At 47.8% G+C, this 72089-nt stretch overlaps 4 protein-coding genes across 4 annotated transcripts; 1 reads left to right on the top strand and 3 right to left on the bottom strand.

Annotated features, from left to right (window-relative positions):
- The first annotated feature begins 12408 nt into the window (after positions 1-12408).
- Positions 12409-18915, top strand: LOC133351447 (heart- and neural crest derivatives-expressed protein 2-like). The gene has a single exon (XM_061566673.1). The coding sequence runs from the start codon at positions 12989-12991 to the stop codon at positions 14048-14050; it is 1062 nt and encodes a 353-aa protein (XP_061422657.1). The 5' UTR covers positions 12409-12988; the 3' UTR covers positions 14051-18915.
- Positions 18916-36756: 17841 nt separating this feature from the next.
- NDUFB2 (NADH:ubiquinone oxidoreductase subunit B2) lies at positions 36757-45438 on the bottom strand. The gene is made up of 3 exons (XM_061566612.1): positions 45300-45438; positions 41125-41266; positions 36757-37014 (listed from the first exon to the last, which is right to left on the bottom strand). Exons 1-3 carry the CDS (start codon positions 45374-45376, stop codon positions 36940-36942), a joined length of 294 nt encoding a protein of 97 aa, XP_061422596.1. The 5' UTR covers positions 45377-45438; the 3' UTR covers positions 36757-36939.
- Positions 45439-49303: 3865 nt separating this feature from the next.
- Positions 49304-57026, bottom strand: LOC133351421 (D(4) dopamine receptor-like). The gene is made up of 6 exons (XM_061566619.1): positions 56611-57026; positions 55736-55848; positions 53993-54274; positions 52566-52812; positions 50859-50967; positions 49304-49527 (listed from the first exon to the last, which is right to left on the bottom strand). Exons 1-6 carry the CDS (start codon positions 56851-56853, stop codon positions 49304-49306), a joined length of 1218 nt encoding a protein of 405 aa, XP_061422603.1. The 5' UTR covers positions 56854-57026.
- A 7605-nt stretch (positions 57027-64631) lies between these two features.
- On the bottom strand, positions 64632-71319 carry MGST1 (microsomal glutathione S-transferase 1). Its single transcript, XM_061566564.1, has 3 exons — positions 71092-71319; positions 67979-68067; positions 64632-66560 (listed from the first exon to the last, which is right to left on the bottom strand). The coding sequence occupies exons 1-3, from the start codon at positions 71203-71205 to the stop codon at positions 66314-66316; spliced, it is 450 nt and encodes a 149-aa protein (XP_061422548.1). The 5' UTR covers positions 71206-71319; the 3' UTR covers positions 64632-66313.
- Positions 71320-72089: the final 770 nt, after the last annotated feature.

The raw sequence follows: 72089 nt of genomic DNA, 5'->3' as shown, positions 1-72089 counted from the left end.
GTTGTAACAATAATGAACGTTGCTAAATTTTCCCGTACGCCGTCTGAGTGTACCTCTGCCTTTGGAGTCGGAGCACTGGAATCAGCTCGCGTGCAGTCGCGTGATTGGGACGCGTTGCATCGCAAGACCGCGGGAGACAGCCACAGCTTTGCAACGCTTTCATGCAGCGGTGGATAGGGCCTGGCTGCCGCTGACGATGATGCGACACGCTTGGTGTTGGTTCCGGTGAATTTGTGTTTTCGTGTGAATTTTGGTCGGTGCTGTCTGGTTGTCAAAATATACGCGTACATAGTTACGCAGGCGCACGCACACATGTAGATATTAGGTAAGTATGTGCACTCCCTCTAATGCAGCCCCTTTTAAGAGATCAAAACAACAGCACCCGACACACACCCACACAAAGGCAAAGGCCCCCCGTATAGCCGCAATAGACTTTTGGGGCAAGTGCTGTTAGCGAGCACCTATGAAGGCCAGAGCGGCACACGAGGGGGTGAGTGGCCAGCACCACGCCCGGCCGCCTTTGTCTCCCCAGTGACGATGTTTACACAAAGCGTCAGGTACTCATTTGAGTCTGAGTCGATCTAGTGGAGGCCCAGGACCGGTTCAGATAATCATCACTGTCTGGTCGCCAGGTTCGTATCGCAGCACGCGAACCGTCGGAACTGCACACGACGGGGTGGGTGGCCAGCGATGTTTACAGACCACACTAGGTACACATTTGAGGCTGAGTCGACCTAGGGGATGCCCAGGACCGGTTCGTATAATCGTCACTGAGCGGGAATCGAACTCGGGTGGCCGGGTTCATAGCGCAGTGCGCTAACCACTACACTACCGCTCACCACGTGTATACACACACCTACAACACCACCGCTCACCAAGGGAAACTACCATGGCCCAAGATCGATGTACTACACTCAGCCACCCACTCATTCCTTACTCGCATGCTAACTCACCTCGGTCACCCACTCACCTGCTCACTCACCGACCAACGAAACGCACTCAATTGTCACCAACCCACTCGCTCACCTGATCACTCATGCACAATGCAATCAGTCACATGCATATTCACTCACTCACTCAGCCACCAACAGACCCACTCTCCCAGTCACCTGCTTACTAATTCAGTCACCAGGCAATCTGCTTGCTCACTCACTCGCCTATTAACTCACTAATTCGCCTGTTCATCCACTCAATATTTCGCACAGTTAATCGCTCAATCACTACAACTCACATGCTCACGCATTCACCTAGTTACTTAATCACTCACCTGTTCGCCTTTGTCTCCCTATTGGCAATGTTTTTACACATGGCACTAGGTACTGAATTGAGGATGAGTCTACCTAGGGGAGGTCCAGGACCGGTTCAGATAATCGTCACTGGTGTTTGACGTGAGCGGGAATCGAACTCGGGTCGCCGGGTTCGTAGCGCAGCGCGCTAACCGCTACGCTTCCGCTACCCACAACACACATACACAGTTACATACATACACACTCACACGCACATACAGTTCCACACACACACACAGTTACACACACAGTTACACACATACACAGTTACACACACACAGTTACATAGACACAGTTACACACACACAGTTACACACACACAGTTACACACACACAGTTACATACACACACAATTACACACACAATTACACACATACACAGTTACATACACACAGTTACACACACACAGTTGAATACATACACACACACTAACACACACACACACTAACACACACCCATTCCGACGCCCCCAGACAGAAACCTCCAGACAAAAACACACCTCGGAGAGGTCTCAGTGTGACAAGGTAAAATTACAGCCTACCTCACATTATCCCATCTTAGCCGACATTCAACAATAGGAAAAAAAAACTCAACGTGCCATTAACACTCACATATATATTTATTTCTGCATTATTGCGAGCGTGATTTTTTTTTTCTTTTTTTTACGGCGACTATTGCATAGTTGTTTGCAACGTTACACAATTATAGAAAATAAAAAAAACAAGACCTCCTGATCGCGGGCGATGTTACGAGACGCGAGTGACGTCTTTGCGACCCCCGCTTTGAAGTATACATCGTCTCAGTGTTTCAAAGCAGCCCTCCTGCTCAGGAATTGCCGAAGCGGCTCGGGCTAAAGACGTGAAGGCGGGACGTTAAAGACCCGGGTTGGCAGGATTCGTTCGCAAACAAAAAAACAACAGACTGTGCAACTGGTGGCGTCATGTAAAAGTCGCAGTTATCAAGGTAAAATATTAAGAATGGTCTTCTTGGTTCTTTCGGTAAAGTCACGTAAAAGGGAAGTAATAAAATAATAAAAATAAAATAATAAAAATAGATTTATAAAAATAAAACATAATTATTATGTTTTATCTTTATTATTGTATTACTTCCCTTCTACGTTACTTTACCGAAACCGAAAGAACCAAGAAGATGAATCCCTGCAGTCACGAAAGCTTTAAATCGAAAAATTAAGAATGGTGTCACGACTCCACATCCCCTTTGTCAATGAAGCCACTGATGATCGAAGGGTACCCCACACCGCGAACAGCTGCGGGGGTGTGGGGGGGGGTGAGTCGATTGACCATACTTCACCACGCTGGTAAGTACGGGTTAATGAAGGCAATGTGGAGAGAGAGAGAGTTATAACAAAAACTAATTTAAGTTTTGGGAACCAATAATTATCCAGGTTTTGTTTTTGATTCAGCACGTTCGTCAATAACTCTGCCTGCGGCTTTAAAAGGGAAACATTCAATAGGGCAATGGACCTTCCTCACAGTATATTTGTGTTTGGGTTCGGCCAAATGTTAGGTTTTTTTGCCAAAGTTCTTGCCATTAGCCCTCCCTCCACCAGCCGACATGATTTTCTCGTTTTCAAAGATATTTATTTTTTCATGTCTCTCCAACGCTGATATTTAACATACCACCCTCGTCACTCATTCTTTGGGCTGAATCGACATAGGTGAGGCACATGACCGGATGGAATATTCGTCACGGTTATTGGTCGTGAGCAGGAATCAAACTCGCACAGTTTGCTAACCGCTGCGCCACCGCTCCTCACACACACACTGCTCACCCATTCACTCACTCACTCGCCCACACACTTACACCTCACTCCACACACACATACCCAGTTACCCACTCACCCACCCACACACACCAGTCACCCACTCACCCACTCACACTCAGTCACCCACTCACCCACCCACACTCAGTTACTCACTCACCCACTCATACACATCCAGCTACCCACTCACCCACCCACACTCAGTTACCCACTCACCCACCCACACTCAGTTACCCACCCACCCACACTCAGTTACCCATTCCCCTATCCACCCACACACACACCGTTACCCACTCACTCACCCACCCACTCACCCACAGCCAGTTACCCACTCACCTACCCACCCACCAACGCACGAGACATCGTCAGCCAAGCTGACACCGTTAGTCGTTGCGGCTTCTAGTGGTGGTCTGACACCTGCTGTTGTGCATGCACCTGGCGGCCTGTGTTTGCAAGGCCACGTTACGTTGAACGGCTCCCCCTCTCCTGCATCTGTCTCTCTCTCTCTCTCTTTTCCTCTCTCTCTCTCTCCGTGTCTTCTTTCTCTGTGCTTCTCTTGCGCGATCACTCCGTCGCTTGAAGGCACGGGATGGGGAATCTCCCATCTGCGGGCCGACCGACAACACCCGCGACTTGATTTCTCGTCGTATGTCTTTGCTTTTGTGATTAACTGGACTCTTCTTTTTATAATCTTGATGTGAAGCTTTCGTGACTGCAGGAATCCATACTCTGTGGTTCTTTCGGTAAAGTCACGTAGGTATCAAATAAAATAAATCACGAAGTTTCGGGCGCAACACAAGTGTCCGTCATTTATTTTCTTTTTTTTATACCCCACGTATCGACCATCCTTTGTATTATCGGTAGGGAAGCCGAGAGAGAAAGAGAGTTCAAGACAGGGGGAGGGATGGATCAGGGCCTAACACCGTGAAACGTTATTTCCACCAGCATTTTTTTTTCATTTTTCGGCTTCACATTCAACACTCGCGGACGAACGCAAACAAACAACGGGCAAATAGCGAGCGGGCAAAGCGCATTGCTGAAGGAAGAGCGTCAACAAGAGATGGGGTGGGGGGGTGGAGAATAACGCTTGGATCGGCGAGCTAGCTGGGTGGAGGGGGGCTGAGGAGGGGAGGGGGGTTCAAAGGCCCCTCAGGGGCTAAAGCAAACTCATTGTGCTGCCCCCGGCTGTTTGAGGGCTCTGGGTTCGGGCTGACTGCCCTCACGAGGGGCGAGCCCAGAGCCCCCCGCTTTGATTTGCCGCATCGATTCGGGAATGGCTTTACGACAACAACAGCACGCGAGATGACCACCGCGACGACGAGTCCGGCGAAGGTGACGGAGGAGTGGAGTCGAACTCGCTCCATGCAGCGGTGAACACAATGTACACAGACGATGTGTGAATCGTCAGGGCACGTTTGTTAGCGTGTTCGCCGCAAGTACTTGTATGTGGTTAATGCAGGCCTTGATTCATTCCACTGGTCAACAAAAAAAAATTTTTCTGGCCTGGACTTTTGCAGCTGTTTTAGACTAATTTCAGGGTGCTGATTCCAAATCTGATCTCAGATTTGCTCTATCACATCTCATTTTATGCTATCGGCATACCCCATTTTCATTGATTTTACCCGAAATTAACTCTGTCACTTATGATTGCAAGTTGTTGCGAGTCAGTGACTGCTTTAGTGTTAAAATATGGTGCTGTATTTTTAGGATAGTGTGTTTATAATATAATTTTATGTAGATATCCACATTTATTTAATATTTTTCTTCTGCAGTTTTTATTGAAAATGCAATATTTGATATCTCAAAAACCTGATGTGATAGACAAAAACTGATGCCAGATTTGGAATCAACACCCCAAAATTACATTAAACCCGTTGGAATACCTTATGCCAGAAAAAGTGTGTTGACCAAAGGTTTCTACTTGGTGTTTGAACATCTTAACACCTCCTGAAGGGTAACAAGAAACATGTTCTTATTTTTTACATAAATGTATAACGAGTCGAACAAACGGTGGCGAAAATAAAACATTTAGAACGGCGTAGGAGTATTATTTTTGTGTGTTTCGCACGAAAGATGTTGCTTGGAGACGTCCGCGTAGGTCTCCGATGCGTTGTCGGATTGTCTACCGCGTGCTTTGTTTCGGCGTGTTGTCCGACGTTTCGCTCCACGTCCACGGTGGGGGAGGGGGGGTGGTTGGGGTGGGGGAACTTCTGCAGGAACTGAATATGCGAGCTCGCTTTGTTGTTTAAGTTTCTCCAGTTCTTGGAAGTAGAACAAACAAAAAAATCCCAGCACGTGGAGAAGCGAAACGTCTGACATCGCGTGGCGAACAAGACACGTGGTGCGAGCAAGGAAACGCATCGCATAGCTGCGCACGCATTTCTGAGTGTGCGGCAAGTGCTGTTTAGCGAGCACCCATGAGGGAGTGGGTGACCAGCACCACGCCCGGCCGCCTTTGTCTCCCCAGTGGCAATGTTTACACATAGCACCGGGTACTCATTTGAGGCTGAGTCGACCTAGGAGAGGCCCAGGACCGGTTCAGATAATCGGCACTGGCGTTGGCCGTGAGCGGGTATCGAACTCACACTAAAAGCTGTTTTTTTTAATGTTTAGTTTGTTGTCCTTCCACGCACCTCTGATTAGTGCGGTTGGCTACGTACGGTGCAAACGAAGTTCAACATACATACATACACATATATACCGTACATGGGAGTAGCGTTTGTTCGCAGGTTCACTTCTCAGTCTTCGTGCTCTACTGGCATCGCCAGTGTCGGCGTTTGCCAATCCTCGTCTCAAAGACGGAAATATTCACAGACTGCAACAACAACAACAACAACTACAAAACCCTGCTCCCGTATCCCACCACGGGTCTGTATACAGTCAACGCGCGCGGTCACTTCGTACGCGAGTGTCAAACGCTGACGGCTGAGGTCACGTGTTTTCCAAAGTTCAAATTCGTCTGACATTTGGTTCGAGCCGTGCCGATGTCTCTCCGTGTTCACAAACAACGGCACGACATTAAGGATCGGCGTGGTGGACACGGGGCCGCCTGCCTCCCTTGCATCATCGGCGCCTCCGAGTGCATCGCATCTCATCCTCAGCCGCTCGCTCCATCGCCCGGGCCGCGTGCTATCGGAGGGGGGCCCCCCGAGCGGCAGCTGTCCCTGTGCGGCGCAAGGCGCGCGACTGGGTGGATAATCGAGTCGAAAAAGGTTCGCTCGCCTCTTCGACAATTCCATCTGTGCGGCGCAGCGGGCGACTGGAGGAGGGGGGAGGGGGGGTCACGTAAATTTCCAAACTTCAAAGTGGCGTTCGAGAAGGGCTAGACTCGAGAGGGATGACGTTTGTTATTGTTAATTATTATTTCACTAGCGGCATTATAATTCACTGCCGAATTAAGCCCCCCCCTCCCCCCCCCCCCGCTTGGCGTGTGTTATTGATGTTGTGGTAATGTGGTACCCACTCTGGTCATCGCGAGTTGCTGAACTGGAGAGGCAGTAGTGGGGGGGGGGGACTGTCCACTTGATTTCGTGGGCCAGGAATCGAACTTAGCTCACCTGTTATTCTTTGGTTCTTTCGGTAAAGACACGTATAAAGATAAAGTAATAAATTAAATAATAGCATACTACGACGTTTCGATTGCAACACAAGCAATCATCATCAGGTATAAAAGAAATAGCAACAACAATCTAACCAGAAAACTATAGACAGACATATAAGCAGACAGACATCATAAAAATACAGAGAGAGAACACGTATCGGCACAAAGAGAGAGATCGTCTCTGTCTGCTTATATGTCTGTCTATAGTTTTCTGGTTAGATTTTTGTTGCTATTTCTTTTATACCTGATGATGATTGCTTGTGTTGCAATCGAAACGTCGTAGTATGCTATTATTTAAATTATTATTTTATCTTTATACGTGACTTTACCGAAAGAACCAAAGAATAATTCCTGCAGTCACGAAAGCTCCAAAATTAAGATTAGCTCACCTGGTTCATGGCGAGGTGCGCCAAACATTCCACTACCGTTCCCCATCATAATTGTTATTATTATTTAATATTAATAACAACAATTCCTTTGGTTATCCAGCGGAGCCTCACTGAGGCTACTTAAGACTTATTTTCAGCATACGTTTCACCCAGCTACCTGAGTTCGATTCGTGGCAAACGTCATTGATGTAACCCGCAATCACAAGTACGGTGAAGTGTGGTGTGGGAGAGGCCTTCATTCAGCAGTGGATCGAGAATGGACTATGCACGCATGTACATTTACATGATGAAGAATGACTGTATTGTGATGATATCGATTGCTACAATGATGCTGATAGCGATATTGTGTTGTTGATGTTGAGAGTGTGATTAATTTTATTATTCACATTATCATTACGGCAATATAACCCCCCACGACTGACACAGTGTGGGGAAAGCCTTCATCCAGCAGCGGATCGGGAATGGCTGGATTAAGAAAAAAAATCGTTTAACAACGTGGACTTCATAGCAACTGTCTGTGGGGTCAAGCCGACGTCTTACCCGTCACTTCACCTCCTGCTCTCTCATCTCTCCCCCCGCCTTCTCTCGCCACTCTCTCCCCCTTCTCCCTCTTAAAAAAAGAAATGTATTTATTTCTTTTATCTTTTTTGTCTTTTTCTCTCTCTTTTTTTACCATCACAGGAAACAAGAAGATGCTCGGTGTAGTCGGCACTTTGCTTCATTCATCATTTCGTTTTATTTAGTTTTTTGTTGTATATTTGCTTCAAGTAACCCCCCCCCCCCCTCTCTACCCCCCCTCTCTCTCTCTACCCCCTCTCGCTCTCCGCCTCCCCTCCCCCTTCACGTTTGGACCCCCGTCTCTAAACGCGGCTCGATATTCTAGGCAGAGAGGTGTCAGGGCTCTCCAAGCGAGTGGAGGACATCACTCGAGGGGGCACTTCAACTCCCGCCTCTTTGATCGGGGACTTGGTCCTCGCGAGAAGCCGGCTTCCTTTATACGAGCACACCGCCGTGTGTGCGTGCGTGTCTAGGTGTGTGTGTGTGTGCGGCACAGAGAGTGGTGAGCCTCTCCTAGGTCGACTCAGCCTCAAATTAGTGGTAGTTGGGGGGGGGAGCGGTAGCGCGCTGCGCTATGAACCAGGCAACTCGAGTTAGATTCCCGCTCACGGCCAACACCAGTGGCGATTATCTTAATCGGTCCTGGGCCTTCCCTAGGTCGACTCAGCCTCAAATGAGTACCTGGTGCGATGTGTAAACATCGCCACTTTGGAGACAAAGGCGGTCGGGCGTGGTGTTGGCCACCCACCCCCTCGTGTGCCGTGCCGGCCTTTAAAGGTGCGCGCTAACAGCACTTGCCCCTACAGTCTGTTAAGGCTATACGGGTGATCTTTGTCTTTTTGTGTGTGACACAGAGAGTGTGAGCCTCCCTAGGTCGACTCAGCCTCAAATGAGTGGTAGTTGGGGGGGGGAGCGGTGGTGTAGCGGTTAGTGCGCTGCGCTGCAACACCCGGCGAGCCGAGTTCAATTTCCCCGCAAGGCCAACACCAGTGACGATTATTTGAACCGGTACTGCGCTTCCTCTAGGTAGACTCAGCCTCAAACGAGTATCTGGTGCGGTGTATAAACATCGCCACTAAGGGGACAAAGGCGGTCGGGCGTGGTGCTGGCCACCCACCCCCCTCCTGTGCCGTGCCGGCCTTCATAGGTGTTAGCTAACAGCACTTGCCCCAACAGTCTGTTAAGGCTATACGGGGGATCTTTGTCTTTGTTTTTTAGCTGTAGTGTAGCAGTTAGCGCGCTGCTCGTCGAACCCCGGCGGCCCGAGTTCGATTCCCACTCACGGACAGCGTCAGTGACATAAATCTTCAGTAGTGCTGAGCCTCCGCTCGCTCGCTCGACTCTTAAATGATTCACTTGGTGCGGTGTGCAAACATCAGCAATGTGGGGGAAACAAAGGCGGACGGGAGTGGTTCCCAACACCCATCCTCCTTCCCTCCCTCGTGTGAGAGTTCGGGCCTCCAAAGGTACTCGCGAACAGCACTTGCCCGAAAATCGGGGTGAAAGCTATATGGGGGATCTTTGTCTGTGTATCTATATGCGTGCGTCGGCGTGTAAGCGCACTGACACCCAGTCGCTCCTTCTTCATCAACCCTCACTCGCCGGGGTGGTGAAGTATGGTCAAGCGACCCGTATGAGCGAAAGTTGTGGAAAGGCCTGCATCCATTTAGCGATTGAATAAACCGAGGGCTGTAATCTATATATAATTATATCCCATGTCCTCGTTAAACAATTATAAATTTGTAGTTTCAATGTGAGCTCTCACCGGTTATCAATATGCGTATACATTCACGATCACATATAATGTACGTCGATGCTACTTGTGTTCAATTATAACAACATGTAAAATCATCAATATAATATATTAACTAAACATAATAATAATAACATTGTGTCAACTCCATTAATGGTTCAAAGTCGTGCAGTGATTTGAACCGAACGAAAAGGGTCGCTCACCGCCCGTTATCAGTCAATGTCACCTCGATATACATCATCGACCAAAAAACAAGGATGCATATCGGGAACAGGTTTTTTTTCCGTCTCTTTTTTTAAATACGATTTGAGATTAAAAGTGTAAACAACGGCGGGAACAGCTCACGTGAAAGGATGACTGGCATAGAGGCGAGAGCTCTGTGGATTCTAATCCAGGGCCGTGAGTGACTAAGCCAGGTTCTCGAGTGTGGAGATGGAGCCAATGGTATGTACGTACGTACGCATGTTAAACTTCTTTCGCACCATACGTTAGCCGAACGTGCTAATCAGAGGTGCGGGGAGAAATTGTCTCAGCCGGGTCACCTCCAACTGCATGAGATCGTCGTGCTAAGTTTTGAGTTTGCACCTCCGATTGGAACTGTTGGCTACATACGGTACGAAAGAAGTTCAACATACAGGGACTCCTCTACTTACGAACGAGTTAGGTTCCAGAGGTCTGTTCGTAAGTCGATTTGTTCGTAAGTCGATTTGTTCGTAAGTCCAACTTTACTCCTGTTAATTCCAAACTATGTTGTACGGTATGTACACTAAACAAGGGGAATGGCTTTAAAAGTTGTATAATCTCCTCTAAATGTAGAAGCTACTGGGTTTTCATGTTCTGCAGATGTAGATGCCACCACCACCATCTATTGCGTAGCGGTTGAACTTACGACTCTCGGCCCGATCAGGCAACTGGAAATACGGACAGGTTGTTCGTATCTCTGAAAGTTCGTAAGTCGAGTGTTCGTAAGTAGAGGAATCTATGTACATGTACACTTTACTTGCTGACTTATTTGCTCTCTTGCGATGGAGCAATTCTCTCTGTGGCGGTGCGGGCGGGACAATACAGCACCCGTCTCCTTGCTCCCCAACTGTGGATTTACGACATCATGTATACAGATTTCAACAGCTGTTCTCTGGCATCTCTATAAAACTAAACTATTTTTCGATTTAAAGCTTTCGTGACTGCAGGGATTAATTTCTGTCGGAAAGACGCTGTCGGACAGCCCTGTTCTTCACCTGAGGACGGCTGCTTGCGTTGTGGCCGAAACGTCGTGAGAATTGTATTTTATTGTTTTATTTTTATTATTTTATTATTTCCCTTCTACGTGACTTTACCGAAAGAACCAAGGAGATAAATTATTTTTACCAAGGTAAGGCCCACTGAGCTATGTAGCTCTTTTTCGGAAGCGACTTGGCTATTACAAATAATAGCTCCGAGGAAGTGGGGCTCATCACGTGGAAATATATAGCAGCCAAATATTCTAAACGCACGCTGATTCTAAAATGTGCAGGGGGAAAAAACAGAGGACCCGGAAAAAAATCCAGCATACAAATATACAGCAACAGGCGTCAGGGTCGGGATCGAACCCACGACCTCCTGTATACCAGGCGAGGGAGTCAACATCTCCTAGCCACCGTGGCGCCCAAATGTTGACTCCCTCTGTCCGCGGCCCGTACTCTGACGCGGAGTGATGCTAATACCGGATCGGCAAGGGGGGGGGGGGGGTTCGAACGGATATCGTGATACAATTGAGGTAAATAACAACAGCAACAACATCGTAACAGTCTAAAATACCGTACTTATTAAAGACAAAGTATTTGGTGAGGCTGTTACCGCTGCGGTGCACCAACACGGTTAAACAACACAAACAAACCAAAAACTCCACACGTTCGTCAACAACAGTGTGGTCATTAAAAAATATATATAATAGGCGTCGTTTCGGGCAACGGCCCTCCTTCACAGCACACATGGACGACGAATACGTTGACATTTTTGAAGCGTATATTATAATTGATGCACGACGTGGGTGCTCGCTAGCAGCACTTGCCCCAACAGTCGCTTAAGGCTATACGGGGGATTTTTGTAGGTGTATGCTTATTATATGTTATATATATATATACACCACGTACTTCATTACCAAACAATTGTTGAACAAAACCGCACTCTTCCAATTGTCCGACGCAACGCACATCATTCACTGTCGTGTTTCCAGATTGCGTCGATGCGTGTTGTTCGGCACGATGTCCGACGTTTCGCTCCACGTGAAGCGCACGCAGCAGCAGTAGTATCATCACCGTGAGCATCATGGTCATCATCATGCCAAGGGGAAGACCTAAGGTGAGGTGGTAGGATGCTGCTACGCGGAGGGTACAGAAAGCGCTCGCGACGTGCAGCGTCGTCAACGGGTTTGGCCACAATGACATCTTGATCTGGATCGTCAGCCATGATCTCTCCACTGCTGGATGGATGGACGACTCACAATCCCTCACGGCGCAGCGACGCTGCCAGAATCTCGCTGCAATGTTGTACTCCGTGCATAGATCACTGCGCAATAAGACAAAGACCCCCCGTATAGCCTTAACAGACCATAGGAGCAAGTGCTGTAGCACCCTATGAAGGCCGCAACGGCACACGAGGGGGTGAGTAGCCAGCCTCACGCCCGACCGCCTTTGTCTCCCTAGTAGCGATGTTTACACACCGCATCGGGTACTCATTTGAGGCTGAGTTGACCTAAGGGAGATGCCCAGGACCGGTTCAGACAATCGTCACCGATGTTGGCCGTGAGCGTGAATCGAACTCGGGCCGCCGAATTCACAGGGCAGCGTAGCGCTAACCGCTGCACCACCGCTCCCCACCACGCAATAAACGCACGCGCGCGCACGCAACACACGGGCGCGCGCGCGCGCGCACCACGCGCGCACTCGTGCGTCGCGTGCGCGCGTGCGCTTGCCGCAAGATCCGAACTGACGGCAAACGAACGTTTGAACTGCATTCGACTTCGCCGGCAACGGAACGTGCCTCGTGACGTGCGCGTGCGCGCGTGTGCGCTCCGGGGTCTCGGAGGCCGTAGCGCATCCCGCGGGGAGGGCCACTCGGGGGCGAGTTCAAGGTGTCCCCGACGTCACTCGCCGAGGCGTCCAATTGTGGCGGCTCCCACGAAGCCCGGAGTCAAGCCCACCTTGTTTTTTTTGTGAGTGAGTCGGGGTGCCGTGAAAAGGCGGTGAGCGTTGCTCTGGGACGGTGACATCGTCGAGGACACGACCCGCAGCACGAGCGCGGAGGGGAATTGACAAACTCAGTGTGGCGGCTTAGCATGGATCTGCTTCGGCTGCCTGCGGCTGGGGACCGACGTGAGACCGGCAGAGGGGCTTCGAGCTAAGCTCGATTGTCGCTTGGTTACGAGTCGTGAGTGGCCGTTCCTGCAGTCGGTGAGTCGAATTCGTCACTTTTCGCGTCTTGTTGATCGGCACTCCAAAGGGCGCCCCTGACAGGGACCCGAGAGAGACGGACGCGCAGAGACGCAGTGACAGCGAGACACGGGCAGTGAGAGGGAGGAGGGGCGGGCGGGCGTGCGTGTGTGTGGTGACCTCAAAGGTCCCTTGAATCATCACAGCGATGGACGGAGAGAGCCACGCGTGCGTGCTGGAGCGCATGGCTCAATTCCCCGCGGCTCCCACGTGCCTTCAGCTCGGAATCCCCGTCTCCTCGGAGCCCATGGGCTACGGCAGCGGCGGCATCGGTAGCGGCGGCATCGGGAGCGGCGGCGGCGGAGTCGGCGGCTCATACCCTGACGCCGTAACGCGCTACCACCACCACCATCACCCGCACCACCACCACCACCACCCGCACCACCCAGCGCTAACAGACAGCGGACATCATCACCACCATCAGCTCCACAACCCTCACCCGCATCACCACCACCATCCGCACCATCACCACCACCACCACCTGCCGTTCCCCGTGGATCCCGCTTACCTGGACCCCGCGTACCACGACGCCTACACGGCAGCGGCGGCTGCGGCAGCGGCGGCGGCGGCGGCCGCGTCGGGCCGCCTGCCGTACCACCTCCACGCGGGCTACTCGGCCACGTCGGGCCCCGCGGCGGCGGCGGCCGCGTTCGCGCTCTACCACGAGTACGCGGGCTTCGAGCCCGCCTTCATCCGCAAGCGCAACGAGCGCGAGAGGCAGCGGGTCAAGTGCGTGAACGAGGGCTACGCGCGCCTCCGCGACCACCTTCCCGACGAGTTCAGCGACAAGCGGCTGAGCAAAGTGGAGACGCTGCGCGCGGCGATTCGGTACATTAAGCACCTGCAGGCCATGCTGGGTCACGGAGGCAACGCGGAGATGCGCGGCCACGACGACGAGGATGAGGATGACGTCGACGACGATCTGGATGAGGACGACGAGGAGGATGAGGTGGTCAAGGTGATGAAGGCGGCGCACGGCGCGGAAGCCGTCGCGTCTGGAGGGATGACGCTGGTGCAGGGAGATGGAGGAGGAGGAGGAGGGGGAGGAGGAGGTGGAGCAGAAGAGGTGGATGAGGATGGAGAGAGGCAGAGGAGGAGGAGAAGGGGGCAACGAGGGATGGCTCCTTGTGTGTGCAACAGCGACGGGGAATCCAAGAGCTCGTCTCCCCTGCTCTACAGCGAGACGGACGAGGGGCTACATTCGCACTAGAGTCCCGAGACCAAGCACTTACTCCTGCTGAGACTACTGCTGCTGATACTGCTGCTGCTGATGATGGTGGTGGTGAATGTAACATTTACTACGTGACAATCAACAGTGGTGGAGCTGTGGAATGAGACCGGCCGCCGTCATGGATAATGTGGAATTTCCACCGCTGACTAGGAGCAGCCCATAGAGATGAGTGAGGCTTCTTGACTGATTGAGCAGAGAAAAAAATGTGGCGATTAGATGATGATTAAATGATGATTATGACGGCGATGATTACATATACATTTGATAATTACGTATATAAGAGTTAAGCGTACGCGCATGAATTATGACAATATTGGCTTACATATCAGACGTGCTTAGTCGATGATGGAGATGTTGATGATGTGCGCGAGCACGTCTCAGACTCCGCCTATTAAAACGTCGCTCCACTCAAGAATGTAAAGAATTCTCAATGTTCTACCTATACAAAACGACCTACTGTACACACGTGTACACACACACGTGTACCCACACACACGTGTCCACACACACACGTGTACCCACACACACGTGTACCCACACACACGTGTACACATATACACACGTGTACACACACACGTACGTGTACACACACACACACGTGTACACACACTAGTGTACACACACACGTGTACCCACACACGTGTACCCACATACACACGTGTACCCACACACACACGTGTACCCACATTTACACGTGTACCCACACACACGTGCACACACACGTGTACATACACGTGTACCCACACACACGTGTACACACACGTGTACCCACACACACGTGTACACACACACTGCACAAACACACTCACACGTGCGCATTCGCACTCCGCGAGCGTTATATATAAATGGTATGCCAGCTCCGCTACCTATGGCTATGTGTGATACATCGATATTTCTGCTCTACGTTGCATATAAAAGAGAATCAGATTCGATACAGATATAAAGCGAATTGGGTTTGTCGTCGTTGTAATCTATGAATTCGAATTAAAAGTTACTTTGTTGATGTCTGGTCCTGCTCAGGAAATATAAATATTCCTGGATAAACTGTTGGTATAATGACCAGAACGGTACCGATGCAACTGACTTGTGTACTTACAAGTTTCTCATGACATGTATATGTGTGCGCGTGTGTATTTATGTTTGGATATCGCTTTTGCTCTTTGGACAAGTTTGGAGAACTGCATATATATTTCCACTGAGTCCATTGCCTCGTCTGCCAAGGCAGGGCGTATTGGCATTGTACATTCGTTGTTTCTTTTTCCAGAATCGTGTATTGATCGCGCGCGTGTATGTGTGTGTGTGCGTCTATGTTGACGGTGGTAGAGAAGCCTTTCTTAAATCCGGCTCGTGCTCCATTGCTTTATTGGCCTCCTTTATACATTTTTCTGTTCATGTCTCTGAACAAGTGAATATGTCTACGTCGGCTCACGATGATGGTGGTTGCTGTGTGTTGCAGTCTATATACTCTTTGGTTTTATCGATAAAGTCACGTAGGTTAGAAAAGAAAATAAATAAATTGAATCACGACGTTTCGGAGGCAACACAAGCATCCGTCTTCAGGTGAAACCGTCACAGCAAAATTGTTGTATTTGTTTTATTTTTTAACCTACGTGACTTTACCGAAAAAAAAACAAAGAGTATGAATCCTTGCAGTCACTAAAGCTTCAAATCTAGAAGCAGTCTATATAGTTTGCAGGTGGTTTTGTCGAGTGATGCTTGAGGAAACTAAATTGTGCTGTATTTGACACCTTTATATCTCACACGTGTGAGTAGCAATACACAAAGACAACGATCCCCCGTGGTGTAATATTCAACAGACTGTTGGGGCAAGCGTTGTTAGCGAGTAGCACCTATGAAGGCCGGCACAGCACACGAGGGAGCGGGTGAACAGCACTACGACAGACCGCCTTTGTCTTTCCAGCGATGTTTTTTTATACACCGCACCAGATAGTCGTTTTAAGACTGAGTAGACCTAGGGGAGGCGCATGATCGGTTCAGATAATCGCGAACAAAGACAAAGATCCCCCGTCAAGCCGTAACAGACTGTTGGGGCAAGTGCTGTTAGCGAGCACCTATGAAGGCCAGAGCGGCACACGAGGGGGTGAGTGGCCAGCACCACGCCCGGCCGCCTTTGTCTCCCTAGTGGCGATGTTTACACATCGTGACCAGGTACTCATTTGAGTCTGAGTCGATCTAGTGAAGGCCCAGGACCGGTCCAGATAATCATCGCTGTCGGGTCGCCAGGTTCGTATCGCAGCACGCGAACCGCTACACCACCGATCCCCGCACACACAAACACAAGGCACAGTCCGGAAGCAATCCCTGCGATATTTTTGAACTGATAACAAAAACAAGAGTGTAGATATTAATTCTCGAGAATGTTGTGAATGTCGTGAAATGTCATTTATCAGATGGCAGAAGCCAGTCTCGTAACACAACAACGTCAGACCACACGCGATCCTGACGACAGCAGTGGCATTGACCACGCATGGCACCTTTTCAACATCTAAAATCACCTGCTCAGTTCTTTTGAAACACGGCCTGCGCGTGTGTGACTACCTCGGGAGAACCGGCCTGCCCCGTGGTTGCTCCTCGGCTCAAGTCCTGATTTCACTGATTTCGTTTTATTGATGGAGTCTGTGGAGCCAAGCTGCGCCAGCATTGGGCAAAACCGAGGCCCCATCTTTTCACCCAAGGCCACTAACTTGAGGGCAGAGACTAAGTGTTGCTAAACTAACATTTAAAGCTAACTAGAACATATGAAATAATCACGACTAAGATACAAACGACACATATATATACGATTAAAAAGGATAATTACATAACGTGCATTAATTTAAAATCTCGTCCATAGTCCACAAACTATCCGGGACACTGTTCCAAAGGCAGGATCTCAATGATCATGACACATTTTTCGATTTAAAGCTTTCGTGACTGCAGGGATTCTTCTTCTTGGTTCTTTCGGTAAAGTCACGTAGAAGGGAAGTAATAAAATAATAAAAATAAAACATAATAAAATAATTCTCACGACGTTTCGTCTGCTTGCGTTGTGGCCGAAACGTCGTGAGAATTATTTTATTATGTTTTATTTTTATTATTTTATCATGACACATCTCGACTCTAATGCACACGTATACAGTACAGTACAAGTTAACCTGTTGCATTTAATTAAAGTCCTGCGGAGGAAATCGGAGGCATTGCTTGGTGAATGGTGCAGTGGACCAACATAAATCCACTAATTTCTTCACACCAAAAATCGCATTCATTTTAGAATTATACCCGCAATATTCGTTCAAGTAAGCAGATTCTGGACCGGTTTTTACATTTTGGGGCCTCATCAGCAGTGCTATTATTTACACACTGTTAAGGAGCATAAACCGAACTCCGCTCACCCTCGCAGCAGCAGCAACAACAGCAGCAGCTTTTGTCTCAGCCATCGAACAAAGACGGTGACTGCATCTCGCGCTTTCAGATGCGCTTCTGCGGCCGTCTGGAACGCTCTTCCTTCCGATGCGAGGAAGCCACTGGAGCTATGCACTTTTAAATCATCTAGAGTTGACAAACTAATTTCTTTGCAACTGCTTTGTGTGTTTAGTTTGTTGTCCATCCGCCGCGCCTCCGGTTAGCAGGATCGGTTACGTACGGTGCGATAGAAGTTCAACAAACATACGTCAGGCTTGTTGAATAAATACAGCTGAGTAGCCCACCATACTTCACCCCGCTGGTCAGTGCGGGTGGCAGAACCTGTTCAGATATCGCTTACCACAGATTTTAGCCGTGGTCGGGCTTGGTTATGAATATCAGGTGGCAGGGTTCATAGCGCAAGACATGTAAATTAATTTACATATTTATATAAAACCAGAATATGTTTTATTTGCATTCCTAGACTAGAGGGATGTCCGACCAAAATAACGAAAGAGAGCCATACTTTTAAAATTCGGTATAAAAAAATCTCAATATTTCCAGAGCCGCAATGCATCGTGAATAACGCGTGGCGAAGCAGCCTGTTCAAGAGGCGCGTGCGTATTCGGAGCCGCAGGATGCCGGCACCCTGCACGAGACTGACAATGTCCTATGGTTCTTTCGGTAAAGTCACGTATATAGAAATGTTTTAAATAAAAAAGTAAAATAAAAGATAAAACAATATCACGACGTTTCGATCGCAACACAAGCGGTCGTCATCAGGAACAGCTGATTTATGTTTATATATTTTAATTTTTCTATCTACGTGACTTTACCGAAAGAACCATAGAATATGAATTCCTGCGGTCACGAAAGTTTTAAGTCGAGACTGACAATGTTCTTGCTTGCCTCTCGTCGGAACCCCGAGGTGAGAAATCGTGCTGACCGAGCCGGGAGTTCTGTTTGTGTGTCTATGCGGTGGGTACCCACGTGCTCCGAGCGATACAAAATTCCGAATTTAGTTTTTTACGAGCACGACACACCCATGGGTACATTTGTTATCAATGTTGTTCTTAATGATGTCCGTGATAAGTTTTAACTTGAGAAAAAACGAAGATCATCTAAGGTGTTTTATGCTGTCACCGGAATAACCATCTCTGAGCCCGTCAACTGCACACATACATGTGTGTATGTGTATATATATATGTGTTTGTGCTTATACCATATCAATTGTACGCGTGTATTAATGCGTGACTGTGTAACTATACGTGAGTGTGTACATGCTGAGTGCGTTTGCGCTTGCGAACAGCACTTGCCCCAACAGTCTCTATGTGGCTAAACAGGGTAGCTGTGTTTATGTTTTATATATATAAAGTACAGATTTCCTTCGCTTTATGCTGGTTAGGTTTGTGCGATTTCGCATAAAATGCGGCTAAAATATTTCTACCCAAGAATTCGCTTCATGCGGTTTGAATTCACTCAACATGCGGATACACGGTCGAAACGTGGGACAAAATTGTGTGTGTACTGTGTGTGTACTGTGTGTGTGTGTACTGTGTGTGTACTGTGTGTGTGTACTGTGTGTGTACTGTGTGTGTACTGTGTGTGTGTACTGTAGAGTCGCTACTTATGAGGGGGCGGGTTTTTTTGTTGCCCTTATTTCTTGAAACGCATCTACCGCACAAAGCGAGGGAACCCTGTGTGCAGACTCATAGCGATGCTGCTGCCGCGGTGTTAAACGGTGAGCAGCAGTACATTGTACCTGCAAATCCAGAGGTCGCCGGTTCGATCTCCAGGCGCGGCAGGTGTAAACAATGGGCGAGTAACTTAAATGACCCCCACACCCCCCCCACCACCTCCCTCCCCCACCCACTCACTGCCCACCCAGAAACATAGCTGGGGACACACCACGCTCAGTCGATCTACAGGTGGTGGGGTCAAGGGCGGGCTCTCACACCTCTTCCAAGACTTACTGACCAGCATGGAAGAGTAGGCCAAACGCCACTCTAGAGCCCCCTCTCTAGAATTCGCCCCCCCTCTAGAGCCCCCTCTTTAGACCCCCCCCCCCCGCCCTTCTAGAGGTCACTTCCAACAGCAGTGACGTCACCAAGCAATTGCAGGGATGCGCCTTTACCCTGTCTCACATCTCGGCCAGATTTGCGTGTTGCACGACGAAATTACATTTTAGTTGCGATCATCTAAACAAAAAAAGTATATCAGTAATAATAATAAATTGGGCAACCATACAATTAGCACGCTGGTCGGAGCGGGTTGATGAAGGAATTGAAAGAAATTGCCGAACATTTGTGTGGCGTGTCGTGATTGTGTGCGGCGTGATGTCCTTTTGGCAAGATGTGACCTCCATCCTGTGGTCTTGTCGAATCTCGCGCGCGTTGGAAATCTCGCTCGTATTTAAATAATTCTATAACGTGGATTCATTAAAGAGCATTATTTAATTTCACACTCGTGTTTGACTCGGTTCATATCGGGGGGCTTTCGTGCGTTGTGCGAGGGGAGATCACTCTAGTTACAGGTCAGAATCAGAATATTTATTTGCACTGGAGGAATCCGATGAGCTATGAAGCTCATTTTCATCGATGTCCAGTCGGGGTGGGTCAGAAAGTTACAACAACAACAAACAATACAAAAACACGATAGGAGTGCAAAGTATAGGAAAGGTAAACGAATCACTAAAAAATATTAAGTAAACATAAACGAAACTACACCAAATGGACCTAACGTCATTGCTATGAAGGGCTATTTCCCGACATGTCGCCTAGTATATCGTTTTTTAGTCCTTTTTAAGGCCACAGTGTTGTCACTGATGAACGTATTGAGTTGTTTGGTTCACGCAAATGAGACGGACTGAGTCTCTGCAAGGAGGATGCTCGCCAAAATCAACGTTTTGGGCGTTGTGTTGAGCGTGGGAGGATACAGCAGAGTGGAGAAAACACCACGTGGAGAGAGAGAGAGAGAGGGAACACGCGCAAAGCGGTGCGCGTATGTCGGCAATCTACTTGCTGCGCTGCTATCTAACTTATTTGACCAGGTGAGGCCCACTGAGCTGTGTAGCTCTTGTTCAGAAGCGACCTGGCCACAAATGGGAGCTCAACGAAGTGGCTTATCACGTGTAGAAATCTACAGCAGCTAAATAATCTAAATAATCTAAACAGCGACAAAGACTGCTGCACGCTCGGTGGTGGTCGAGACTAAGGACGGAGTGGCAGCAAAGGTGGTAGAAAAATACGGCCGACAGGACATCGAGCAGCGGAGATGGAGCGATGTACAACTTCGGGTGTGTGCTTCTGTGGCGAGCGGTGGTGCAGCGGTTAGCGCGCTGCGCTACAAACCCAACAACCCGAATTCAATTCCCGCCCACGCCCAACACCGGGGACGATTATTTGACACCGGTCCTGGGAATCACCTAGGTCGACTCAGCCTCAGATGAGTACCTGGTGCGGTGCGTAAAAACATCGCCACTGGGGAGACAAAGGCGGCCGGTTCTGGTGCTGGCCACCCACTCCCTCGTGTGTCGTGCCGGCCTTCATAGGTGCTCGCTAACAGCACTTGCCCCAACAGTCTGTTAAGGATATCTGGGGGTTCTTTCTATTCTATTTCGAATGAATATGCGTGTGCCTCTGGCCCCAGACGGGTTACCGCATCGCAATGCCACGAGAGAGGCCTCCATCCAGGAGTGGAGAGCGCACGGCTGACGGTCACAGGTCGCGCACAATTTGAGCGGTGGCGCAATGGGGCTGTTGGCCAACTGCATCCGCTCGAGTGGTTATTTTGACGCCCCCCCCAGCCCTCCGTGCCCCCCCTCCACCTCACCGAACCGCAATGGCTAGCGTGGGAGGGCGGGGGGGCAGGAAGTATAGTCCAACCACCCTCATGACCGCCACGGCTTGGAGAGGCCTTTGTCCAGCAGTTGATTGAGAAAGGGCTGCAAGTCATCATCATCATCGTCGTTAATCATTGATAACATATTCATATTAAGCAACATCATCTTAACATAATCGTATCCCTGAAAGCAGTGAAAATCGCGGGCAGAGTTGGCTGCGTGCGGTGTTGGCAACGACAAGAGGCGCGTGTCGGGGACAATGGCAACTCTCCGATGCGTCTAATGGGTTGCCCCTCGTGTTCCAGCACCACGTCCGACGTTTCAGCTCCGCGTGCTGGGACCTTTCTGAAGGAGCGCGCGTGGAGGAGCGAAACGTCGGACATCGTGCCGAACAACATTCGACAACACCCCTAAAAAACACACACACAAACACACATAATTAATTCTGTGACGTGACATTTATGGATAGAACACAATCGAGACTGCCTCGGCAGCTGTATCGGGGATTATTGCTACTGTCAGTCTCTCCGATTAAAAAAATAAGATACATTAAAAAAAATACAAAAAAAAATCACGCTTTAATGAAATGTACCGTACGAGTAATGGCAGAACTCCACGACTCCAGGAAGTGGCCCCGAGGCTTGCCATAACGTAAGGGACCATGGTGATTTACAGCCAACGTCAGTTGAGCGTGGACAATGAGACCCAAGCCGAAACATAAAACCTAAAAGAAGATGGGTTTATTTATTTATTTTTATGATAGAATATAGTATTTCCATCAGTAAGACATAAGTATACGAAGTTTGCAGTCGATACCACATTGGGAAGTGAGGATAAAATTGAGTTACAAGATTTGAGGATACGTCAACGACAACAACGACAGCAACAGACAGAGTTAAATAAAAGTATAACCCGTAAAAACAAAGTTTTTCACTATAAATTATTTATATGCGTGGCGGCTAGAGTCCTCTCGTCCTCTGGCTTGAGATGGCTGCCACCTATGGGTCAGATGATTGTCTGCCAGTATTAAGCAATTGGTAATTAAATATTTAATTTGTTTTCCCTAAACAGTGTAAAATGTTGTCTCGCACAATGAGTCTGTGTGCAAAATGTCAGCTCGATTGGATCACGGGAAGTGGGTTAAAAAAACGACCGAAAGATTTGCACGGTCGTAAGCAAGCAAGCAATCACGCAAGCACGCAAGCAAGCAAGCGAACTTAATATAAATGATTTAAAAAGCGTGTAAAAAGAGTCGGCTTCGTCATCTACAAGTGGCTGAGCATGAACCACGGGCCGAGCGTTCCGCGCGCGGTGCCACAATAAGAGGGGCGTTGCAATGCACGGGGTTTAGGCGACTTGTGAGTTCGGATTGGAAGGGATTCCAATAAGAAAAGACGGCACAGTCACTCAGAGATGGGACGGGGTTGGTGGGTGGGTGGGTGGGGGGTGTTATTGTCGACCCCTCGGTCGGCTCAGCCTCAAATGAGTATCTGGTGCGGTGTGTAAACATCGTCATTGGCCACCCACCCCCTCGTGTGCCGTTCCGGCCTTCATAGGTGCTCGCTAACAGCACTTGACTCAACAATCTGTTAAGGCTACACTGAGGGATCTTTGTCTTTATTATTGGTGGAACGCGTGTGCTGCATTGAAGTGACATCCATCTAGAAGTCGGTGAGCAAAGGAAAAAGCTAAGGCCCGATGGTAGGGTGAGGCTGCAAGACTGGTCCTCAAAGTACATGTTGACTACGACAAGGGGAATGACTATACTCTTTGGTTCTTTCGGTAAAGTCACGTGACCAGCCAAGTTAAACCATCAACTCGCCACACTTGAGAACCCGGCTTAATCACGGGCGGCCAGCAATACGCGTCTCTCACCTAAACTAAACTGTTTGGTTATTTCTGTAAAGTCACGTAGGTAGAAAAAATAATAGAACACGACGTTTCGATCGCAACATAAGCAATCGTCATCAGGTGAGACAGCAGTTTTTGTCTTGCTGTAGTTGTCTCACCTGATGACGATTGCTTGTGTTGCGATCGAAACGTCGTCATCTATAATTTTTTCTACCTACGTGACTTTACCGAAAGAACCAAAGATGTATGGATTCCTGCAGTCACGAAACCTTAAAATCAAGGGGAATGACTATTAACAGATGGCGGTGATTATGGGGCTGTAAGAGCGGCCCTTGATTGAAGATGCTCAGTGCAACGAGGGGAGTTTCTATTGCCAGCTGGTGGTGGACGATGAGACTGGAAGAGCGGACCTTGAAGGAGTTGTTGACCTGTGAAACAAGAGGATGACGAGGGTGATGATGATAACGATGGAGACGAAGATGATGGTGATGACGATGGTGACGACGATGATGGTGATGACGTTTGTGTTGATGACGATTCAGTTTAATTTATTTTTAGTTTCATTTATTTGGTATAGCCCTGTGAGCCATTCGGCTCTTAAATTGGGTGCAACAGTAACAAACATAAAACAAAAACATGAACAAGAAAACATATTAAAGTGACTATGCGCAAACAGAAAAATCCAGGAAAAAACTGCAAAGTCTTCCAGAAAAAAAAGCACCATACACCAACGCTGTGCGAAAATCCCAGTGGGATGCAAGTCAAACAACAACAACAACAACCACAAGACAACTTAGATTAAAGCCATCATTCTAACTCCGTACTACAACAAACAAACATGGCCAAACCAAAAAACTTTTCGAAATCACCAAAATAAAGCAATAAGCAATGTAACAGTGATCATAGGAACTGTGACCGAAATTTCACAATAAACGACATAAAACATGTACCACCAGACCCTGCAGCCATAGCTGGCTGCATGAGTCACACCATGGTGACGACGACGATGGTGGTGACGATGGTGATGATGATGAGATTGTCAGAGAAGACATTGTAGGTCGGCTGCCGTTCGTGTAACAGTTGCGGGATCTCGCAGAGGGAAGGAAGCGATGGCGGGATTTGTTGACAGCAAAAGCATTCGTCCTCACGATCTCTTGATCCATCCAGGATGCGCGCTGTGTTTGTCTGTGACTTAATAGGCACTCGCCAACTCTACTCGGGACAACCGCTTGTAAGGAGATCCTGTATTTATTCAACGTGATCATCATCTTCATCACCATCAGCAGCAGTCATTACCAATCCACTGCTGGATGAAGGCACTCTCAAGCAGTCGCCAATTCTCACCCCAATTTCGCCTCGTACCCAGCCACCCTTTTATGTGCGTGATATTGACATGAAAATAATCGCGTCCATTGTGGTGTAGCCTGCGGACAAGTGAAAAATAAAACAGCTTCGGATCTCAACTTTGCTTAAACAAATCCACCGTAATATATTCGTTCAAAAGGTGCTGTTATAACGGCCTGTGAGTATAGCTATGCCAATCAGGCGAACGGAAATTCAACAACGTATATGAACGATACGGAGATTGGGGAAGCATCCGTCCAGCAGTGGATTGACCGTGGCTGTTGTTGATGTTCGTGCAATTATCGAGTGGTGGCGCAGTGGTGAGCGCGCTGTACACCCGGGGCGATCAGCGCTCCATTCTCGGACACGGCTAACATCAGTGGCGAGTGATAACTGAACCGCGGATCCCAAAACTCCGCAACCCACCCACCGGTCCTTCACACTCGCGTTCTAACCAGAAGGATGATGTATGGATAATCAACCCTCTCCCAACTCCCCCCCCACACACACCATGACCAACGCAGCGTGGGGAGAGAATCGTCCAGCAGTAGATTGATAAAGGGCTGAACCTCTACGTATGAATGCCCTGACGGCGGCTCTGCATATGGGCTATGATGTTAATTAATCAGAGCACCCCATTGTCTACAGTCTACACGATAGTGATTGTCTACGTCACACGCACATACAACGCAATAGCTCTCTGGCCTTGCTATGCGCTATGAAAAAGGGTGATTGCCCGAAACGTCGCCTATTATTTTTGTTATTTAGTGCTATTGACGAATGTGCTGAGGATTTTTTGGTTGTTGTTTTTTAAAGATAACGGCTGATTACGTTTGCTGAATTGGACAATTTCGTAACGACAACAAATATAAACATTAGGTGGGGAGCGGGGCAGGCAGGGGGGGGGCACGGGACAATAATTGGAGGGGAATTTCCAAGCCGAGGCCGAGATCGAGGAGAGAAACCCGCACAGATCCGTGTTTACTCGGCCGTTTCGATGGCTCCTGATCCGGTCACGATGGGGAGGAAGAGGGGGGGGGGGGATGGAGGAAGGGAGACCAATGGTTCGATCCGGGATGAGGTCGATGGAGAGAAGTGCGGAGTTGGACGGCACACAAGAGGCGCTCGGGGGAGACGAGAAGTGGCCACTTCATTGGCAGCATCCGGGAATGCAAATCCATTGCGCTCATACAACAACCACCATCATCAGCAGCAGCATCAGCAGCAGCGGGAGCGGCAGTGTTGTCACCAGCGCCCCTGTACACACATCCACTGCTGAATGCATTCTATACGACACACATTGCCCCGTACATAAATGACCATATGCAGTTAACCATATGCAGTTAATGATGAATATGTAATGTATATAAAATGTGCTGGTACACGTGCATTACACGAGCACACACACGCATTCGTACAAATGAAAAACATGACTTATCAATAATTATAAGGCACTGTAGGTCCAGTTGTACTGGATTGAATTACAAATACGTAAAAAAACAAATCACAATATCAGTCAGGAACACTGAATTATAACAGAGATATTATACTATTGTTATTCGAACAGCTTCTCAAGAAGGGTAATTGACGGAAAGTTAACTTGCTACATTTAGTTTATGTTGTACCGCTCGTGTGCTGTTAAAATAACGTGGTGATTAAACCAAAATGTGCATTTTAACTCGTAGGCATCGCCATGTAGTTAGCCACACAGATGTTTTGCAGTGTTTGCTGCACACAGTACTGTAAACACATGCGTGATTACAAAGATAAAGATCCCCCGTGTAGCCTTAACAGACTGTTGGGGCAGGTGCTGTTAGCGAGCACCTACGAAGGCCGGCACGGCACACGATGGGCTGGGTGGCCAGCACCACGTCCGGCTGCCTTTGTCTCCCCAGTGGCGATGTTTACACACCACACCAGATACTAAGTTGAGGCTGAGTCGACCTAGGGGAAGCCCAGAACCGGTTCAGATAATCGTCACTGGTGTTGGCCGTGAGCTGGAATCGAACTCGGGTGGCCGGGTTCGTCGTGCTGCGCGCTAACCGCTACACCACCGCTCCCCACATATATACAAAGACAATATCCCCCGTATAGCCTCAACATACTGTTGGGGCAAGTGCTATTAGCGGGCACCTACGAAGGCATGTGTTAACACACGCGAAAGACATTTAATCTGCAGTCACATACACATCGCTGTGTGCTTACACACACAAACACACATTTGAATGTGTGTTCACGTATCGAGGCTATATGGCTGTGTGCTCACACACGCGTCCGTCTATCATCGCGATTGCTGCGTGCAAGCCCAAATGGTCCCAAAACGCTTGGCGAGCAGCAACAAACAGCACCACTATACGTTGTGACAGACCACAGTTCATACGTTCCTTAAATTGAACAAGGTTGCAAGAACTTGAGAGTATAATTATCATTAAATATGCAGTACGAATATGAAATAATTGCGTTGGTGATGATGCTGCTACTGCTGCGTTGGCATTGGGGCAACAATGAAGAGAGCAACACTCAACACGTTCCGTGTCAATATCGCCGTGGGGTTAGAATAAATACATATATAGTAGGTGACGTTTCGGGCGATGAACCTTCTACGTAGAACTTAATCAGAGAAGCTAGAGGGATAGAGTGAATTATCTGTTTAAATATTAATATGTTTGAGACTGCGCTGAACATAACGCAGGGGCCTAATGAGAATTACATTTTTAAAATGCTTGCTGATGAACATACTTTACATTGACATGTTAACAGTTGTATGCATGTCTGTTGAACTTCTTTCGTACCGTACATTGCCAACCGTGCTAATCGGAGGTGCGGGGGAAAGAGAACAAACGAAGCACGAAAAATAGTTCTACAAAAATTCCCTTTCAATTCAGAACAGTTAGCTGAACAGGAGCTATAAAGTAACAAACCTTTGTGATAATAATAATAATACAATCCTGAAAGAAGACACGCAAATCTCGGTGGCGAGGAGATGTTATCTCCTTCGCTGGTACGCTGGAGAGCATGGGTTCGATCGCGGACCCTGACAATACCAGTTGTATAGTTGTAGTTCGCGTGTTTTTTTCTCTCCCCGTGGTGATGGTGGCGTGGATTGTTATCCGGGTCATCCGTTTGTTATCCCCTCACATTTAGAATAAATCCGCGTTGAGATTATTTGGCTGTTACTCGAACTGTCCACATGGATAAGCCACTTCACTGAGCTATCATCACGTGTGGCCAGGAACCCTCCGTTAGAGAGAGAGAGCTTGTAGCTCGGTGGTGGCCTTTACCTGAAAAATGTAAATAGTTCTAAATAGTTGTTTAAATGTGAATGTGTTGTGCGCATATTAACACGGACATAATGTGCGCTCACGCATCCACGCACGTGGATTAAATGGCCGTGATGCATACTCGCTTTGACGCTTGGCCAGATTTCTATTGACGGGACCATCACCTCCACGTGTCGACAAAGAAAAAAACAAATCGGGAAACAGACAAACATCTCAACCGATCTTTATTAAATCCTTTATATTAAGTTAACTTGCTTGCGCGCTTGCGCGCTTACGACCGTGCAAATCTTTCGGTCGTTTTTTAACCCACTTCCCGTGATCCAATCGAGCTGACATTTTGCACACAGACTCGTTGTGCGTGATAATTTATTTTCGTGAAAATTTTTAGGGAAAAAAAATGTCATATTTATTTTTTAGGAATTTTTTTTTCATATTTAATTTAAAATACCAATGTGATAAAAATGAAACTCTTACTCAAGAAAAACAGAAATGATTAATAAAATAAAACCGATGCCACGCATATAAAGGATTTATAGTGAAAAACTTTGTTTTTACGGGTACATGTTTTAATCTACTCGATTGTTCACGGCTTAGAGAGGCTTTCATCTAGCAATGGATAAAGCACGGCGACTGGACAGGTCAGGCATAAGTGGATGGTGGCGCAGTGGCGATTCTGTTTCGCGATAGGAATGTGTTTGTTCTCGTATGTATATACACATAAATCTTGACTTAAAGCTTTCGTGACTGCAGGAATTCATATTCTTGGGTCTTTCGGTAAAGTCACGTAGATAGGTTCAAAGAAATAAAAAAACTACGACGTTTCGATCGCAACACAAGCGGTCGTCTTCAGGAAAAAGGGGGGTGGGTGGGAGGGAGGGAGGAGGTGGGAAGACGACCGTTTGTGTTGCGATCGAAACGTCGTAGTTTTTTGTTATTTTTCGTCATTTTCTTTGAACCTATCTACGTGACTTTACCGAAATACCCAAGAACATGTATATACTTGTACATTCATATGGAGCCATTTCGTTATATCGTCCGTCGAGGAGATGAGGTAGGTGCTGAATGGATTGGGGGCGCCGCTGTTGCGAGATGTTAACTACCTCGCCTGGTATACAGGAGGTCGTGGGTTCGATCCCGACCCTGACGCCTGCTGTATATATTTTTAGTTTGCATGTCTTTCTCCCCGTGGTCGCGTGGATTTTTCTCAGGGTTCTCCGTTATTTCCCCTCCTACATTGAGAATCAACGTCACGCGTTTAGAGTATTTGTCTGATATACATTTCCACGTGATGAGTATTTGTCTGGTATACATGTCCACGTGATGAGTGTCTTCTCTGAGCTATCATTTGCGGCCAAGTCGTTTCTGATTAAAGAGCCGCATAGCTGAGCGCGCTTTGCGTGGTAAAATAAAAAAATAGTTTCGTTTATATTTTGCATCGTTACGTCGCACGATCGTCTGTGTTGGTGGGCGGCGGGGCTTTAGGGAAGCTTCCATCCGGCAGTGGATTGACCATTGGATGAAGAGGATGATAACGACCCCTGTGTGTGTGTGTATATAGCTGTTGATGCAAACGTCTCATGGCGTACACATTCGGCATTGTGCAGCTTATACAAACAACGCGTAAACGGGACACAGCGCGCACGCACAGACACACAGTGTAGCCTGTAATTAGAACGGTCGTGTTTAACTCATACAGTATACATTTACAGACGTGAAATGAATACATGCATACAGACTGTAGAACCAAACTACTTGACGAACAGTCTGTTACGGCTACACGGGGGGATCTTTGTCTTATATTAAATCATAATCCACTCTGTAGCTGATTTGTCAATCACTCTCCTTGTGTTTTGTTATGGGTGGGAATGTGTAGATGTAGATTCGATTCAAAATATTTAAAAAACACGACTTGTTTTTGCCAGCGATATCCTTGCAAGTTTGCTAAGACCCCATGCCCTTATCTTGACAACGTGAGTTTATACACAACGTGAGTTTACACACAACGTGAGTTTACACACAACGTGAGTTTATACACAACGTGAGTTTATGCACAACGTGAGTTTACACACAACGTGAGTTTATACACAACGTGAGTTTACACACAACGTGAATTTACACACAACGTGAGTTTATACACAACGGGAGCTATAATTATACACAACGTGAGTTTATACATAACGTGAGTTTATACACAACGTGAGTTTATACACAACGTGAGTTATAATTATACACAACGTGAGTTATAATTATACACAACGTGAATTATAATTATACACAACGTGAGTTATAATTATACACAACGTGAATTATAATTATACACAACGTGAGTTTACACATAACGTGAGTTATAATTATACACAACGTGAGTTTATACACAACGTGAGTTATAATTATACACAACGTGAGTTTACACACAAAGCCAATTCCCCCCGACCTTGGTGCAGCCTATACACAGACAGACCCGCTGTTAGCGAGCACCTATTAAGGCGCGTGGCAAGCGCAGCGCACTAGACGGGTGGCGTGGCCGCCTTTGTCTCTCCAGTGCTGATTCATTTACGGGTCGCAGCAGGTGATCATTTCAGACTCAGTCGACCTAGGAGAGGGCTCCCAGTGTGCGTGTCTCTCCATCTGTCTGTCCGTCGTCTGTCCATCTGTCTGTCCATCCGTCTATTTGTCTGTTTGTCTCCCGTTCTGCATGTCTTGTCCATCAATCATCGGTCGATCTGCTTGTTTGTCCGTCTGCATACATGTCCATTCAGCTGTACATCCGTATATCTGTATATCTATTTGTCTGTCCGTATGTTCGTCCGGTGATCCCGACTGGTAAAAAAAAAAACCTGTAATTAATATCACGTTGCTACCGAGGCAAAGGCGGCACGCAGACAATCGTGGCGCCTGGCGCTTAATAAATCATTCATATAAATTAACGACACGTGAATAATTAATCGCACCACTTAGATGTTTGTCTTCGCTCCTTTGTGTACATAATCACAGCCCTCTCGCGTTGGTCTGAATCATGAATGATTGCGTGCGAACGCAGACGTTGGGTTACAAGTCGCGTCGGGGCTGCGTCCCTCGATATTCGCGTCTCGGTTGCTGATCGGATGACAACCGCGTCGACGACGATCTTCGGTGTCGCACGCAACTATTGCTGGGGATAGAGAAGCGAGTTTTTAAAACAGTGCGGGGGGGGGGGGGCAATGCGGTATGATTAAACTCTCGTATTGATACTCTTAGGCTTTTTCGGTAAAGTCACGTAGGAAAATTTTTTAATAGAAGTAGTAATAGAAATAAAATAATAAATCACGACGTTTCGGAGGCAACACAAGGCCCATGGGTGCTTATAGCGTGAACTTACCACTAGGGCCCCCCAGACCCCTCGGCGCATAAAGAGTAAGCTGACCACTAGGGCCCCTAGGCCCCTCGGCACCTCCAGTGCGAGGGTCACTGGGCCCCTCCGCGCTTAAAGCGTGAGCTGAGCACGTGGGACCCCGGGCCCCTCAGCGCTTTCAGTGTGTCACGTGGACCAGTTGACGTTCATATTCCGGTTTGTTAACGGCAGCGGGAACGTGGTGGAGCGATTCCTGGGCTTTGAGCAAATTGAGAGCCACGCTGGTAAAAGTTGAGCAGACTGTGTGACTTTGATGGTGGAGGGACTTGGGTTGGACCTCTCAAACTGTAGAGGCAGTCGTATGACAATGCAAGCAACATGTCAGGAAAATACAATGGGCTACAGGCCCACCTGAAACAAAAAAAACCTCTGATAGAGTATGTGCCTTGTGCAGCGCATACACTTAACTTAGTTGGTATTAACACCTTAGACGGCAGTAGCCCAGAGGCTGACGAGTTTTTTTAACATGTTGCAGTCACTGTACACATTTTGCTCTTCATCCACACACAGCTGGGGGAAAGTCTTTCGGAAGACAGATGTCAGACTGACATTAACATCGCTGTCCAGTACTCGGTGGAGTGCTCGGGCAGAGTCAACCAAGGCACATTGGAGAGGCCTTCGGTGGTATGTGCAATGATGGTAATGAAAAAATAGATACTCGAATTGAGGCCGATGGGACTCCGTGCTAAATTGGACACCTTAGAGATGGTGTTCATGGCACATTTCCGGGACGTCATACTTGACCGGTTCCACGCTACAAGCATGCACCTACAGACAAGTGACATTGACATCTCTGTAGCAGCACAGCTTTTTTCTTCGTTGTGGCGGGATAGCGAGACCAGTTTGAGACTTTTGAAAGGGCAGCCTTAAATGTGACGGGTGCCTCTCAGTCATATAAGCACGATCTTCAGCGAAAGAGGAAACGCAAAACATTTGCAGATGAGAGCTCAGAGCCAGGTGTGACACTTTAGGGGGGGGAGAAGTTCAAAATAGAAACATTTTATGTGGTCATTGATAAGCTAGTGGCATGCCTTGAACATCGCTTGGACGCTTACAAGCGTTTTACCAGTCTCTTTGGAGTTCTGTTTATGTCAGATCAGGTGTCTAACAGTGATGTCAGAGTGAAAAGGTAAATGCACTCTCCGCTGCATATCCATCAGACCTGGACATGAACTTTGCCAACGAACTCATCCAATTCAAGTCTTTCATGTCTGACTGAGGGTGAGAAGCGCCCAACTAAATTGCTTGAGTCGTTGCAGGCACTTACTCTGCAGTCAGTGTGCCCCAATGTTTTTGTGGCACTTCGGATTGTTCTAACTTTGCCAGTGAGAAACTGCCAGAGTGAGCGGATATTTTCCCTTGTAGGCAGAATAGAAAATGAGCTGCGGAGTAGCATGTTGCCAAACACATCTCAGCTCATCATGTCAATAGAGTCAGACCTTGTCAGACAGATAGATTCTAGATTTTAAGCTTTCGTGACTGCAAGGATTCATATTCTTACGTTTTATCGGTAAAGTCATGTAGGTAAAAAATTTAAATTAATAAAAGTAAAATAAAAATACTTTTATAAATTTTTTACCTACGTGACTTTACCGAAAAAACCTAAGAAGACGGATAGATGTTGACGAATATAGGAAAGCGGGGGGTGGGGGGAGGCCTCCAAAAGACATGTGTCCAGGGGCCTCACGGGACCATGATCCGGCCCTGCATACCCCCCCCCCCCCAGGCTAACTCCACCCATGTTGAAACCCAACCGAACCGTCAACAGCACCGCATTTAAAAAGAGAACAAAACTTAAACATCTACATATCTGTAATCGGCGACGTTTTTGAGGCAATGGCTCTTCTTCATATCTGTACGCCGACCTTGTACGCTGCTCGTTGAAAAAAACAAAGATTATAAATGCGTGTCGTGAAAGCGGCACACAAATCCACGCGTGTGCATGCTTTGTTTCCCACCGCACGCGTTTCTCGCTGAGGCTGTCTTATTCAATGACGCTGTTCGTCATCATCGTCGTCGTCGTGAGACGAAGGAATGCGTTCGGCGGTAACTCTCGCAGATCCGCGCAACAGCGCGCCGCGGGTACAGAACGCTGCGCGGAAGCGAGTATCGAAGAACTGCTTCTGAAGCCACTTTAAAGTGGACTTTTTTTGTATCCACTCACTTGGCACTATACTGCCCTTTCTCACGCGCCTAACATTCAAGACGAATGGTTACATTTAACTTTGGAATGTAACCAAGTAAAAAAGAATATACGATTAAGTTGTTTGGATGTGCATTCCCATCGTGACCAGCCAAGTTAGACTATCAACTCGCCACACTTAATCACGGGCGGCCAGCAATACGCGTCTCTGACCTAAACTAAACTCTTTGGTTCTTTCGGTAAAGTCACGTAGGTAGAAAATAATATATCACGACGTTTCGATCGCAACACAAGTAATCGTCATCAGATGAGACCAACACAGCAGGGGAAATGCTGGTCTCACCTGATGACGGTTGCTTGTGTTGCGATCGAAACGTCGTGATCTATTATTTTTCTATCTACGTGACTTTACCGTAAGAAGCAAAGTGTATGGATTCCTGCAGTCACGAAAGCTTCAAATCAAGACTAAACTAAACTTTTTATTTTCTTTTACCAGGTAAGGCCCACGGAGCTATGCAGCTCTTTTTCAGAAGCGACCTGGCCACTAATGATAGCTCAACGAAGTGGCTTATCGCGTGGCAATTTGTAGCTGCCAAATACTCTAAACGCACGTTTTTAAATGTGGAGGGCAAAACCAGAGGACCCGGAGAAATATCCACTCGACCACGGGGAGACCACGCAAACTTCAAATATATAACAGGCGTCAGGGGTCGGGATCGAACCCATGATGACTGCATATCAGGCGAGGGAGTTAACATCTCGCAACCGCAGCTCGTGTCCAGACGCTAGATAGTTGCATCACACGACCGTGAGAAATGACAGCTTGGGGAGGTCTTCATCAAGCATTGAAGTCGATAGAAGTGTGCTCATGATAAATCCAAATTGTATTTTCTCGTCCGATTAACTTTCTGAACACCCTTCATATGGGTGTCTCTCATACGCAGCACACACGCCATAGGAAAGCGCTGCAGCCCACAGCTAACGCCGCACGCCACCTACAGGAAGTCGTCAATTATTTCATTCAATCGTGCGATTGCAGAGTGCGAGCTATGGCATTATTGAGGTCTACTACTCTATGATGGAAAAAACAATCACACTTTCAGTGGCTAGTCAGCTCGGTGAAAAAGTTCAGCTTTGTGATGAGTCAACATCATCGGCCATGATCAATCAACTGCTGGATGCCTCCCAAACTCATCGCCATCTCTCATGACCTCAAGAGACAATATCATCTCACTCCTGCACGCCAGCCACGTTCATCGCTGCCCACTTGGGCGTTCCCCTCTTTGGCTCCCACTCTTCAGTCTCTATCAATACCCCACCTCGGTGTGGTAAGATGTTAACTGCCTCGCCTGGTATGTGGGACGTCGTGGGTTCGATCCCGATCCCGACCCTGATGCCTCTATATTTGGGGTTTGCATGTTTTCTCTCTCCGTGGCCACGTGGATTTTTCACCGGGTCCTCCGGTTTTCACTCCCCATTTAGAAACATGCGTTTAGATTATTTGGCTGCTATACATTTCCACGTGATAAGTCCCTTCCTTTAGCTATCATTTCTGGCCAGGCCGCTTCTTAAAGAATAGCTGTATAGCTCAGTGGGCCTTAAATGGTAAAATAAAAAGTTGTAATCTTTATATTGATCTGATCTGACCTGCCCAAGCCCCCCTTATGTGAACATTCAATACAAAATCTCTTAACTTTCATAAGTTGTCTAATTCATGCATCCTTCCTCGGTGAAATTCCACGCATGCACCTCACCGTACTTCGTTGCGCACTTTCCTGCGCATTATCATTGCTATATTTTTTAACGTATTGCCATATGTGGGTACGTGCACTGTCGTGTCCACGAGTGCGACGAGTGCTGACGGAGCTTCATTTTCCAACGTACCCAGACCACCGGTCGACAGTAGGTGGCATGCAACTAGTAGCCCCAGACAGTGAGAGGTATTCTGGATGTGGTGGGGCCGGGTGCAGAATCATCTGGGTCGCTGACCAAAATAATCCTGGTTATCATTAAACCTTCGGTGCGCATGATGGAGCTCTGGGTAAGGGCACACGAGTTGGACACTGGGAAAGCATTGCTACTAATTGCCCACTAGTACTGCACACCTGTATGCGTGAAACATACAGTCAGTGCACTATAACGAGAAAGCCAACTGCAGAGCAAGACAACTCGTACACACAAACAGGCAGCGAAAGCCCACTCTGGTATTACATATATACGTGATCCGCACGGTTGGCTACGTACGGTGCGAAAAAAAGTTCAACATTTAAATTAGTTTAGCCTGGGGATCTTTTCTTTATAGCGCTGCAATACATACAGTATCTCCACGCACTTTACACACTCATCCTAAAAAATATATTATCACTGGGGAAAGATAATGGAGTAGCAAAGGGTGAATACGTATCAAAACATGATCACCGCGAGCATGCAGCACACTTTCAATGCAAGTTATGGTGACCGTATCTCCAGATGCGCTACACTAAGTAGGTTCGGCACATTATGAGTTAGAACGGATTACATTTTTTTAGGTTTGCGAGAATTCTCCACGACCTCACGGATGACCACAGTAGCGCTGTACTTTGTTTTGATCCATCCTGTTTGGGTGGCGTGCTGTGGTATTGTTGTGCCCAAGGCCTCTCTCGAGGCACTGTCCCTGAATAGTCTCTCACGTGGTTCTAAATCAAGGTCATCTACGACAATTTATTCAACGGTTCCCCAAGGGTAGTGGAGCCTTACTGGCAGCCTCAAGATTGAATATCTACCGAACGTAGCTCAATGTTTTGGGATCCAGCTCAAGGGGCCTTGATTCCATTGCCTTGAGCTGAAACTAAATAACATGAACCTGCAGTGCAAAACAAGTGTGCGGATCACATATAGATGCACCGCCAGAGTTGGCTGGATGGCTCAGAGTTCAGGTCAGTGCCAGCACCACCGATATCCTGGAATCTCAGGTGTATAGAGTTGATGGTCTTGGATCCAGTCACAAAAGCACACTCAAAAACACCCATCACGTTAAATTTGACTCTGCAATAAATTTGGCAAAATTCCAGTAATAAGAATAAAGCTGTTTGACTGTCATGCAATGAACTATTACACTCAATACCAGTGGGTGAGAAAATACTGCCTCTCTTGTGTGTGGACCAGAGGACACTTGAATCTACTTCCGATGGGCCGTTCTCTCACATGCAGATTTGCACTGATCTGAGAGAGATCTGAACATATCATTAATGGTATCAAATTATGCCAATTGCACCATCCGGATACAATTTGAAATACAAAACAAACACAGAGATAACAAAAACAGATGCCCAATACTGCCATCACACCAAACTTGCTCCCCCTATTCAAACAACTTCACCGATGCCACCTATACACAAACACACAACCAGACCAATTTCATTCTGACAGCCTTTAATCATTCTTCTAATTAATTTCAACTGTTCAGTAGAATTTGCTGGAGTATGTACAGGTCCCCCCCCCGTTACCCAAGGCCCCGTAGGTCGGCACCCGTGGCCACATGGGGGGCACCATCAGCAGGAGAGTTGCAGGGGGGGGGAGCCGGGCAGAGGGGACGCGCGCGAGAGCTCGGCTGGCAATCCAGGTGTCACGTGCACATCACTCCTCGTCGTCTGGTGGGATGCCCAGCTCCTCGTTCGTCCACTTGGAGGGGTCCGGGTACGGGAAGTGGCCCTGGCCGTGAAGAGGAGGAGAAAGAACACACAGCAGCGTGCGGGGATTTAGATATTTCCAGCGGCAGACACGAAGTTTCAATAACTGTTTAATATTCTAATAATGGCCTACCATGACCGCAACACTCAACAACAAACCACACGAGTCGATGAAGGCCTCTCCAAGCCATCACCGTCTCTGAAGCAGCTGCGATGTATCAATCCAGCAAGCATCTTACACAAGAGCCGGGTTCATCGCTCGATCCGGCACGTTCCCTCCTTTGGCTTGCCACCCCATCGTCAGCCTCGACATGAATGCTCGTATAACAGGATGAAGCGAGAAACAGGCATTAGGATTTGGCATGGATTAATTTGTGGACGCTGATTATAGGAGTGCTGGGTAATCCGTTATAAGAGATGTTCCACTGTAATTGGTGGCCATTTACTTTAATCTCTAACAGTGGTGGGTTTAAGAGGAACGCAAGAAGTTATTATGTCACCTTTATCACGACAGAATTTTTAAACGAAAGCAAGTCTCAGCTCGACACTCGCATGTGCACCGAGTATAATTCTCGCAGTTTGCATGATAAGCCCTTTGTAATTAATATTTTACAGTTGAAGCGAAAGTCCTGGGTTTGGTTCAAACTTCAAGTGCACTCTTGTGCACTGCAAACATTAATCGTAAGCTTGCAGTGGCTTGTTAGTAGGGGAGATTAGATAATCTTGTGCAAATTGCATTAAACCCAGAGATCTGAATTGGCTCATGTAAACCACCTTTATTATGAAATAAAAGTAATAATTTAGATGATACGCAGAGATGATGGTGGCTTGAGGAGGCTTTTATTCAACAGTTGAATGATCATAGTTAATGATGAAGCATAGATAATGGAAGTAAACAGGAAGTAGTGGCAAATCATCCTAATTTTTCGAGGAAAAAAAAAAGTAGCTTGTGCAGATAGTATGTATGTTGAACTTCTTTTGCACTGTACGTAGTCAACCGTGCTAATCGGAGGTGCCGGGGTAGGACAACAACTATGACCTCCCAGCACCTCCACATAAATTAGGGTCAGATGAAAAAAGATGCTGCCAAGCTTAGCAGTGTTCATTAGGACGCTGTCTTTCCGACAGCCCTGTTCTTCACCTGAGGACGGCTGCTTGCGTTGTGGCCAAAACGTCGTGAGAATTTTATCTTATTATGTTTAATTTTTATTATTTTATTATTTCCCTTCTACGTGACTTTACCGAAAGAACCAAGAATATAGGGTCAGATGAGTTCCACTGTATTCAGTCACAACTTGCCTAAGATCTTTCGACACTAAGCAGGGTTGAACCTGGATAGTGCTCGGATGGGTGACCACCATGCACAACCAGGTTGTCATAAGGCTTACGGGGCTACACAGTGCTCAGCAGAGGGTGGGTGTCACAAAATCAAAGGTCGTACTGTGATTCTATGATCTCACATGTACGCTCAACACCTTTACCAGCCCGCACGAACAGAACGTAAAGTACGGTAAAAAAAACAGTGACCCCTAAAGTATGAAGAATGCTCTCATACAACAGTAAACTGACCGAAGAGCCGTACACATTCACATACCGCTCACGAACAAACGAGGCAACCGAACACTTTCCTTGGCGCTTTGTAAAAAAAGCAAAAAACTGCACGCCAACATTTCAGGCTGTCACGCCAATTTACACACAACAGAGTGCCATGTGTCGCCGACAATAGGTTTTCTAAATTGAAAACCGCACTTTCTGCACGGGACACGTCTTGCCAAAAAAAAAATGGGCTCGCGTATTCTAAGATCCCGGCGCCCACCAGCCAAGGCAAAATCGTGTAAGTGATCCTAATATCAACAGAAGGGGAGGGGGTCTTAATCCTGCCCCAGCATGTCACGGCACAGACAACTTGGCCATATTTTGTCCCAAATAAAATGTTCCATTGTAAACATCAAGGCTGGCAAGTAAAGGCAGGTGCTGCTGATCATATCAAGCCCAACTGGGTGGGGGCGGGGGGTCAGAGGTTTTTTTGTAAAACTTGCCCTTTCCCGAAAGACCCAAAAAATTTGCCCTTTCCCCTCGCTTGCTATGTGCCTCGTGGGTAAAGTGCTACTGCCGAGTTGGGATCGGTGTTTCTACATGCACGCGTCCGTGTATTAAAATAGAAAAAACAGCTTAGCGATGACATGCCTCTTTGGTTCTTTTGGTAAAGTCACGTAGAAAAGAAAATAAAAAAAAAATAGAATACGACTACAGTGGCGCCGTCTTTCTTTTTGTCATTCTTTGGAGGAGCGTAGTCAGCCAGGTGAGGTGTTGGCTGTTGTGTAGTCCGGCTCTGTGTGTTGTGTTGCATTGTGTTAATAAGTTACCGTATTGTTTTTTTTTCTCATTCATTCTTACCTGATAACAGTTGCTGCTTGTGTTGCCATTGAAACGTCATATTCTATTATTTGATTTTATTTTCTACAAGACTTTACCGAAAGAACCAAAGAGTAATTCCTGCAGTCACGAAAGTTTCGAATCTAGTTTGATGATATGCCTCTTCTCAATTGTAAGTTTAGAACTTTCATCTCTGTTCTCATACACTATTGCACATTTTTACTGGACGGTTTCATACAGAGGCAGTGCTATGGAAATTGGCTCTCTCCTCATCTCAAACCTACTCCCCTCCACACACTCTCTTATCTCACTCCTAATATCATAATCTCACTCCGCTCCCCTCCACGTACTCTTTGGTCGAGCAATCAGGGCTTTCTGTCGAAGCCCCAGTCAACTTGTGCTGAGTGGAAAGTCAATGATTCACCTCTGCTACCCTCAGTCTGACTCCCCTTTATCCAGCTAACCATACCATACTGTGTTCAAGTCTAGGCTCTATTGGATAAAAAACAGACATTATTCAATTTATGCAGCTTCAAATTCAAAAGCTGTGCATCCCTGTTGCGAAAATAACATTTTACCATTGCATTTACGTAATTCACTGTATACATTACAAATCCCACACCCATGCACGCACCCTAATTGTTTACAGATAAATAATGCCTTCAAACCAAGCAACTCCGATCGCACATCAACAACAGACATGGACTGCATAATGAAAACCAAACTGAGGTGGTCATGCATTGTCTCAACAATACAATGTCACACACACACACATGCTGGGCCACACACACAGACATACTTGAGGGTACAATTAAAAGTAATTAAATAAATATTTGGTTGCCAAATAGCTGACTTATATCATCATTATCATCAGCCATGATCGCTGGATGATGGCCACCCTAAGCTGTCACCATCTCTCAAATTATTGTGATGCTGTAATCTATGTAGTATTGATCCATGTCTGCAGTGCGTGTGTCATTTTTACAGTCTGTCGATGTTAGCAGTTATTTTCGACTCTCTGAGTTACATTCACTCCCACAGCCACCGTTGTTCACTTTCCTCGATATGGCGGTGGCGCTCTTTCCGAGCTCTCTCCGATCTTACATTTACAAGCAAATTTCTTACATTGACATGCTAATCTCTCTCAATACAATGGCCACCCCCACAGCTTCGTTTGTCAAGATTTATCCGATCTTACATTGACATGCAAATTTAATCTCTAGCCCCGCCCACTGACACTTGGGCTACACCCATCTCAAACCTTTATAACTCCCTGCCTTAGCAGCAGTCCCGCTATATATTTTTCACCTGATGACGATTGCTTGTGTTGCGATCGAAACGTCGTGATATTGTTATTATTTTATTCTATTATTCTTCTATCTACGTGGCTTTACCGAAAGACTCAAAGAATATAAAATATAATATAGTCCCATTGGTTTCAAATGTTTGTCTCATCAGCAGTTCTATCTTTACTATTGGCTTAAGTGTACATGTACAGCCCTTTACCATCCACTGCTCGTTCAGGGCTTTCCAACGCCATATGGGTCATGAGAGTTGTTTAGCCATACCTCCCCACACTGGTCAATGTGGGTTGGTGAAGCCAGGGAACGGAGATGTGATAGCACAGAAGTTCAGTACGACAGATTTTGCTTATTATTTCCATACCTTACAAGTAAACGAGTATGATTATTATTACTACATGTGTGGCTATGTGGATGGCTAGTGATCTCTGGCACGGGCTATGTGCGATACTCACGAAGACTTCCTCAGGGGTGTGCCACATGTGCCAGAAGATCCAGAACCACATGAAGCTGCTCAGGAACATGCCGTAGCGCACGTAGTAGGGGTCCGGGTCTGTGGCTTGACGATAGCGCACTGCGTGATGCCCGCCGCCAGATCTGTCAGACACGGTATTAGCCGTGATCAATCCACACCTGGATGACCTTGGTAATATTCTTGGATTGTGAATACATTTCCAAAGTTGTAGAACATCACTGTCACCTTATGTAACGCCACAGTTCAGGTGTCTGTAAATCCACTTGAAGACAACATACCTATGAGTACAGCATGCCTTAGAAAATCTTAAATGTCTCATTATTATCATCAGCAGCCATGATCTATCCATTGCTGGATGAAGGCCTCCCCCCCCCCAAGTCATGACCATCTCTCATGGTCCTGCAAACAATCCATCTAGCTCCTGCACACGAGCCGATTTCATCTCTCCTCTGCAGGTAGATGTTCTTGTGGGCTACGCAGTTGTTTTTAAAGTGAATATTGAAGTGAAAGCAAGCCAACTAAAATAACACTGTGCAACAAATTTTTTTTTTTTTGTTCCTGGGTAGTAAGTGTTATTTTCCAATTTCTTATGCCTCAAAGGTACACAAAACGGTTATTATTCCCCACAAAGGTTGCTTTTGTGACGAGGACACAAAAGCAAATTTAATAATCCTACTCCATTAATAACACTGTATAAAAAATGTTCCTTTTTTTTGTTCCTGGGTAATAAGTGTTAAGGGCCGTCCATAAATAACGTCACGCACCTGGCGGGGGTCAGACATTTGTGACGATGTGTGACGAGGGGGGGGGGTTGAGAAATGTGACGTCACATCAAAATGCGCAACTTTAAATAAATATAGACAACACGTTCTACTTAAATAGACTTTTTAATAAATGTTTTCTCCTACAACATCAGAGTGCAGCGCCACATTAAATACGCACTACAATCACAATAGTTTAAAGCGATTTAAAGCATGTTTATTTTTTTTGGGGGGGCAGAGTTTTGTGACGTCATATTTGAGGGGGGGTCTGACTTTTTGTGACGTCGTGTGATGAGGGGGGGAGGTAAAAAATCGTCCAAAATCGCGTGACGTCATTTATGGACGGCCCCTTATTTACTAATTGCCTATGCCTCAAAAGTATAGAAAATGGCTATTATTACCCACAAACTTTGCTTTTGTGACCCAGACAGAGATATTTTAAAATGTACCTATTTCAATGAGAAAACGTGGTGTGCATTTGTGTCATTCCTTCACGTAAAGTCCTGGTCACAAAAGCAATGTTTGTGGGGAATAGCCATTTTATACCTTTGAGGCATAAGCAATTAGAAAATAACACTTACTACCCAGGAACAAAAATCGTGTTACATCGTGCGCGGTTATGTAACTGGACTAGAAACTTGAGAATAAATAAACATGTACATGATGTAAATAGCATTTTTACAAAATGTTATGAGACGCAATTACTGAATTTATATGAAGGGCCTTAAGCTTAAGGTGACAAGCGATGCTTTTTAAGAGTTAGTGCATCACACAAATGTGTGAGACAAGATTTCCAGCAGGTAGCTGTACAGCAGGTAGTTTCCTGAATCCATCTGTGCAGCCCTTTTGAAGATCCTCTCGTATTAGCAGATTTCACCAGGTACTCCAGTTTCCTCCCACGTGCAAAACACTTATTTGAATGTAATTTCACAAACATCTAAATGCAGCAGGGACCTCCTGAAAAAGATACTTTGAACAATTTACTTGATAGAATGCCGTAATTGTCATCATTAAAAGCGACTTGTAACCACAAATAAACTGAGCATAATGCAATTACTATTCAATTTGCAGCCACTTACAGCAAGCAGTGCTTCGTTTTGAGTTTGCTAGCAAGGATTGCATTCACTGTGGGTAATGGTTTCTGACCCATTCACTTTCATCAATGAAACTATAAGCTCTGTTCCAATAATGGAACATTCTTCATTGCTTTTGTGGCCACTTGCTAATGGCACCTTGGCAGACCTTGTTGTGGCATAACACCTCTGACAGCGATAAGCTGCCTGTGACAAAACACATCCAGCTGTATTTATGCTCCTGGCACAGATCTGTATATCGAAAATATAAATAAGCAATCGTCGCAAAGGATCGTTATTTTCATAAACTCAGTGAACAGTGTACACATTTATAACAATAACACAGTCTTTGTTTGTAACATATCTCAAGTTTATATGGTATACAGGGTGATACAGATACCAAATTTCTAATAACCCTCTTACAATCGCCTCAACTGTGAAAATAATATTGTGAAATCGATGGCTCTATATCTTATATGTAGCGCCTTTTAAATGAAATAAAAGATTGTCCAAATACGTTTTTTCAATAATTTTGGGTAGGGTAAATGGATTACCCTCTATTGGTGAAGCAATCTTGTGACATTGAACGTCGCAATTATAGCCCCTAGAGCCAGTGGTGGAAATTTTTACATTTCTTTAGCCGATGGTGGAAAGTTGGCATTTCTTTAGCCGATGGTGGAGGAAATTTGACATTTCTTTAGCTGATGGTGGAGGAAATTTGACATTTCTTTAGCCGGTGGTGGAAATTTGACAATTATTTTGGCAGAATTGCCAAACATCAATTTTTTTTTGCAAACGCCTAAAAACGAGGCTTGAAATTTAGTGAGTTTCCTGGATGAAGGAATTAGAGGTTCACTTTCACTGAACCTCGAAGGATCGCAATGATTACTATTGCATGGTGGATAATTTACGACTGTGCTCATATAGATGTCAGGAGTGATTGATGATAACCAAGTGAGTCTGTCCCCAAGCTTAAATCAGTGGAGCAGTGCACAGTTATGTTGCCTGTACTGACACAGTGACGGAAATTACACTTTCCCATAAGCAATAAGCGTGATAACGGCGTGCATCTGCTTTCACTTCGAGAAGTGGAAATTAAACACACGTATGGGCGACGGCAAGTGCATCTAAGAACTCAAATTACTTCCAAAAACCTACTACTCCTAGGACAATATAGTACCGTCAATTCACTGCTTGATGAGGGCCTCCCCACGACGTTGGGCTCGTGGGGTTTATTCGGTGACTATTTCGTGCTGCAGAGTGCGGTCAGAATAGACGTGGCGAGCGTACAAAGTACAGCAATGAGGTTATGCTGCGCTGCCCTCTGCTGACAAGACCACACGTTTACGCTTGGCCTGCCGCCTATCCCACACACGATTTAGGCTTTAACTCTGCTTGACGAGATTGGGCACATTTCAGGTGATTTGGTCAAAAGTACCACCAACGTTGTAGATATTCAGTGTTTTAGGTAGTGTAGTTTTTTTAAGCTATCGGTAAACACCCGAGTCAAGACTCTCTAGATTTGAAGTTTCCGTGGCTGCAAGGATCCATACTCTTTGGTTCTTTCGGTAAAGTCACGTAGGTAAAAATAAATGAAAATAACTAAATTAAATCACGTTTCGGAAGCCTCTGTCATCAGGTAGGACAGCCACAGCAAGAACTAATGTGCTGTGGCTGTGTTGCTTCCGAAACGTCGTGATTTATTTTTGTTATTTTAATTTAATTCAATTTTTTATTATTTTTAGTTTCACTTACGTGACTTTACCGAAAGAATCAAAGAGTATGACTCCGTAATGATTTGAGCGAGTACATATTTATCGAATAAGTCAATGCCTGGAAAGTGCTTGGATAGGTGCTCACCACGTATAAACAGGTGCGTATAGGCAGCGCGGGTAGGCTGCGGGCAGCAGAGAGCAGTGCACCGATTTACTCTGTTGACTGTACTTCTATGCTCCCACGTCGACGGTCCCCGCCTTCGAAACGTCACATTGACCAATATGGTGAAGTATGACCACCCCCCACCCGCACGACGTGGGGAAACCCTCAACCAGCAGGGGATATAAAACAAATAAACAGGGACAATCAATGTACGAGTGTACATACAAATAAACCAACATCAACAAATAATCGTTAAATGTATGTTTTTTTAAATCGATAAACGTGACATTGAAACCCAAGAACCCTAGCACAGGCTTCACCCTGACAGCTAGGCCGCGCGAGTTAACAAGCTCAACGTTTTCGCTTCTAACTTGGCTTTTTAAAAACATTCTTTCCGCAAACGTTGAAACCGCCGCCACCACCACCACCACCACCCCCCTCACCTGCGGACGGGGACCCTGAGAGGGGTCACAATAGCCCGGCGAGCCGACACGGCCGCCCTGAGCAGCGGTGACAGCATCCTCCTGCTGAGGCCGGGGACGCGACCTTCCCCGCTCGCCCACTATGGCGGTGACGTCACCGGCGAGTTTCCGGTGACGTGAGCAGCGCCGGCCATCTTTGGTAGGGGTTCAGAGTGTGGGGGCGTGGGGAATGTCACGCACAGACCAAAGATGGCCGATGATTCCCTGACAAAGATGGCCGATGGCACCCCTGACAAAGATGGCCGATGGCACCCCTGACAAAAATGGCCGATGGCACCCCTGACAAAGATGGCCGATGGCACCCCTGACAAAGATGGCTGATGTCCCCCTACTCTTCGGTTCTTTCGGTAAAGTTACGTAGGTAAAAATAATAATAAAATAATAATGCAATAATAATAATAAATGAAAATATCAAAATTTATTTTACTGGAACAGTTACACCTGCTTGTGTTGCTTCCGAAACGTCGTGATTTAATTTAGTTATTTTCATTTATTATTATTTTATTATTATTTTTACCTACGTGACTTTACCGAAAGAACCTAAGAGTATGAATCCTAGCAGTCACGAAAGTTTCGTCACATCAAAATGCGCAACTTTAAATAAATATAGACAACACGTTCTACTTGATTAAATAGACTTTGTAAATAAATGTTTTCTCCTACAACATCCGAGTGCAGCGCCACATTAAATACGCACTACAATGAGAATAGTTTAAAGCGATTTGAAGCATGTTTTATTTTGGGGGGGGGGGGGGCAGAGCTTTGTGACGTCATATTTGAGGGGGTGGTCTGACTTTTTGTGACGCCGCGTGACGAGGGGGGTGGGGTCAAAAATCGTCCAAAATCGCGTGACGTCATTTATGGACGCCCCCTTGAGAACAGAATCCGATGATCTATAAAGCTCTTTTTCACAGATGTCCAGTCGGGGCCAGTGACAGAAGCAATTCATATACAGTGGTACATCGGTATACGTCGTTAATTCGTTCCAGAAGGTAGGACTTATACCGAAAATGACGTATACCAAACGATTTTTTTCCATAAGAAATAGAGGGAAAGGAAATAATCCGTTCCAGAGGAAACTAAATTATATTTTACATGGCATATTACACAATATACCATCGAAATAACTACCACCCAGCAGGGGGCACAGCATACAAACAGTACAGCAACACTGTAAACGTACTTTTCATTTTTCGATTTAAAGCTTTCGTGACTGCAGGGATTTATCTTCTTGGTTCTTTCGGTAAAGTCACGTAGAAGGGAAATGATAAAATTATAAAATAACAAAAATAAAACATGTTAAAAATAAAACATTGTTTTATTTTTATTATTTTATTATTTATTTTCTACGTGACTATACCGATAGAACCAAGAAGATGGGTACTTTTCATTCAGATGGAACGGTGTCACAGTGATTCGCGCACTGCGGAATGAACCCGGCATTGGCTCACAGTGGTGAGTCAGATGGGCAACTGTCCTGATCCCAGAATCGTGGCAGTCTGGGGAAATCTCTCAAGTCATTACAAGCTTTGTTTTTCGTCACTTGTGCAATATTAATACTCCACGAAAGACGAGGCATTTACACGCAGATCCCTCGTTCGGTCATTGTGACTTTATATTTCGTTTGTAGCGTATGTTGACAAAGAGGCTTTTTATTAAATTGTCATAATTGATAACAATTTAAATGTACATCAATTCAAGAAGCGCTGCATTGACAGATGTCAAAGGTATCCAGTACAACTGATATCGACACCTAGTGTTTTTAAGTGCACAATATATTAAAGCATTGTGGTCTATATTGCAAAGAAAAATGTGATTTAAACATGCACGTCATTGCATGCGTTTTACGAAATACATGTACATGTACTGCAAGAAAAACAACAATAGCAGCAGTCATTCCCTCGCTGACACCGCATTTTGTGCCAGGCTAGGTGCACTTTGAGGTAATCACGTGAATTGTCAAAGGCTGTCTGCTGGCATGAGGAGGTTCCTGGACACGCCCAGGTGTTCATTTGGGTTAGCCGACTTGAGATGAATGGCAGGTGTACGTACACACACACACACACCTGTAGTAAGTGTATAAATCAAGAATAAAGTGTACAAGTTGCAATAGGATATGAATACAATTTTGCAATATCTGTTTCTTATTAAACGCATGTTTAAACCGAACTTTTTGGAAACCATCATCATTAGATTAATGAAAACTGATAATGACATATTCTTGGTTCTTTCGGTAAAGTCACGTAGAAGGGAAATAATCATTGTTATTGTTTAATATTTTGATTATTTTATGATTTCCCTTCTACGTGACTTTACCGAAAGAACCAAGAATATGAATCCCTGCAGTCACGAAAGCTTTACATTAAAATTTGATAACTGACATATTAAACTATGTTATTTAAGAAGAAAAAATTGTCACAATTTTTCTAATAGGCTCCATTTTAAAAAAATCTGGAATGTTTATAACCGACATTAACAGAACATCAGAGTTAGTTGAGTGAAGGTCACAGCAATCATTGATGTGTGTTGAACTTCTTTTGCACCGTACGTAGACAACCGCGATACATCTTTTTCAGGAGGGTCTTGCTTCAAATGTTGAGCCACTCACATTTTAATCGTGTTGTTGTTGGTGCTTCATGGAAGGACAGTGCCTGCATGAAAACATGCAACTACAAATGATCTGCAACCCACTTGCTGTACTGTCATCTAGAGGCGACCGACTTGTGTCTCGTGAAAATCGTCATCTCTGCTGAATCACCAACCCCCGGTTGGACAGGTGCTGAATCTTGGACGAATTTCCTTGGAGCTTTAGAGGCGAAAATTCACCACCCTCGCAGAGACCTGTGGAAATGTCGAATCGTCATCATCACACATCGCCATTTCTTCCTTCCTTATGCTAGACCCCACAGCTACTGAAAGGTCAACAACCATAACTCAAGGTCTGTTAATTCATCAACATCATCATCGTGACGGTCCAAGAGATCATCGTGACCAAACGTCACTGATGCGGCCATCACTTCCCTCTTGCTAGATTCTGGAATTGTTGAAACAAATTGACACTCGTTTTACAAAAAGCTAGCCCTTACACATCATCAACACATTGGATTTGCGGTGAGATTAGGCTGCCTATGGCCACATCGTCCGGCATGTCTGCAGTCATCCCGAAAGCTTGAAATCCAAGCAGGCTTTAGCCTGGATGGTGCTGAGCTGGGACAACTATGCACAACACGTGTTGCAGGCTGCTGTGGCGTTACTCTGCGGGCAACGCTGCGAAATACCATGTTACTAGACTTTATACTTATAAGTTTACACGTCCTATACTGTATGTGCTCAACCACCGCTACCATCTCGCACTAGCCAGCGTGGTGAAGTATGACCAAAATAAGCCCCACGACCCTGACGGCGTGGGGAGGCCCCTCACCCGCCTCCGATTAGCACGGTTGGCTACGTACGGTGCGAAAAAAGTCCAACTCACGTACGAACATCCAGCAACGGACTGACAAAAACTGGTCTGTTACATGTACATAAGATCATTATATAATTTTTTTTATTTTTAGAATGATTCCGCATTTATCGCGTGTCTTGTGACAACCGTTCCAATTAGCTGGGGCGCTTGTAAAGATGCTCCATCAATTGAGTTCACCATGCGCGAGCAACCGATTGACTAACTGTAGTGTGCCCATTTATACTACTAATATGTACTGACTATTGAACTTATTTCGCACCATACGTATCCAACCTTGCTAATCGGAGGTGCCTTGGACTAAGGCGCCATACACATCCATATCAGATAAGATTGCGAATTACACTTCTTTGGAAAAGGGACGCACGCACCGTTAGGAGAGGTTGCAGCTCGGGATGACTTCTCTGTTGGCAAATGACAGATTTTCTCGCATCCCAGCACCCATCATCCCCACCTCTCTCTCTCTGCGCACCCCCCCACCACCGAACACCTCCACACGATGTCAACAACGGCGGCGACGCGGCGAGCTCCGGCAAGGGCAGCGTCTGCGGAGTGCGCGCCTGAAGTCCGGGTTGAAGGCGGCGTAGATGAGGGGGTTGAGGGCGCTGTTCACGTAGCCCAGCCACGTGCAGGGCCCGCTGGCCAGCGCAGGGGTCCGGCAGGCGGGACACACAGCGTGGGACACGTGCACGACGAAGAACGGGGTCCAGCACACGAGGAATGCGCCTGGGAAGCGGGGTGCGTAAAACCGATGCCGCAATGTTAATTGTACATAGGCAAACATCCACACGTGTATTTACAATAAAGGGGAGGGGGGGTAGATACAGATGTGTCGTTGAAACCCGCCACCAGCCGACACAGCGACTTAAGGGGGGGGAGGGGGGCAGAGCTTTGTGACGTCATATTTGAAGGGGGGTCTGACTTTTAGTGATACCGTGTGACAAGGGGGGGGGGAGGGTCAAAAATCGTCCAAAATCGCGTGACGTCATTTATGGACGGACCCTTAGTGAGGTTTGTCTCGTAAACAAAACGTGCCATGGCAGTGTGGAGGTTGCTCTACCAGCAGCTACTGATGACAGTGATGCCGCTGCTGCTCCTGCTGATGATGCTCTTGCTGCTACAGCTCAAGATGATGGTTTACGCGTATAACATATGGCATAATCACCATTAATCTATAATAAAAAAACAATTATCCAGTGCTATAGGCTGCCTACATACGAACCGAGCCACAACATGTCCTATGCGCAAAGCATGCAGCTCGCATGCACGTGCACCCAGGCCAGTGGTGAAGCGGAGTTGGCATAGGAGCCCTGTACAATTGAACCCCATTTAGGAGCCCGGTGCCTTGGCCCCGCCTGGCACGTGAGCACACGTGTAGTTGCACCACCTGGCACACTCGATAGCCAAGCCACTGAACCAACCCTTAAAATGCAATTCAAAGTGGAAGCGCAGTACAGAGCAAATGGGTAATATCAGTGTCCCGCAGAGATATGGTCCGATCGCTGAGACGTAAAGAGATATTCTGAATTTTTTTTCATAAAAGATAAACAAGCGACAGAGATTAACCATTTGCATACCATGGTTTAAGATGATTGAAACGAAAGTGATGAACAAGGAATAGAGATGAGAAAGAAGTGGATAAGAGACACAGATTCGTGATATGAATGAGCATGATCGAGATTAAAGAGCTGGAGACAAGAAATCCACACGAGTGGTCACTGGTGGCATAAGTGCAATCGTCCAGGTGGAGCCGCAATATTGTTGAGAAAACAAATCCCATGCGGGTTCTCAGGGGGCCCCAACTCGTAGCTTTGGCCACCAGGGGGTCGAGGGGGGGGTCAAGGCACCCCTGTCCCCCTGCTCGTTACACCACTGGTGAAGTACTGCACACACGTATACAATACAAAGTGGAAGTACTGCACAGACGTGCACACACGTGCAGTACTGCATAGGCGTGCCCTACCAACAAACCGATCATTTTAAAAACAGAGCCCCCCCCGAGTGAATCAAGTTGATGAACCACTGTGTATGGAGCATCTGAACTCACTGCATCTTACCGATGACGATGGGAAGCACCTTCATGGCTTTGCGCTCTCTTCGGCCGATGAACCGGCTCGGTCTCATCCCACTCACCTCCTCGGTGGTGCCTCTCCTGCCGCACGAGCCCTACGGACCGCACGCCCCCCCCCCCCCGGCTCCGTGTGAGTAACGCGTCGTCGTAGTCATCGTGGGGGACGCACGACACGCGGAGCGGACACCCTTGATTGTACCGCGTGCTGGAGCGCCCTCTCCTGTCGGGCACAACGCCGACCCAACTGGAGCGATCCCGCAATTAATCGCGCCTGAGAATTGCCCAGCCCGGTGCCGAAAGGTGGGGAGAGATGTTATAACTACCTCGACCCGGGTTCGATCCTGACCCTGACGCCTCTTGTATAATTGGAGTTTGCATGTCTCTCTCCCCGTGGTCGCGTGAATTTTTCTCCGGGTCCACTGAGTTTTCTCTCCGCATTTAGAATCAACGTGTGCGTTTAGAGCAGTGGTTCTTAACCTGGGGTGCGCGCACCCCCTTGGGGTGCAAGATGCCCTTTCTGGAATTGCGAGACATGGCCAGAGTTTTTTTGAAGGTAAATAATCGAAACACAGATTAAGCACGAGCACGTAAGTACAACTACTTTGTTTCAGCAAACCTATGTATTTATTAACATTGTACGTTTTGTTACAATTGTAAACCAAATGGGTGCAAGGCTGCATGGAAAGTTAAGCACCAATTAGAAAAATTGTCTGCTTTTCATGTCCACGTGACAAGCCATTTCGTCGAGCTGCCATTTGTGGCCAGGTCGCTTCTGAAAAATAACTCAGTGGGCCTCACCTGGTCAAATAAAAACAAAGTTTAGTTGTAACTTAGATAGCAGCGCAGCAAGTAGATTGCCGATATACGCGCACCGCTTTGCGCGTGTTCCCTCTCTCTCTCCACGTGGTGTTTTCTCCACTCTGCTGTCTCCTCCCAAGCACAACACAACGCCCAAAACGTTGATTTTGGCGATCAACTCATTGCAGAGACTCAGTCCGTCTCATTTGCGTGAACCAAACAACTCAACACGTTCATCAGTAACAACACTGTGGCCTTAAAAGGAAAACATATCTATATAATAGGCGACATGTCGGGAAATGGCCCTTCGTAGCAATTATGCTACGTGCATTTGGTGAGTGGTGGAAATTCCACTATTCTTATTGTGAAAATGTCTCCATATCATGGTACCATGTTGCCAAGAACACAATTAGTAAATTCTATTTTTAAATCCTTTATATTAAGTTAGCTTGCTTGCTTAGGACCGTGCAAATCTTTCGGTCGTTTTTTAACCCACTTCCCGTGATCCAATCGAGCTGACATTTTCCACACAGACTCGTTGTGCGTGACAATTAATGTTCGTGAATTTTTTTTCTCCAAAATTGCACACTTTTTAGGATAAAAATATTATATTTAATTACCAATTGCTTAATGGTGCAATGCAATCATCTGACCCATAGGTGGCAGCCATCTCAAGCCAGAGGACGAGAGGACTCTAGCCGCCACGTATATAAAGGATTTATAGTGAAAAACTTAGTTTTTACGGGTTATACTTATTTACTCGTTTATAAATTCACCGATGGATGAAGGCCTCCCACCCATGTCGTCTCATGGTGGGTGTGATGTCGCTCGTCACTCAGTGTTAGCCGTGGCCTGGAATCAAACTCAGGTCGCCACTCCAACCTGACCCCTTCACCTGTAGGTCGCGGTGAGCGCTGTTCATGGTGCTGCTGGTGGGGTTGGTGAAGGAGCTTGTATGCTCCTCCTTCTTCTCATCCTGATGATGCTGCTGCTGATGCTGCTGCTGCTCCTTCTCACCAGGGATTGAACTCTCACCCCGGCAGGTTGGAGACCCACTCGGCCTCACAACTCCTGCGCCGCTGAGCTGTCTCGTCCGCACACTCTCCTTGTCCTGGCTACGCCGCACGCTGCTGCTGCTGCATCTGCAATGGCCCGCGTGCATATTCAAAGCAATAACTATTATGGTGATAACAATTTTCAGCACTTTATTATTATACTTTTGGATAGAGGCCCTTCCCACGCCGTGTCGGCTAAGGGAATTGTTTGGCCATACCTTAGAACGCTGGTCAGTGCGGGTTGTATAAGGGGTGGCCAAGGATTGGTTCAGTTATAACTCGCCACTGATGTTAGCCGTGGCCTGGAATCTAACTCGGAATATTGGGTTCATTGCGCGGGTATTGGACTTTATATCGCGTAAATATTGTCAATAATGGCTCTTATTCTAGATTTGAAGCTTTCGTGACTGCAAGGATAATAAAAGTAAAATAAAACAAATTAAAAAATTCACGACGTTTCGGAAGCAACACAAGCCTCCGTCTTCAGGTGATACAGCTGTCGTGGCTGTGACGGTTCCACCTGAAGACGGAGGCTTGTGTTGCTTCCGAAGCGTCGTGAATTTTTAAATTTGTTTGATTTTACTTTTATTAATTTAAATTTTTTACCTACGTGATTTTACCGAAAAAACCTAAGAGTAATAATGGCTCTTCTTCATAGCACCCTGACTAAACGGCGCGGGGCCAGTGGTGGCTATGCACGTGGCCTGTAATCCAGCACTGTGGGGACAGCAGCGAGGGTTGGTGGCTCACCGCACGAATGTTGTGACACTCCTTTCCCGTGGGCGTCGAGGAGGAGAAGGCACTAGAGCGAAAATATGGACTAAGATCGTCTGTCCCTCCTGTGTGCGATAGACCAGGGGTAGGCAACTTGTGGCAACGGAGCCGCAGGCGGCTCATAAGCGACTGCTTCGTGACATGATTCATTAAGGACCACCGTCTCGTAGTCACGTGCATTGCGGCTCTTGAAACATTGAGTTGTTTTTACAACCCCCTGAGATAGACTGGGTTTTCCCTGGGTGCTTCGGTTTCCTACCACGGGCAAACACTCATTAACAGGATGAAAACATATATAGAGAGGACCCCAGAGCTTGGGCAATTGTCGGTCGCCGGCTCGCCGCCTGGTTGTCTTCCTGGCCGTCTGTGTTTCCTTGCGCCTTCTGAGAATATTGTGTGTGTTTACAAGTTTATCGTATATACGTTAAACATTTGTTATTTTAAGGCCAACGCAGCAGCAGCAGCAGCAACGTCACTGAATAATTGATCTTACTTATGCCGCGCACTCCATCTCCGTAGCCCCCGGCAGACGCAGCAGTAGAGCGCGAGCATGGCCGGGCAGGGCACGAAGAAGGAACACACGGACGAGAAGATGACGAAGGCAGGCCGCTCCAGGCGGCACACGGCCGGGTCGCGCTCCGGGTTCGAGTTCGCACCCAGGGCCAGGGGCGAGGCGAGCGCCAGTGAGAGGAACCACGTGGCGGCGATGAGGGCTGCCTGGCGCACGTTCACGCGCTTGTGCTCGTAGCGCAGTGGCGCGCGCACCGCGATGAACCTGCTCGCGAACACGCGTTCGCGCGCGTGCACACGGAGACGCGCCTCCGATTAGCACGTACGGTGCAAAATAAGGTAAACATACATACACACGTACATGCACGCGCACGCATAGAGGCGGATCATTCGTGCACGCGTAGGGAGACGCGCAAGCACACAATGGACAAAGATCCCCCATATAGCCTTGGCAGGCTGTTGGGACAAGTGCTGTTAGCAAGCACATATGAAGAACGTCATGCCCTGGCTGCCTTTGTATCTCTCATGGCGATTTTTTTACACATCGCACCAGGTACTCATTTGAGGTTGAGTCGACCCAGGGGAACCCCGAGACCGGTAAAGTCACGTAGATAGGAAAATAATAAAAATAATAACAATATCCCGACGTTTCGATCGCAACACAAGCAATCGTCATCAGGTGAAAAAATTGTGGGAGAGCTGCTGAGGCAAGGAAAAACATATTTGCTTGTGTTGCGATCGAAACGTCGTGATATTGTTTTAATTTTTTCATTTGTAAAATAATTTTTCTATCTACGTAGCTTTACCAAAAGACCCAACGTATATCTATTGCTTTGACTCTAAAGTGATGAGGATTACTCTGCATGTCAGAGCAGGTAGAAAAGTGCTGTTCCCTACGTCACTCGAAGCGATCTCAGCGGTAGCTCTGTGACATCCACTTCCGTCGACCATCTCTAATACGAAGGGTTGCACTGTTGTGCAAGAGATCCAAATGGATTCATCATCTCATTACATGAGGCCGATATCACAATCGGGCTAATATTGGACATGTTTTTTCCCTCTAAATGTATACACATTATTGAAAAACGCCGCGTAGACACTGAAAAGCAGTGCTCTTCATCGCAAGGTCCCGCGTCCCCTGGTCGCCTTTAGTGCATTCCCTGATGTTGTGGACCCACGACAATACACAGAGAGTGAAAACACCGCCCATCATCATCAGTCGTGCTGCTGTCACCCCCCCCCCCCCCCGCCGCCCCCCCCCCCCCCCCCAGTGGTTTCAAATGTTGTGGCGGCCCTCACACTGATGATGAAGAACAAAAGAAAAATTAACCCGTAAAAACAAAGTTTTTCACTATAAATCCTTTATATGCGTGGCATCGGTTTTATTTTATTATTCATTTCTGTTTTTCTTGAGTAAGAGTTTCATTTTTATCACATTGGTATTTCAAATTAAATATGAAAAAAAAATCCTAAAAAGTGTAAAATTTTGGAGAAAAAAATTTCAGGAAAATAAATTGTCACGTACAATGAGTCTGTGTGCAAAATGTCAGCTCGATTGGATCACGGGAAGTGGGTTAAAAAACGACCGAAAGATTTGCACGGTCGTAAGCGCGCAAGCAAGCAAGCAAGTGAACTTAATATAAAGGATTTAAAAAGTTAGCGAAAATCACCGCTGTAGACGAACCAAAGTGACACCTTAAGCCGGGCTGTGGGTGGTATCTGACACCTGTCGAGGCTGATGGCGCACAGGTTGTAGATGGAGGCGGTGCACAGCATCACGTCCAGGGTCATCAGGGCGTCGCACAGCCCGCTCCCCAGGGTCCACACGCCGCTCAGGAACTGCTCGCACGGTTAGACGTTGCGTACGGTGCGAAAAAAGTTCAACGCACACACACGGCACGGTACGTACGCGCCGGGAGCGGAGGGGGCGAGGTCGGAATTTCCGAGACGGCAACATCGCCACCATCATCCGCATAAGCAGCAGCACGAACTAACTAAACAAAAAAATAAGCTAAGACTAAAAACACACCACAACCACATTGAGCAACCAAGAACACCGCCACCCACCGCTACAGAGTTGGGCATAATCCACGACACGAACACCCCTTCACACAAAGACAAAGCTCCCCCGTGTAGCCTTAACAGACTTAAGGGGCAAGTGCTGTTAGCGAGCACCTATGAAGACCGGTACGGCACACGAGGGGGTGGGTGGCCAGCACCACGCCTGGCCGCCTTCATCTCACTGGTGGCCATGTTTTAACACATCGCACCAGGTACTCATTTGAGGCTGAGTCGACCTAGGGGAGGCCCAGAACCGGTTCAGATAATCGTCACCGGTGTTGGCCGTAAGCGGGAATCGAACTCGGGTCGCCGTGTTAACAGCGCAGTGCGCTACCGCTCTCCACTATTTACACAAGACAAAGATCCCCCGTATAGCCTGAACAGATTGTTGGGGCAAGTACTGTTAGCGAGCACCTATGAAACCCGAACCGGAATAGCGCGCGAGGGAGGTGGGTGTTGGTGGCCAGCAACCATACCGCACACAGAGACACACACGGATGCGCGATTTGTGGACCCAACCCAGCCAGCTCAGCCACCCACCTCCGAATAGACGAACAGAGGCAGGACCAAGATGCCCACCAGAAGGTCGGCCACTGCCAGGCTCACGATGAACCAGTTGGTGGCCGTGCGCAGGGAGCGCTCGGTGGTCACGCAGAGGCACACGAGGGAGTTGCCGAGCAGAGTTGTTGCGACCAGACCCACGCCGAGCGCCAGTGCCGGGTAGCTGAGTCGTTCCTGTCCCTCGTCTCTCCCGTACGGCTCGCCGGAGCTCAGGTTGCGCATGATTGACTGATAGATTGGGGCTCACTGATTGGGTTTAGGTGAACGGCGTGCGCTGTTCGCGCGCGCGTGTGTGTGTGTCGAGGTGGGGGTTATTGCGCGTGTGTGTGTGTGTGTCTGTCTGTGCGTGAGAGTGAGTCGACTTAGTCTTAATTGAAGTCCTGGTGCGGTATGTACAATATCAGCACGGGGGAGACAAAGGCGGCCGGGCGTGGTGCTGGCCACCCACCCCCTCGTGTGCCGTACCGGCCTTCATAGGTGCTCGCTAACAGCACTTGCCCCGACAGTCTGTTAAGGATATACGGGGGATTTTCGTATTTATCTTGTATATTATGAGTGTGTGTGTGTGTAAAATACTGTTGGAAAAAATTAAACTTGCCCGGAAAACTACGAGACTGGTCGACTATGTGTGCAATTTATACAGTATTTAGATGTACGTGGCACATTGGAGTCGCAGAATGTTCATGAGTTAAGCTATCTTATCACTTATAATATGTGCATGTATTACCCTTTCATTATGAAATTGCTGCTCCTGTTGTTGTCACCTGTGTTGAAGAGACAGAGGCTGCTGTTGTCACCTGTGTAGACGAGACAGAGGCTGCTGCTGTTATGTCACCGGTGTAGACGAGACGGAGGCTGCTACTGCCGCTGCGTGCGATGCGAGCTGCAATGCTCGCAGCTCCGAGCTCGCAGCTCCGAGCGGGGGGGGGGGGGAGCTCGCAGTCAGGGATGACGCTCACGCACAGAATCGCACGAAAAAAACAAAGAACGCCCTCCCCCCCCGTGTACTCTTAAAAAAAAGACTGTTGGGGCAAGTGATGTTCGCGAGCAACTATTGTAGATGGAACGGCACGCGAGGAGTTATGGGTGGCTAGCACCATTGCCCAACCGCCTTTGTCTCCCCAATGGCGATGTATAACCGAGACATCGCACCGGGGAACTCATTTTAAGGCGCCGTTGACCGAGGGGATGCACAAAACCGGTTCAAACACCACTCGCCACTGATGATATCCGTGGTTGGGATTCACACCGATGTCGACTACTGTTGGTCACGGTGGGACGGGGGGGTGGAGGAGGCGGTGTTTAACCATACTTCACTCCGCTGGTTGTTTGCGCATAGGCTGGTGAAGCTGCGGTGAGCCTCTAGCCCCGGTTCAGACATCACTTCGCCACTGGTGTTAGCCGTGGCCGGGGAATTTAATTCAAGGAGCTCGGTTCATAGGGGAGACCGCTGCTCACCACAGCGCCGTGATAATAAAATGCTGCACAATATAATTGGGAGTGGGGGGGGGTGGAAAGAAATAGATAATTAAGTGACGTTCAAAGGATGTCATGTAACCCGGTGGGAGGCCCTTTAACCCCCACGTGCTCGCTGTGTCTCAGCAACACGAGAGGGGACAACACCGACACGCGCTTTCGCTGCGATAAATTGCCACGCGATAAAGCCGCTTCGTTCAGCTATCAATTGTGGCCAGGTCGCTTCTGAAAACGAAGCTAATGTCTCAGTGGGCTTTACCTGGTAAGATAAAAATAGTTTAGTTTTGTTGGTATATCTATTTTTTCAGTTATTTGTTTACCTTTCCTCTACTTTGTACTCCTGTCGTGTTTTTGTTTGCATTTGTTGTTGATAACGTTCTGACCCGCCCCTACTGGAGATCTGTGAGAAAAAAAGAGCTTTCTAGCTCATCGGATTATCCTCCAGTCAAAATCAAAATTCTGATCGCGTGTCGGAGCAGCGCCGACACCTCATCATCGACACGAGGATCAGGGGGTGTGTGGGGGCGGTGTGCGTGGGAGGGGGGGCGGTGTGCGTGGGGGGGGGTGTGCGTGGGAGGGGGGGGGGCGGTGTGCGTGGGAGGGGGGGCGGTGTGCGTGGGGGGGGGGGGTGTGCGTGGGAGGGGGGGGGGCGGTGTGCGTGGGAGGGGGGGTGTGCGTGGGGGGGGTTCACATGGTGTCAATGTGGTGTCCTGCTCAAGTGAGCAATGATGCGGTGCTTAATATCGACTCCTCGCACCAGGGGATGACATTCCTGGCAAGATTATTTTATCGTAATTATTTCCAGGCAAGCTAAGCGGGGCTTGAGCCTGGATGTGTGATTCTACGGGGGTGACCGCCATGCGTACAACCACTGGCCGAGCCAGTGGGGGGGGGGGGGGGGGTGGCACGTGCCCCCCCAATGATCCGATCGAAATTAGGGATTTCGATCGGATCATTGGGGTTTATTAGTAATAAATCGGCATTTTGCGACCCCCACTTCCATTGTGTAGCATATTTTTACGTGCCAAGGACTCTATGAGATGATAGGACAATAGTCTGAGTCCATAATTGGCAATAAGTAACGGCAAAGCAGTTATAAGTGACTCAGAATTGTGCGCAGTTGCGTCTACACAACACGACTTCCCTGAAGGCGTCAACACCTTCAGCGAGCGCGATGCCGATCACACGACGCGGTTCGAAATCGACCCTCGATCGATGGCTGCGCCATCGCCGCACACGCGTCGAATTAAAAGCAAGGGGCAAGTCCTGACTTACTAACAACTCCTCTATCATTTTTCATTGCTGGAGGGGTTGCCCCCCCCCTACCTGAAAATCATGGCTCCGCCATCGCTACAACGCAGACGGTGTGGGTCGTGCAAGCGGAGCGACGTTGAGACCAGTGCAGCGACATACACGGCTGTGCTGTACCTATGGGGCCGTCCATAAATGACGTCACGCACCTAGGGGGGGGGGGAGGGTCAGACATTTGTGACGATGTGTGACGAGGGAGGGGGGGGTTTGAGAAATGTGACGTCACATCAAAATTCGCAACTTTAACTAAATATAGAATTGTTATAACAACACTAATTGTTATAACAACACTCCTACAACATCAGAGTGCAGCGCCACATTAAATACGCACTACAATGACAATAGCTTAAATCGATTTGAAGCATGTTTCATTTTAAAAATGGAAATATAGTTTGTGGGGGGGCAGAGCTTTGTGACGTAATATTTGAGGGGGGTCTGACTTTTTGTGAAGCCGTGTGACGGCGGGGGGGGGGGGGTCAAAAATCGTCCAAAATCGCGTGACGTCATTTATGGACGGCCCCTATATGTCCCCACTCCTGTAACGCTCCCCACACTGCACTGACCCCGCCACTCACCAACGTGGCGAATTCTCATATTCTTGGTTCCTTCGGTAAAGTCACGGAGATAGAAAATAAAAACAAATTCCCGTTGAGTAACTCCGCCACGCACACAATCCGCGCGGCGTGGGGTAGCCCTCGTCCTCATCCAGCAGTAGATAGACACACACACCACACAAATAGGGCCTGTTCATGTTGACAGAGCAATTACGGCGGTGATCGGGTCTCGCGTTGTTTCGGACGGAGCGGATCTTGGCTCCCAATTAAATGTGAATGATGGGTGAAGTCGTGCGGCGCGCGTGGGGGCGTTGGAGGCGACGGTGCTCGTCACATGTCGTGACAATCGACGAGCCAGACGGCAGATCATCTCGTTGAAAGACGAGGGATACACCGTCTCGCGAGTGCTCTGCCGATGAGACGCTGTCTGTCGAAACCGGTCCACAGTTTTGCTTTGCGCTGCGTGCGTATCAACGCCGCTGGGTATTTTACGCAACTTCCATTAGCATGGTTGGCTAGGTACGGTGCGAAAGAAGTTCAACAGACATACGCTCCTCTTTCTGTCTCTCAGTGTAATCCCAAAAACACGCTTCTCTCGATACCACACTTTGAGGTTTATGTTCGATTTGCTTCGTTAAAAGGCCACGCTTGTGATCATATAGCAGCCTACTTTAATATTCTGCGTTGTCGTCCCCGCCATAGGAATGTGGAATGCTCATCGCTGACCAACAACAGCGCAGAAGGGCGCCGCCCAATGCTCGTTTGAGTAATGCACATGTTCATTTGACATCGGGGAGGGAGCGATAGCCAGATGTTAACTACCTCGCCTGGTATGCAGGTGGTCGTGGGTTCGATCCAGACCCTGACGCCTCCTGTATATTTGGAGTCTGCGTGTCTCTCTCTCTCTCTCTCCCCGTAGTCGCGTGGATTTTTTCTCCGGGTCCTCCGGTTTTCCCCTCCACATTTAGGCAACACGCGTTCAGAGTATTTGGATGCTGGAAATTACCACGTGATAAGCCACTTCGTTCAGCTGTCATTTGTGGCCAGGTCGCTTCTGACAAAGAGCTACATCGCTCAGTGGGCCTTACCTGGTAAAATACCCTAAAAAATATTTTGTTTTAATATCGTTCAACTCCTTGCAACAGGGTTCCATACCAACCCAAGCCCGGCCACTGTCCCCGCGTCCCTTTGCGAGTTCACGGGGCAGTGATGTAGCTATCGAGTGAGTGTCCAGGCGCAGACGGTGAAAATTAATCGAGGCACACGTGCGGAAGGGGCCCTACGAAGAGTCGAAGGAGAGGAGGCGGCGACGGGAGGGAGGGTACATTGGACAGAGTCGCGGGGTAATTGAATTCCTTGCACACCAAGGCCAATGCCAACCACGCTTCGGCTCCGAGTAGAAACAAGAAGACTCACATTCGACAACAACATTGCCCTAAAAGGAAAAAGAACAACAACAACATGATTGACGGCGTTTAGGTAATGGTTATTCTGCAGAGCTCTTAGATGATCCATCTTCATAGCAACATAGATAGTACATGTGATGTGAAAAAGAACCAATGCCCGAAATGTTACCTTTTATATATTTTCTTTTGGGGCAGCATCATTGACGAATGTGCTGAGATGTTGTTGCTTGTGCTCGTGCACCACTGTCACCGCATTATCACAACAACAACAACAAACACATTTTCCATAACCGATTGGAGCCAGTCAAGAACCTGCGCTTTCTCCCTCGTCAGTATCACCTCTGCTCCCCTCCCACCCCTTCATCGTCGAGACGACGGCAGGACATATTTGCATTTCAAAAGGTGCCGCATGAAAGACGCGTCGTGGTCGGAAACCGACAAATTGAGTGCAGCAGCAGCAGCAGCGGCATCGTCAATTAAAGTGTCTAGCAATACACTCTCTTTCTCTCTGTGTTTCTCCATTGCCCCTCCGTAACTATGGAATGGATTAGAATGGACGAGACGAATACATTTGCATGTGAATTGAAGTTTCTCAACCGCCGAATCCATCAGCTACATCGCGATGGCCCACGTGGTCCTTCTAAGTGGACTCAGCCTTGGGGCGGCCAAATAATGCGGCCGTGCGCTGTGGGTCGACCACGCCAGCCCATGATCTTCTCCATATATATAAAAGGCCAAGTTGTGATTATGTGTCTGTTCAAAATGTTTAGCGTACTTCCCGACATGCAACAAACTGGAAATTTGCCATGTGGGTACTTTCCAGACTGTACACCATGCAAAAATTATAAAAATACACTTTTGTTTTTTGGGGGGTGGGGGGGAGCTCAATAATGCATTTAGTTTTTGCACGGCAAGTCAGCTGTGACGTCAAATCTGTCACGTAACCCGCGCATGTGGAAGCGTCACGCATTGTAGTGTCGTGGTTAGCGCGCTGCGCTACGAACCCGACGACCCGAGTTCGATTCCCGCTCACGGTCAACACGGTCACGATTATTTTAACCGGTCCTGGGCCTCCCCTAGGTCGACTCAGCCTCAAACGAGTAACTGCTGTGGTGTGTGAAGATCGCCACTGGGGAGACAAAGGCGGTCAGGCGTGGTGGATCCAAGTCTCGGGCGAAGCCGGGTAGTACAGCTAGTTAATTATAAAAGGTGTTCGCGAACAGCACTTGCGGGAGGGGGTGTGTTGCCTTTGTTTTGAAGTGGTGGTGGTGATTATATTTATTGGTGGTGTTTGAGCCACTTAGTAGAAATGTACCGGTTCTAAACTTATCACAGTCAGCTAAAACACGTTTCTGTTAAAATTATTACCAAAGCTCGCGGTCTGCTGAACTCAAGGCATTAAACACCCTGCGCCATGAATTACGAAACGTCATCATCATAAGCAGCAGCATCAGAAGCGACGATCTATCCACATTTGCATGGATACGTTCCCAAGCCGTCACCTTATGGCGATGCAACTACGTCACTCGTACGCACGAGTTCATAATGATTCCATGGCTCCATCAAGAGGTTGACGATTGGCACCGGTGAACATTCTCACGCGATATTTAATTGTCACGTGTTCAGCCACCAGACGTAAGGGTTCCGTGTATCAGGACGAATCGATATCCTTGCAACCCTGCTGGGTTTTTTTTGTTGTTGACAGAAAATAACAAACGATAGACAACAATGATAAATCTAAGAGTTGACGAGACACGCATTGCTTGATAGAACGTGCCTTACATAGCAGGCTCACACAAGTGGACATTGCTATTGATCCCACGCAACCGTGTCTAGACGCAATTGAAATCTGACAATTGTTATATAGATTCGTGTGTGTGGGGGGTGGTGCAGTGGTTACTACTGCCCGGCGCTACGTACTCGGCGACCCGAGTTCGATTCCCATTCACGGCCATCATCGGTAGCGAATATCTGAACCGGTTATGGGGTTATGGGTCTCCCGTAGGTTGACTCAGCCATAACCAGGGAACCCGGCGTGATGTGTAAACAACAAGAACATACTGCCGGGGATACAAAGGCGGTCTGGCGTGGTTTCTGGCCACACACCAGGCCCTTGTGGCAGTGGTCTTCACAAGTGCTACTCGCTAACAGCACTTGCCCCAACAATCAGTTGAAGGCTACACGGGGGATCTTTGTCAGCGCTTTGAGTCTGCGTGAGCATGCAGGAACAAGTCTATGGAGCGCCTTTTCATCAGTCCCAGCAGCGCAATAACGACCATCATGCAAATTAAATAAATGTACAATATAATTGCGGACACACCTGCATCAAAATTATATTTAAAAAATACGCCAATTCTACGTGTATATATATCTACACAATATAACATATCCAGATGTGTTCATATTACGGCCAGGGTGACGGCACCTCCTCGACGCCTACGCGATTGGATCGTCGCAGCGCGCGTGTGTGACCCACCAACCCTCGCCGTCTCCCAAGGCCACGTGCGTACAGCCACCGCCGTCGGGAAACACGGGTTCAGTTTGTAGTTATGAAGAGGAAAAAAAAAAACCTCGATTTCATAATGAGATTCACAATTAGCCCGCAAAAAAGGTTGTGGAGCAGAGGGTCAACCTATAACACACGTTGCCGGTGTCCACGTGTCCGAGGCATGAGGACAATTAGAGAACCCAAATTGTAATCTGAATAATCTCTACATTTACGCTCTAATGGAACGGTAGCGGCTTTTCAAATTGGGTCATCAAATTGCAATTACTCTGTGCTCCCCACGGTCGTAATTTGTATTTGATCCCCCACGTCGATCGAGCGCGGGCGATCGAGCGCATCGCTTCATATGCCAGCGTGGGTTGGACAATTGCTCTCGCGCGCGTCCGTCTTGACAGATTTCGGTGCACGAGACGTGGGGTGGTGTCGTGCCGAGACGGGGAATGCGCCCCCCCACCCCCCACCCCCCACCTCGAAAGACGCCGTGACGCTTGAGTAATCTGCCGAGTCGTTTACCGAATCTTGCAAATGTTTGGGCCGTGACGCCGGCGCACGACGGCCTCCTCTCGCCAACGACGTCACGGGGGTCTTTAACGTCCGCTGTAAAGCGGGCGGCGCGTCGTTGCTCAGCCAGTAATCGCATGCTGGCGGTGATAATCGTGGTGTGAAGCGAAGGTGGGGGGGGGGGGGGGGAACGGGAGGCATAAACTCAGTTTTAACGCGATTTATCCGAGACACTGGGAGCACGCGCGCCATCAATCAACGAATTTATTCGTAACACGACGAGATGAAACCTCAGAGAGAACGGACTTGTGAGGGGGTGGGGGTGGGGGGTAGGGTGCGCCGACGCTTGTAAAACCAAAACACCTCTGTGCACAGGCGTAGACCACGTACGAGGTCACGCGAGCGATATCCGGCAGGTTCCAACATTGCGTGCCGTGGACAATTAAAATATAAAATGATTGAGGTTGTCCGATTATTTACTGTCACAGCGGTGTTGCCGTCGGTAGAATTTGCACAAACGCGCAGTAAACCGCGTGAGGGTGGCCCCGTTAACAACACTCGTGGACACGCACATCCACCTTCCTTTGCCAACCCACTGCTAGATGAGGGCCTCCCCACGCCAGGTGCATCATTGGGGTTATTTGACCAAACCGCACCATGCTGGCTGGCCAGCTCGGGTTGGGAGCATAGAAGAACTGTGCAACAATGCATTTTTACTGCACTGCTCTCTGCTGCTCACCCATGTAGCCCCACAGGAACACACGTCCCGGGTATGGGTATATATATGTCTGCAATAGCTCTTTGTATTATTTGGTTCTTTCGGAAAAGTCACGTAGATAGAAAATAAAAATTCAAATTAAAAATATTTGTCATTTTTATTTTTTTATTAAAAAAAAATTTTACTTTAATTTGTAATAATTTTTTATTTAAAAAAATAAAAAATATTAAGAAAATATGTTGCCCATTATTTATTTATTTATTTTATCTACGTGACTTTACCGAAAGAACCAAAGAATATGAATTCATGCAGTCACGAAAGTTTTAAGTCAAAATTTTGCTCTTTGTAGTTTGGGTTGTGCCTCTTAACCCTTTCACGTTCCGAGACGTCTGCAAGTTGTACGGCGAGTCCCGTTTATCTCTGAATCTCGGAACGCGCAAGATAGTTCAGCGTTCATTTTATTTAGATAGCGCCGTTGTTTTTAAAGACACTCACCGCAGAGAACTGAACGCAACACGACCACACTCTACGATAGCTGGCGCCAAACTGTGCCACACGCCCTCCCGCATGGCCTTGTGGGAGCCTCGGTGCTGATAAAGTTATGTTATTTGAGTTTTTTCTACCATTTTTTTAAATAACGTACACATACATCATCTCAATGGAATCGGAAGAAAAACTGATGACGTACAAGATAGTGGTGCCCCAGGGAGAGCTTGTGTATAAACCCTGCCACCGGGAACGCCGGAGAGATTTGCACGTGGGTATTTTGTGGGGTATTTTGCAGGGGTTTGGCACTACTAGATTCATCGGCCTCTCAGAGCTGTGAGGGCAACGCTTGAAAAGTGAACCAAACATTTAAGAGGGTCCCTAGTAAAGCACATGAGGTGGAGTTATGGGTGGAGGTAGCATCATTGAGAGGGCTAGCGGTAGTGGCTGGTTGGCAATTTTGTTAGGATTTAAAGGTAGGGTTATGGTCAGCAAGACGGCTATTGCTCGTTGGTTAGGGATAGAGATACTACTACTCGTGGCTGGTGAGCTAGTTATGAGTATTGTGAGAGGGTTAGGACTAGTTTATGATTCGGCTAGTTTATTGTTAATGTTTGATCATTTAATTGGCTAACCTAAAACCACTCTGCGCCTCCTCCACAAATCGCAGTCTTCACCCTGGTGCCCCCAAGCCGAATCGGGGAGACCACCCCAACCGCCGGGCTCAGACGAAGACTCGGAGCCTCATCACCGCCACGGCCATGGAGAAGGTGGAGACGACGCCCAGCAGGTAGGCGATGGCTCGCGTCGGCTGGGGCAGCGGCGCCAGGTACGCGATGGTGTGCACGATGCGCGACGCCAGGAACACGCGGAAGTGGAGCAGCGCGATCCACGGGTCGGGCCCCGACAGCGCGTACAGCAGCCCCACGCCGAGGAAGGGCAGGATGTTCTCAATGTCGTTCTGGTGGCACCTGGTAGACCAGAGACACAGACCCATCAAGCCCGCTGTTGTAGCCTTAACAGAATTCGACTGTGAAAACCATTCCTAACTGGCTGAGCGACCACTCAAATCTGCCTGCCAGCGTTCTATGCCTTCAATGCTCTACGCCGTACCGACAAATACGGGGTGCTTCGAATCAATGGTCACACTTCTGAGAATTTGCAACAACACCACAAGTAATGTGCCTCCTACGAGCTCTGGGGACCACCTGGAGAAGATTCCAGGTACGCGTCGACATTGATGGCGAACAAGTGAAGATTATTTGGCTTTTTGAATGCGATTAACAATCATTTGTCATCATGTTATAGTGTATTATTCGTTCTTTTTCCATTAAAAACGATAGTCCCATATAAGTGTAAAAATAAATGTTAAGCACCCTGTATATAGGCAAAGACAAAGATCCTCCGTATAGTCTTAACAGACTGTTGGGTGAATGCCGTTAGTGATGGCAACTATGTAGGCCCCCACGGCCGATTCGGTTTTAGCGGCTCACCCCACGCCTGCGCTAAGACGCCTCGCTTTTGCATGACATTTGAAGAGCGACTGACAAGATATTTTAATGGCGTAGGTTCGGCGATCCATCCTCCAGCATCAGAGGTTGATCGATGTGTGGCGTCGGTACCTGCTGTGTAAGTGCATCATGGGCAGTGCTCGGTTGGGCGATGAACAGATTGCAACATCACCTCAATTGCACCTGCCGTGCGTCGTTCGAACGAGGTTAACCATAGCCTATTGCTTTCTTCCATACAGGCTGAAGCCAGCTCATTCCTGTCGGATCTCTGATGAGCTCTGTTAAGGGGTAATGGGAGATATATAGGAGGGTGCAGACTGTGTGTGTGTGTGCATGAGCATGGGGAGCCGTATTGCAGCGGTGAGCGCGCTGCGCTACGAACCCAGTAACCCGAGTTTTATTTTTTCTCTTGGGCTTCACCGGTTACGACTGATAACAGTGGAGAATATTTGAACCGGTCCCGAGCCTCCCCCTAGGTCGACTCAGCCTCAAATGAGTACCTGGTGCAGTGTGTAAACATTGCCACAGGGGAAACAAAGGCGGCCGGGCGCGGTGCTGGCTGACCACGCCACCCCCTTGAGCCCATGCTGTCCTTTGTAGGTGCTCGTCAACAGCACTTGCCCCAATGGTCTGTTAAGCCTACATGGGTGATCTTTGTCTTTGTATGCATTTCATCTCAAGTAAGTCAACCCATGGCACCTGGGCTTGTTCCGTCACCTCCTTGCCAGCGAGCCTTCGACACTTCACGTGATAGCCTCATAGTGCACCTAGCCTGGCACAGGCGCATTGGGTCTCGTCGTCACCACTTAGTGGCGAATGGCGGGTGTTTGTTATTGTGTTGTTGTTGTGGTTGTTGTGTTGTTATTTAGACAGCTCACCTCCTGACGCGCTCCACGCTCGGGTCGGTACGCAGGCTCTTCTTTGCCTCCTCCTTATTGCCCATGCAGTCTTCGGGGTTGGAAAACGCCTGCGTCGTCACAAGGGGCGCAAGGAGCAGAGCGGCGGGCGTCGTTAGGGCGCTCGCTGTTGCTGCGTCGGCCCAGGTGCGGCTGGTCCACGATTATCGGGCTCACGTTTCACTTTTTGACGACGTGCGTAACCGCCGGTGTAATCGGGAAGTGACTTTTTAACGTCGAACTAATGGGTTAATCAACAATTAGGATCGCGATTCGGATATGACGTGTACACGTAAAATAAGTGTTTTTTTTTAATTCTTCGAATGTTACCGATTTTGTGCCGACATCTCCACCCGCCAGCCAGTGGTGTTTTTGCCCGCTTCACAAACGTGTGGACCTCACCCCAAGTCCAAATTAGGCGCGCGACGATGCATTGATCAGTCGATTAAAACCAATTCTGACCATCGCGACGCAGGTATCGAATCGTTCATACAGGAATCCAGTATGTTGCAGCTACAATCCAATAATTTGAATCACCAACCCACGCTGACCAACATGAAGTGTGGTCAAACGACCTTACGCGGTGTGGAAAGGCCCTCATCCAGCAGGCGAGATGTCAATTCCCTCGCCTGGTATGCAGGAGGTCATGGGTTCGATCCCGACCCTCACGCTGCTGCTGTATATTTGGAGTTTGCGTGGTCTCTCCCCGTGGTCGCGTGGATTTTTCTCTGGGTCTTCGGGTTTTTCCCTCAACATTTAGAAACGTGTGTTTAGACTCTTTGGCTGTGATACATTCCCACGCGACGAGCCACTTCGTCGAGCGATCATTTGTGTCCAGGCTGCTTCTGAAAGAGAGCTCAGTGGGCCTCACACCTGGTAAAATACAAATAATAATTTAGTTTTAAATGGTTTAAAAGGCCCATGTTGTGATTTTTTTTCAGGTGACCGCTGCAGCCACTAGAGGCGTTACATCCACCACACAGTGGAAGGAGAAAAACAATTTAAAGCTTTCGTGACTGTAGGGATTCATCTTCTTGGTTCTTTCGGTAAAGTAATGTAGAGGGAAATAATAAAAGAATAAAAATAAAACATTAAAAAATACAATTCTCACGATGTTTTATTTTTATTATTTTATTATTTCCCTTCTACATGACTTTACCGAAAGAGCCAAGAAGAGAAAAAAAACAATCAAGAACGGATCCTTGGAATTGAATCGCAAATTCCGAATCGGTCGTCAATCCCGTGCAGGCCTTATCTGAACCTTGGCCGAGCCGTCTGCTAGGTGAGCTCGCCATGACGTGAGTACAGCACGAGCGGCACCAGTATGGTGCACGTCAGCATTGGGGAGACAAAGAGGGTGGGGACGTGATTCTGACCGCATCACTCACTCACGCGCGTGCGAGGCGCCTCCTACGATCCGTTAATAATAATCGGTGCTCGCTAATAACCTTTGCACCACAAGTTCATGCAGGGCTGAATGGTGGGTGCTTTTTTTTTGCACAACTGCGATATATACACACACACGCCACATTCAGTCTAATTGAAAAAACACGCAGAGTAAGTGGACTCCACACGCTCCCAAAAATCACACCACCCTCACCCGTTCATTCCAGTCCACAGTTCACCATATCTCAAACGTGGGTCTTGCTAAAACGTGTTCGCAGCAGCTGGAGCAGCAGCTGATGCACGTGCGAATCTAAAGGTCGCAGCCCGTGCAATTTCTTGCTCAGGCCAACCGCTGGTAAATAGGGCCCCCCTCTGCAGGTGTGAAGTCCAGAGTAACCACACTTGACCCCGCCGCGTGCGACCTGCCCTCTGATGAACTCTGTCGCGCCAATTTACATTGCTGGGTAGACAAGAGGTGGCTGTGTGCGGTGAGGATTTAGCCAATGTTTTCTCTCCAAACTACCAAAACGAACGAATTGGCGACATCTCGATATATTCTAAGTCCAGCGTGCTAACTCCTAACACCACTACACTACACCAGCATGCCTACTAAGCTACTTACTTGTGCGTGCGGAACGTGTGAGAAATGTTCCAACACGTGAACCAGGAAAATGATTCACTGACTGCCTCGTAACAAAGGATTTCTTTTCGTGAGACTTTGGCGCGGGGAATGTAACGCGTCACTTGTGTATCACCTGACACTGGAGTTCTTCAAGACAGAGAGAACTTAAATTATTAAAGACAAGAAACACTCAAACCTCGGATCTTTATCGATTGCACACTTCCTTGTGTATACATCTACCCATGGGGGCTGGGCAAGATAGGTTCAGATATTACTCGCCACTGATGTTAGCCGTGGCCAGGAATCGAGCCCAAGCCGCTGTTTGCTGGTATCGTAATGCAGTGCCCCCGCCGATCTGCTCCCATAAACACATGAAATATACGCACACAGACAGATATCTGATCCCTTCTAGCAGTGGTTCTTAATCTTTACTGCAGCCTTGCGTCTCGTTGGTTCTCAATCGTAAAGAAAATGTATGTTAATAAATACATAGGGTTTGATGAAACAGAGTACTGTAGTTGTAGTTACATGCCCATGCTTAGTTTGTGTTTCGAAACTTTCTTACTTTATAAAAAAAAATCTGCCATGTCTCCTACCCCCAGAAAGGGCATCTCGCACCTGCTGGGGGTGCATGCAGCCCAGGTTAAGAGCCACTCTGCATTATGGCCTTAGCAGACTTTTGGAGCAAGTGCCGTTTTTGCGAGTAGCACCCATGAACCGTATGCTCACGTTCACACATTCCTCTGCACACATACGGACGGGAATGCATTGGTGCGTGCACAGGTGAACGTGCAGGCACACACAGACATAACACACGGACATTAACACACACACCGATACTCTCTGCACCTACACGAACGCACATACAAAGACAAAGATCCCCCGTATAGCCTTAACAGACTGTTGGGGCAAGTGCTGTTGGTGAGTACGTATTAAGGCCGGCACGGCACACGAGGGGGTGGGTGGCCAGAACCACGCCCGGCCGCCTTTGTCTCCCCAGTGGCGATGTTTACACACCGCACCAGGTACTCATTTGAGGCTGAGTCGACACACACACAGACACACGCACGTGCCGCGTTATTTATACCTTGCGAGTGAAGCGATAGAACCCCGTGATCGGTCCCATCAGCATCATCTTCAAGAGAACCGCGGTGGCGTGAGTCGCGAAGGACGCGAACACGGCATCGTCGTAGAACACCATTGTGGACCTGTCGAGAGAGAGACAACTGCACAAGTGACAATGGGCACTGCGCGCTCAGCTCCACCTGAAAGAATGAGAGTGTGGTCGTGGGTTTAGCGAGATAGGAGGGGTGGGTGGATGGGAGGGGTGGGTGGCTGTGAAATATGAAAGGGCCTGGGAGAGGGGTGGAGTCATTGCGAAATCTCGCGGTGGAACACAAAAAAAAGTTGCAGGGCGGGTTTGGGAGGCGAAAGAGAAGCCAACCGGAGTGTACTGGATCGGAGTTGCCTGTTTGTGGCACGAAAGCCAAGGTTAGGCAATCGTAAACTCACAGCAATCCGCCCGTGTCTGTTTTATTTTCTTTGCTGCGTGAAAGTGGGGGGTGGCACAGTGGCTTGCGCACTGCGCTACGAACCCGGCCACCCGAGTTCGATTCACGCTCACGGCCACCAACGCCAGTGACGATTATACGAGCGGGTCCTGGATCTCCCCTAGGTCGACTCAGCCTGAAAAGTGTACCTGGTGCGGTGTGTAAACATCGCCACTGGGGAGACAAAGGCGGCCGGGCGTGGTGCTGGCCACCCACCCCCTCGTGTGCCGTTTTCCGGCCTTCATAGGTGCTCGCTAACAGCACTTGCCACTATAGTCTGTTAAGGCTACACGGGGGAGCTTTGTCTTTGTGTGAAAGTGGAGAGCGATGGGTGGCACGGTGGTTAGCGCGCTGCGCTACGAACCCGGCAAGGACGATGACCGTAGCTAAACAGTTCTGGGCCTCCCCTAGGTCGACTCAGCTTAAAATACTTAAGTGCATGGTGCGATATGTCAACATCGCCACGCGCGAGACAAAAGCGGCCGGGCGTGGTGCTTGCCACCAACCCCGTGGTTAAATAGGCGCTCGCTAACAG

The sequence above is a fragment of the Lethenteron reissneri genome, chromosome 37 (genome assembly GCF_015708825.2).
Source record: "Lethenteron reissneri isolate LAM-NWPU_2019-01 chromosome 37, ASM1570882v1, whole genome shotgun sequence".
NCBI classification, from domain to species: domain Eukaryota; kingdom Metazoa; phylum Chordata; class Hyperoartia; order Petromyzontiformes; family Petromyzontidae; genus Lethenteron; species Lethenteron reissneri.
This window is presented reverse-complemented; position numbering and strand designations above follow the sequence as displayed.

Coding starts and splice junctions, on each gene's coding strand:
- MGST1 (XM_061566564.1), bottom strand. CDS start 71,205: ATGGTGTTCTACGACGATGCCGTGTTCGCGTCCTTCGCGACTCACGCC. Junction 68,068..71,091: donor TCTATCGCTTCACTCGCAAG/GTATAAATAACG, acceptor GTGACGACGCAG/GCGTTTTCCAACCCCGAAGA. Junction 66,561..67,978: donor AGCGTGGAGCGCGTCAGGAG/GTGAGCTGTCTA, acceptor CTGGTCTACCAG/GTGCCACCAGAACGACATTG.
- LOC133351447 (XM_061566673.1), top strand. CDS start 12,989: ATGGACGGAGAGAGCCACGCGTGCGTGCTGGAGCGCATGGCTCAATTC.
- LOC133351421 (XM_061566619.1), bottom strand. CDS start 56,853: ATGCGCAACCTGAGCTCCGGCGAGCCGTACGGGAGAGACGAGGGACAG. Junction 50,968..52,565: donor GCGCTCACCGCGACCTACAG/GTGAAGGGGTCA, acceptor TGCGGTCCGTAG/GGCTCGTGCGGCAGGAGAGG. Junction 49,528..50,858: donor GGTGCTTCCCATCGTCATCG/GTAAGATGCAGT, acceptor CCCGCTTCCCAG/GCGCATTCCTCGTGTGCTGG.
- NDUFB2 (XM_061566612.1), bottom strand. CDS start 45,376: ATGCTGTCACCGCTGCTCAGGGCGGCCGTGTCGGCTCGCCGGGCTATT. Junction 41,267..45,299: donor CTCAGGGTCCCCGTCCGCAG/GTGAGGGGGGTG, acceptor CGTGTCTGACAG/ATCTGGCGGCGGGCATCACG. Junction 37,015..41,124: donor ACACCCCTGAGGAAGTCTTC/GTGAGTATCGCA, acceptor CTTCACGGCCAG/GGCCACTTCCCGTACCCGGA.